General features: G+C 39.7%; 1 protein-coding gene across 7 annotated transcripts; it reads left to right on the top strand.

Annotated features, from left to right (window-relative positions):
- The first annotated feature begins 15,826 nt into the window (after positions 1 to 15,826).
- Positions 15,827 to 60,306, top strand: Fbxo38 (F-box protein 38). 7 transcript variants are annotated; one of them, XM_027402769.2, is made up of 22 exons: positions 15,827 to 15,977; positions 23,932 to 24,114; positions 26,251 to 26,384; positions 28,936 to 29,099; positions 29,312 to 29,477; positions 31,818 to 31,955; positions 33,032 to 33,169; positions 33,608 to 33,701; positions 34,889 to 35,019; positions 38,810 to 38,980; positions 40,578 to 40,720; positions 41,574 to 41,787; positions 44,019 to 44,138; positions 45,838 to 46,017; positions 47,541 to 48,281; positions 52,423 to 52,523; positions 52,724 to 52,826; positions 55,827 to 55,993; positions 57,108 to 57,253; positions 57,866 to 57,969; positions 58,318 to 58,431; positions 59,485 to 60,306. In XM_027402769.2, exons 2-22 carry the CDS (start codon positions 23,987 to 23,989, stop codon positions 59,661 to 59,663), a joined length of 3,576 nt encoding a protein of 1,191 aa, XP_027258570.1. In that variant the 5' UTR covers positions 15,827 to 15,977; positions 23,932 to 23,986; the 3' UTR covers positions 59,664 to 60,306. The 7 variants fall into 7 exon arrangements, with proteins under 7 accessions (XP_027258570.1, XP_027258575.1, XP_027258574.1 ...); XM_027402774.2 differs by having other exon boundaries at positions 47,541 to 48,056; positions 59,485 to 59,663; XM_027402773.2 differs by having other exon boundaries at positions 47,544 to 48,281; positions 59,485 to 59,663.
- Positions 60,307 to 69,992: the final 9,686 nt, after the last annotated feature.

A 69,992-nucleotide genomic window follows, 5' to 3' on the forward strand; every position in this document is an offset into this window, starting at 1 on the left:
GGATTTTGTCAAAGGCTTTTTCAGCATCTAGTGAGATGATCATGTGGTTTTTCTTTTTCAGTTTGTTTATATGGTGGATTACATTGATGGATTTTTGTATGTTAAATCATCCTTGCATCACTGGGATGAAGCCTACTTGATCATGGTGGATGATTTTTCTGATGTGTTCTTGGATTGATTCGCCTATACTTTATTGAGTATTTTAGCATCAATGTTCATGAGGGATATTGGTCGTAGTTCTCTTTCTTAGTTGTATCTTTGTGTGGTTTTGGTATCAAAGTGATCGTAGCCTCATAAAAAGAGTTTGGCAATGTCCCTTCTGCTTCTATTGTGCAGAACAGTTTGAGGAGTACTGGTATTAGCTCTTGTTTGAATTTCTGGTAGAATTCTGCAGTGAAGCCATCTGGCCCTGGGCTTTTTTTTTTGTTGGGAGGCTTTTGATGACTGCTTCTATTTCATTAGGGGTTATAGGTCGATGTAAACTGCTTATCTGTTCTTGTTTTAAATTTGGTAAGTGATATCTATCCAGAAAACTGTCCATTTCCTTTAGGTTTTCGAATTTTGTGGAGTACAGGTTTTCAAAGTATGACCTGAAGATTCTCTGGATTTCTTCAGTGTCCATTGTTATATCCCCCTTTTCATTTCTGATTTTGTTAATTAGCATGTTCTCTCTCTGCCTTTTGGTTAGTTTGGATAGAGGTTTGTCTATCTTGTTGATCTTCTCAAAGAACCAACTCTTTGTTTCATTGATTCTTTGTAATGTTTTCCTAGTTTCTACTTTATTGATTTCAGCTCTCAGGTTGATTATTTCCTGACATCTACTCCTCCTTGGTGTGCTTCTTTTTGCTCTAAAGCTTTCAGTTCTGTCAATTCTCTAGTGCGACTTTTCTCCAGTTTCTTCATGAGGGCACTTTGTGCTGTGAACTTTCCTCTTAGCACTACTTTCAGAATGTCCCATAAGTTTGGGTATGTTGTGTCTACATTCTCATTAAATTCTAGGAAGTCATTAATTTCTTTTTTTATTTCTTCCTCAACCAGGAATGGTGAAATTGGGTGTTAATCAATTTCCAAGAATATGTAGTTTTTCTGCAATTTGTATTCCTGTTGAATTCTAGCTTTAAAGCATGGTGATATGATAAGATACAGGGGGTTATTTCAATTCTTTTATATCTGTGGAGGTTTGCTTTGCTGCCAACTATGTGATCAATTTTAAAGAAGGTTCCACGTGTCGCTGAGAAGAAGGTATATTCTTTTGTGTTTGTATGGAATGTTCTATAGATACCTGTTAAACCCAGTTGGGTCATAACTTCTGTCAGATCCTTTTGTTTCTTTGTTAAGTTTCTGTCTGGTGGTCCTGTCTAGTAGTGAAAGGGGGAATGTTGAAGTCTCTTACAATAAGTGTGTGTGGTTTTATGTGTGGTTTGTGTTTTAGCAATGTTTCTTTTACAAACGTGGCTGCCTTCGTATTTGGGGCATAGATGTTCAGCATTGAGACTTCATCTTGATGGACTTTTCCTGTGATGAGTATGAAATGCCCTTCTTCATCTCTTTTGATTGATTTTAGTTTGAAGTCTAATTTGTTAGATATTAGGATTGCTACCCCAGTTTGTTTCTTGGGCCCATTTCATTGGAAAATCTTTTCCCAACCTTTTACTTTGAGGTAACACTTGTCTTTGTAGTTGAGGTGTGTTTCTTGTAAACAGCAGGAGGATGGATTCTATCTTCGTATCCATTATGTTAGCCTATATCTTTTTATGGGTAAGTTAAGACCATTGACATTTAGGTATATTAATGACCATTGATTGTTGGTTCTTGTTTATTTTGGATTTATTGTTGATGGTGTCATTGTGTGTGGATTTTGCCCTCCTGCTTCTTTTCGTGTTTGGTAAAATTGGATTATCTATTGCCTGTGTTTTTGTGAATGTAGTTATGTTTGTTGGGTTGGAGTTTTCCTTCCAGAACCTTCTGTAGTGCTAGATTTGTGGATATGTATTGTTTAAATCTGTTTTTTTTGTCATGGAATATCTTGTTTTCTCCATCTATAGTGATTGAAAGTTTTGCTGGGTACAGTAGTCTGGGTTGACATCCATGCTCCCTTAGTGTTTGGAGGATATCTATCCAAGAACTTCTGGCTTTCAGAGTTTCCAATGAGAAGTCGGGTGTGATTCTGATTGGTTTGCCTTTATATGTTACTTGGCCTTTTTCCTTTGCTGCTCTTAATATTTTCTCTTTATCCTGTAGATTTGGTGTTTTGATTATTATGTGTCGGGGAGGGGGGGCAGACTTCTTTTTGTCGTCCAGTCTGTTTGGTGTTCTGTAAGCTTCCTGTACTTTCATAGGCATATCCTTCTGTGGGCTGGGGAAGTTTTCTTCTATGATTTTGTTGAATATGTTTTCTGTAGCTTTGAGCAGTGTTTCTTCACCTTCTTCTATACCTATTATTCTTAGGTTTGGTCTTTTCACGGTGTCCCATATTTCCTGGATATTTTGTGTTAGGGTTTTGTTGGACTTCAGATTTTCTTTTGTCGATGAATGTATATCCTCTAGTGAGTCTTCAATAACTGAGATTCTCCCTTCTATCTCTTGAATTCTATTAGTTATAGTCACATCTTTAGTTCCTGATCATTTATCCAGCCTTTCCATTTACAGCATTGCCTTATTCTGTATTTTCTTTATTGTGTCTGTTTCAGCTTTCATGCCTTGAACTGTTTCGAGTGCTTCCTTCACTTGTTTAGTTGTTTTTTTCTTGGGTTTCTTTAGATTCTTTATGAGATTTGTTTATTTCTTGAATTTTTTTGTTTGTCTTTCCTCCATTTCATGTAATTTTTTGCTTGCTTTCTCTTCTATTTCTTTAAGGGACTTTCTCGTTTCCTCTTTAAAGGTCTCTATCATCTACCTGAGATAATTTTTGAGGTCCATCTCTTCTTCATCTTTTGTGTCAAGCTTTTCAGATCTTGCTGGTGTGGAGTCCCTAGATTCTGTTGGTGTCATATTGGTCTTTCTGTTGTTGAGTTAGTTCTTATACTGTCATCCTCCCATATCTTCTTCCAGTGGGTGCAGGTGGGGGTCTCTGTATCTTCTCTTGTGACCTGGTGGTGTGTGGGGGCCAGAATTCCAATGTCTGCAGCTCTGGATGGTCTTGCCTCTCCTGGTAGTCTCCTCACTCTAAAGGGGTTAGGCCTCGGTAGGGGTCAGGTCGGTGGAGCCGGATGGAAATGTGAGGTGTTTCCAGACTCAGGGAGCTCCTCCCTTGCTGGGCGGGTCTACTCCAAGCGGGAACAGGCCCAGAGAGATCAGGGTGAATGGGGCTTTGGACAGGAGTTGGGCAAGAGCATAGGGTCACTCACCATGTTATGGGACAGGTCATTGGAGTGGGAAGGAAGAGTGAGGTGTTTTCAGACTCAGGGAGCTCCTCCCTGGCCAGCGGTTCTACTCCAAGCAAACGCAGGCCCAGAGAGATCAGGGTAAATGGGGCCCGGTAGGAGGGGTCAGGTTTTATCCTGAGCACCACAAAATTTCCTTTGAACTGTCATCTGCCATATGAATGTTTAATAAGCACTTGGTGAATTCCAGACACTGCTGCCAGGTGTATTGAAAGCAAAACAAACATCAAACAAGACACTATCACCCTCAGACTATTGTTTCAGATAGTATGCATACAAGCCTACTTCTATGAGAAAATAATATTCATGGCAGTACTATGTAGTAGGATAGGCATGGGGGGTCATTCCCTTTCATATATAAAAGCAGACTTCAAAATTAATATTCTTGCCCAAGTTTATACTGGTTGTATTTATAGAAAATGGATCTTTTCATCATTTCAAGTGGGTTTTATGTGGATATTTTTAGCTTTTAAAGGGCGGGGCCACTTTTATATTTAATATGCATGTAAAACCCACTGACAGCAACTTAGTGTAACATGTAGTAATTGGGTTTCCCTTGTAATTATGATTCTGTTAATAAACATTTTCACTGATATTTCCATGCTCCCCTATTTTAGGTCTTGACAATTATATTGTTTTTCTCATGATAGGTGATACTCCTGTTTATAGTTTATTCAGCAGTTTCACAATGAGACCCCATCTATGTCAGTAGGTTACTAAAATTATCATAATTTTTTATAGTTCTAATCATTATAATTCAGAGAAGTGAAAAAATTTCCCAGGATACATCAACTTCTTGATTTCCCCCTCCTTCTACCTCTTAGGACACAGGTTTTACCTTTGCCAAAAACTCTTATAATTATTCAGTATGATTACAAAACAAAGGAATCTCCATGGCAGAAGGGTGTGGTAGAAATATTTAGTGAGATGAGAAGCAAATCTCTGTAGCTTAGGTTCATGTATAACTCAGAAGCTTACAAATAAAGGCTCCTATCTCTTATAGTAATTATACAATTGGATCAAGAAGAAGCAAGGTATATTTCATATAAATTGTGTATAAATATTCATATCACTTTTCCTTAGAGCTTTGGATTTCACTCTTCGAATCCAATACAGTGGAAAATGTATGAAGCACACTTCTTGATTATTCTTCATTCAGCATGAGACATTTGAATCAAGCATCACCCTTTCTTCATAAGGCAAAATTCATTATTATTACCTTTTCAAACCAATAAATTTTATCCTATGGAAAGTTCCTCTTTGGCTTGAAATATAATTAATGTGACACGTGGGAACTGTGTTTGATTATAAAAATAAAACATTAAATTGAAACTTATCCCTGAATGAAAAACTCATAATTTAGAGAAATAATTGAACTACTCGTTATTTGCCAGGAAATATTATTTTTCACGAGAGTCAGAAATTTGGCTAGATTCTTGGTTGTCAATTGTAACAAAAACTCATGCAGTTCTGCAGTTTACACTCCAGGGGAGAAACAAGAAAACACATAATTATTTAACAATATTATACAATGTGAGAAAGAGGAAAGCAACACAGGTTAGCCTCCTATCATGTACGAGCCTTGCTATAAGATGAATAGTTTCACAGAACATTCACATCTGACAAAGTCATAATTGTGCCTATAACATAGCAAAGGATGAATAACTGGTTAATCATGTCTGAATACTGGCAAAATGTGCACATTATCTAAGCCACAGAATATCAGATACACCCCTATAATAAGACCAATAAAATGACCGATGTTTCATCAATTACTACTTTTTCTTAGTCTCAATCATCTTTCCTTCTAATTAAGATTTCCCAAGACACCCAATTGAAAGATTGTGCCTGCTTTATGAGAGTACCCAGTCCAAAGCAAAGTCTCCCTTCTTTAAAACTTCCTCAGAATGAGTTAAACAACACAAACTCCTACAGTAGGTCCTTTCTAATATCATCTGTGGCTCTCCAAGGTGTGTTTTCTCCAAGGCTGCAATAATAGCAACCCAAACTTGTTCAACTGTTGGTATGTTCCTGGTGTTTGCATGAGATCATAACAAGTGTAGCACTTGATCTCTGATGTTCAAGAAAGTTTCTTCTTCTTCTTCTTCTTCTTCTTCTTCTTCTTCTTCTTCTTCTTCTTCCTCTTCCTCTTCCTCTTCCTCTTCCTCTTCCTCTTCCTCTTCCTCTTCTTCTTCTTCTTCTTCTTCTTCTTCTTCTTCGTCTTCTTCGTCGTCTTCTTCGTCGTCTTCTTCGTCGTCTTCTTCTTTTTTCTCCTCCTCCTCCTTCTCCCTCTCCTTTTCTTCTTTCTTTTTTCTTCTCTTTTCCTCTTCTGCCTTCCCTTCTTTTATCTTCTATTCTTCAAAGACATCTACAGATTCACAAAGACTATGAAAATAGATTATCTGCATCTTTTGATGAACAATGAGTATTTGTTGGATTATTGGTCATTTTATTAACTCATACCTTGTCCTCCAAATAATCTAAGTAGTCAGTATTGTTAATGCAATATTGTTAATGCAGGTGCAGCAATGAATGATGCTTAGTGCTACTTATAAAGACAGCATCCTGACCAAAGAATATGCGTGACAGTGGAGCACTAAGGTGGGGTGAGGGAGCCCACGTAACATTGATGTTTAAGCAATACTGCTTTCCACACAGAAGAGGGCTCCACTTACTTTTTGTTAACTATGACTGACATATCAACCACCTGTTGTCAGATTCTCCCTAACTCGCTGTCACCATGATCATCATCTTCTCTTCTGGTCTCTCATTCTCATCTCCATTCTCAACCATCTTCTGACTACAAAGCTCTGCCTAGTCCTAAAATCTAGGGATCATTCATTTTCTTCCTTAGTCTTGAATACTTTGAGACTCTAGTTAAATCCTCACATAAATCCATATTGTCATTTTTGTCTAACACAATAATGTTTGAGTAAAATACTACCTCATACCAGGCTTTTAAAGTCTACAGGTGTCTTGATTTTATTGAAAAAAAAACCATGCAATATATTCTAATGTTTTCGCCCTCCTTTAACCCTTGTCCCATTCACCCAACTCCATGCCCCTTTCACTTTCCCACTCTCCCCTTGATGTTTATTTATCTCTATGTCAAGAGATATTATTAGCACTAGTAGCATTTAGTGGCTAAAGTCTTTCAATGTCCTGGCTTGACTGGGAAAAAAAGGACCCTCCAAATGTCAACCATGTCCCTATGAGAAACAAATAACCCTCCAGATGACAGATTTCTATTATATCCATCCCTTCTGCTTCTATTGCCCACATAAGTTGCTGGTAATTAATGACAGCACACTCCACTGAGTTGAGTGTGATCTCAAAAATCTCTCTCAACAGAGCAGGTAGGCATGCTTTGTCATTAGACTCCAAGGAAGAGAAACATTTACCATCTCTGTTCATACCCTTTTCTCTTTAAAACTAAGTGACTATCACGGTTCTTTAAACCCTACTGTACTATTTTGTTTCTATACCTTTAGTCATGTGAGTCCTTCCAAGGCATGTGCTCTTCAGGAAGAGCTCTGATGCTGAGAAGTTATACTTTACTGGTTATACCTTCACAATTGTTATCCTTTTTATTGACGTTCAAAGTTAACATAGAAAATAATGCGTTTTATTATGCAGCCAGCAGGTGCCTTTGTCAGTAACTGTTTGAGAGCATTTACTGCCATTGCTTGCCTCAAATTGAATAAATGAACTACACCATCTAGTGGGGAACCCAAAGGTAGTATCTTGAACTTATTTGACAGGACAACAATTTCTATCATCTTCTGTATTGGGTGAACTCCCTAGTTTAAAAAAGTGAGTGAAAGAAAAACAATATGGCGAGGTGCATGCAGTTGGGAGGTACAAAAATCATATGGAGTCAGGATTCTATGATAACCCATAAAGCTAAAAAAATTTTAAAATTCAGACATGGTTGTATGAAAAAAACACCATATATTTTTGCCAGAAATCTCTCTGCACTTATTGGTTAGACCCAGGATTTCATCTATCTAATAAACTACTTTTTGAGAATTTTATATATGAGTGTTGAGTTTATATGACTCCTCTATCTTTCTAACTCCTCCCCTGCACTCTTAAATTCATGATGTCTCTTTCTTAATTATTATTGTTATATACATGTATGTATAAATATACACATACTACCTGCTGAGTCCCTTTAGTTTTACTCATATATGTATTTAGGGAAGAATACTTGGTATTAGATAATCATTTAGGGGGTCCACCCCTAGGGAAGACTGATTATCCTCCTCTCAGTAGTCATTAACTGTAGCTCTTCCTCGAGGGGGAGGGGCTTTGTGAGATTTCCCCTATCATGTTGGCATGCCAAATGGTATTGTCATTGTTCTGATATTAAGCATCCAAATTGTTGAGATTTCATAACTGTAGCTTCCCTGTCTTATGTAGAAGACACAATCTTGCAGCAGACAATGGTTCTCTGGTTCTCACAATTGTTCTGTGCCATTTTCCAAGATTTTCTCTGAGCCCTAGGGGTGAGGGTTGTGTTTTTAATGAATCACCCATGGATGGATGGTTATTCTCTACAGATTGACTAGCTGTGGATTCTGTCTTCTGGAAAAAGAAGTTTCTTTGATGTTGGGTGAGAGCTATACTAAACTATGGGCAGGAGGTTTACATATTTGGAATAAAGTCAGAGCTTGGAGGTGGTGGCACATGCCTTTAATCCCAACACTCAGGAAGAACAGGCAGGCAGGGCAGATCTCTGTGAGTTCAAAGACAACCTGGCCTACAGAGCGAGTTCCAGGACAACCAGAGTTACACAGAGAAAATCTGTCTCGGAAAACTAAAATAAATAAATAAATAGAATGAAGTCAGAAATTATACTTGTTACAATAAATCTTTCCGCCAAAAGCTGCCTGAGCCCCACCGCCATGTGTGTGCTTTACTCCAGCCGCCTGTCAGAGTCAGGGCCCAAATGAATACACAGAAACTTGTATTAGGTACAATGCTGCTTTGCTAACGACTAGGATTCTCATCTGCTAGCTCAGTCTTAATTATCATAAATCTATATATTTTATAAGACTTATCTTATCGGACGCCTTGTTGGCGTCCCTCCTGGCTGGTGGATCACATCATGCCGCTGGAGCAGGAGCGGAGGGGAAAAGAGGGCCCTTCCTGTTTCTCCTTCACTTGAATATGAGTCTCCTTGCTATGTCACATCCTGCCTGGATCATCACTTCTCTACTACATTTCCCAGAATCCTCTTTGACTCCTAGTCCCATCTACTTGCTGTCTCATTGGCCAAACAGTATTTTATTTAACAATCAATAAGATAAACATACACAGTACATTCCCCATCATCTCCTCTTTTCTGTCTAAATAAAAGGATAACTTATCTTTTATAATAACTGAAGAAAACTATAACCATAACTATCTGTCTTCAACTCTATCAAAGACCACAGAAGGATAATATATAAACTCTAGAATTGACAGGACGCTGTAGGCATGGCTACAGCTTCCCCTACATATACTGGCTTGGGAAAGCGACAGTACTAGGTTTTCTTCTAGGTTCTATGACCTCACCAGCAAAGAGTAGTTAGCTATATTTATAGTAACAGACATGAATTCCCTCCTATTGATCAAGCCTTAAGTCCAATTAGGCAGCTACTGGTTACCACCAAACTGTAAGTGCCACTATTGCTACTTTGGGGACATTTTGCTATTCTGGTTATTGCTACAGTTTCCAGGTGTGGCATCTAGGTAAAGCTATTGATTGCTTTTCTCCCTTGGCAGTTTACAAAGCACTTTCTTGTGCTGTGAAATCTAGTCCTCAGAGAGGAGGCTTTCATGTCAGAACCAGCTTGATTGCTCCAAGTCCTGTGTCTTCAGCAACAGGGACAAACTTTCAACTTCTCAGAAGAAACTGAGAGCAATGGCAACAAACTACTGTTTTGTGGAGTGTGGTGGAGCTTATTTTGGGCTCCCCTGACAAAGAACTTAAAAAGAGTTTTCTCATGCCTCATACTGGAGATTTTGGTAGTCTATGGCTCTTGGGGGAAGCATTAACACTAAGTGGTTTAACTTCATTACACACACACACACACACACACACACACACACCACACACGTGAAGAACCTTTGCCAATTGCCATCACTGGGTTCATAGCAGCATAGGATGACAAACAAGTAATTAAGGTCATACCCTTTCTAGAAGCCCTGGGCTGGTGTCATCATTAGAGCAGCAGGACTAACTAGTTCACAGCTATTTATCATCAGCTTTCCTCACAATTCATCCAGGATTTCCAATGTGGGGCTCAAACCGTCTTTACCCTCCAGGGTCAAATAGACTTGCTGGCCACCACAGTACTAAAAAATCAGAGATGACCAGATTTACTAATGGCAGAGATAGGTGGTCTTTGTCTCTTTCTAGGGGAGGAATGCTATTTCTATGTTAATCAGTCAGGTATATTGAAAGACAAGACCCAGCAACTCCAGACAGGTGTTCAAAAACATCAGAAACAGCTTGATACCTCTGGCCAGTGGATCACTGACAGTCAGATATGGAACTGGATGCTACCCTTCTTATCCTCCTCTTCTTCATCCTAATTGTGTTCTGTCTCACAAACCTCTTGTCTGTTTCTTCAACAACAGATCCAAAAGATTTCTAACCAGACTTTTAATCAGTTACTACTATAAGATTACCAGCCCCTAGCTATGGAGCCAGACCTGCAGCATCTGGTTACATCCTGATGACGAGAGATCCTTTTTTAAGATCACAGAGAGATCCTTTATTAAGTGGAGAAGACAAGTTAAAGTCGATGCTTCCTAATTCAGGCAGAAAAACCAAATGAACTTGCAGTTGTAATTTTTAAAAAAAGAAAAATGGGGAAGTCTGTTTTAGAGTATGCTAAGGTGTGGTAGTATATTTTGATGGGGGCATATTAATTAGGTGAGCCAAAGGGGGCTTTTGATTGTTATTGGGTAGTCAGCCTCAGGAATGAGTATGGCATAAGAAATTGCCCAAATAAGGGGACAGACCCTGATGGCTAGCTTTAGGGATGCAATCTATGGTTTTTAAGCAAGGAATGGGGAAGAAGGGCAAGGCCTGCCAGTGCCATGCTTGCCATGATCAAACTGGAGCTGGCCAGAATCCCTTCAGTAGGGACACGCATGCATGTGGACATCATGGGGCACTGTTGGGGAATATTCAATCACAATGTGAACCCCGAGTTTGCATTTATGTTAATTAAATAAAAACCTCAGGTCAGGAGGCTGAGTTAACAATTAGTTGACAAAAAACAATCACAGAGCATCAGAGAGCATCCAAGAGACAGAGAGACACAGGAAGTAGTAGGGAGGGATTTGGAGTGGTACAGCTTTTTCTGGTTTGGCAGAGCAGAAGTACCATTCTTTTTCTTTATAAACTCCAGCTTGATATGAATTTGCCAGTTTGCTTTCAAGTAATCTACACAGACCTGATGCCCCTCCCACCTATTTCCCCCTCATCTTTTTGTGATTGCTTTAGCACTTTATGAACATGGTTTGCATGTCAGTCTAAATCATTCGGATCTTCAAGAACTTCTACCTTGTAAACATGTTTCAACCACAGGATTCAGCAAACCACTAACACACCATAACAGCCCTAAGATTCCCAGTGAATCAGTCCTTAACTCTTCTGTGACAATGACCTTATCTGGCCTGGTGAACTGGCCCTCATGGCTGACATCCAGACAAATACCAGGTACTTGTGGAAGATAGTAGAGGAAAGGCAGGTGTTGCTGGGACCTCAGCCAGTGATAACCACGTGTAGCTAATTGTGGAAGATAGTAGAGGAAGGGCAGATGTTGCTGGGACCTCAGCCCATGATAACCAAGTGTAGCTAATGGTTCACTTAAGTCAGTCCTTCAGGGAGTAATTTCTCTCATGATTACTCATGGTATGCAACTTTTCTCTCAAGGGCTTCCGGGTACTGAGTTTCTCTGCTTCCAAAGTACTCATATAGAACTCAACTGTCTCTATGTGCCACAACCTCATAAGTCAAGCTGTGAGAAGCCATTGCATTTCATGTTTAAAAGTGTTTCCATACTCAAAAGCACAATTCAAACACTACTCTCTGACCATCACAGTTGCCTGTATTGGGCCATTATTAATGTCCCCATCTGAATTCTGTACCATGGGCTCCCCCCACCCTTTTCTTAACTAAACTTCAGGCCTGTTGGTTTACTTTCACTTGTACCTCTCGATCTTTCCTTCTCTACAGCCTTAGTCTTCCCATGTGTTCCATGTTTGGGACCCCAGGAAGGCTATTTAGTTAGCCATACTGTCTTCCTCTTATCCTGCCTCCCCATGCTCATAAGAAATGGCAAACCGAAGTTTGAGGGTACTGACTGCAGTTCACCCTGGGACCCAATATGTTTATAAGGCTTACATACACACCATGGTCGAGGGGGTATGGATAGAGGCATGAGTGACCCTAAAGCAATGAAAATCAGCACCCAGATGATCACTTCTCTGTGGGCACATAAAGCCCTCTTCCCCCAGCCTATATACTCTAGCATGTCTCCAAGACCCTTACGACCAGTTGCAAGAATGTTTGAAAAAAGTCTGGATACCCAGCTTGGGGTTCAACGTCCTTTCCCACATCCTTCACCATAAAGGATATCAACAGTAAAGAAGCCTGCATGGGATGACTGTTTGCAAGCAGAAACAGCTGGTCTAATGAGGGTGGCGTCTGCTCTGCTAGAAGGGTGGTACAGTACAGAAGCTAGTGCAGAGGATAGTATTTACATGCTTTTCTTGTAATTCCTTTTGCCTCTTCATTGACTGTTAACTAGAGTTCCTGGGAGTAAGCTATATCTGCAAAGGCTGATTGAGTCAAACTTCAGTGATGTGGAGAAGCTGGAATGTTGCAGATCTAGACCATAGTTACAGTTTATCTTGGGCTATCTTCATGCTACAAAATAGTTACTTATTGCTCCTTTCTGTGTCAGGCCTAACATTTCAACAGACAAAAGACCTTTTGGAATATATTAACTTCATAAAACCTTAGTTTTCCACCAATCAAAGGGCTAAAAGTGTTGTCAGATAGCATTGAAGACCAATAGCAGGCTCTCCCATCTTGCTTTATCCAACCAAACTGATGTACCCACCAATATAGTTGAAAGGTACCTTGTTTTATGACTTTTCTTTTTCTTGCTACTGCAAAAAGTTCACGAAATGTCTGCCTATTGGGACAGAGAATTTTGGGTGACCAAAATCTATGTTCTCTGGGCCAACCATTGCCACTCATATTTGGCTCCAGAATAAATTTTTGTTTCTCTTTATCCTCTTTGAGGTGAGGATTGTTTTGCATTGATAGTCATGACTCCAAGGATACACTGTTCACAGCAGGAGTCACCTGTTGGAAACAAGGTATCTGCAGAGACTTAGGGCCTGCTAGCCATTTGGTGTTCCCTCCTCAAGTGGACTGTGGTGAGTGCTCTCTGGAAGCTTTCTCCACTCTCTCCTATTTGGACTAACAGTCCATTTGATTATTCTGAGCTAATTATTTAAAGAATGTGTTTGGTAGATGTTTTTTTTTTTATTTGCTTCTAATGCATTTGACTTAAGGTATCTATTTTGCTTTGAAAGAATTTTGACTCAACATTCAGTTTTTTGTTTTCTTTCAGATCTCTGAAGGTATTTTGAATGTTTATTCGTGAAACTGGATAAATGTCTCCTCCCTCTCATCCCCCTCCTTTTTTCATTTCCTCTGGACTCTTCTCCCATGTCTAAGGAATGGGACATGTTTGGGTTGGTTTTGTGTTGAATTGGTGTGTTAATTCAACTTACAACTTAAAAAAATTGAAAAATATAGTTAAAGGTAAGATTTCTCTCAATGGGAAACGTTTACTACCTCCAAATTGGTTTATTTTGTACACTTAATTAAAAGTCCTAGGCAGTATTTTTTTTTCCATCCTCAAACATACAGGCTCCTTTAACTGGAATGTAAAATGACCTCTAAAAGAAATAATTAGTAACACATCATAATAATAGCTCTAAAAACTACAAGTATAAAGGTGAGACTAAAATAAATTAAATTTTTTTAGAGATTAAATCTATAGACATATATATATATATATATATATATATAGAGAGAGAGAGAGAGAGAGAGAGAGAGACACACACACACACACACACACACACACACACACACACACACAAGTTCTGAAAATAATGCCTTACTCTCAGAGGTAGGAGATGTCTGACTTCTTCATTCTTCATTTCCTAACAGCAAAACTCTATACCAAAGGAAAGGACTGTGACCCATTTTAAGATACTAAAAATCCCCATTTGTAAAGGCCACACTACTTTGGGAAGCTATACTCACACTTCAATCTTTTTCTTTTAATCCTCATGCTTAAGCCCGCATTTAAAAATGGCTTTACTATACAAACTAGTCCCAAAATTCCTTTCATTGTTAAAGTCACAAATCCTGCTTTGAGTTCTCTAGTGCTTAGGGGAACTCCTCAGGCTGCTCCAGATAACTACATGGGCTATGTCTCTGTCCCTCACTGCAAACATACCTGAGGGTGTATACTGAGCTCCATCCTCAAGCACTATTGGGAGTTTCCATGTCTGATATTCAGCTGATCTACCCTGCTAAGCATGGCTTGCATGTTACCTTGTGTTTCTTTGCTTCTGTTTTCTTGGCTAACCATTAAATAAAAACTAATATTTAGTTAAAAAATAAAATTCTGATTTCTAACAGGTCTGATATTTCTTTTGGTCTTATTAATAGTTCATACATAAAAGACACTCTTTAAATTTCTAAAACAATAGTACATTTTGTCAACTATTTTCTTCTATAATGTGGCTTTCCATTTGTTTTTTCAAACTAAATCAGCTATAATACCAATATAATAAAACAGATGAAGATAGTGTCCACAAATGGGAACTATTAAAAGTTCATCTTTCCTAGAGTTAGAAGTAGCCACTCTACATGAAATAATAGCTATAACATCAAATCACTTTGGAATGCTCATAAGGACCACTGTTGTCCACCAACCAACCAGTACAATGTCATGAGCTAACTTCAAAGGTTTATAACAGCTTTATCATAACTCACCTACCTGATGTTTCTGCCAGTGTATTTTAGAAGCTTTGTTTTATGATAAACTATTGCACATAGGCATTTTAATTGGGGGCTGATCTGAACAAGTGTTCTCAGGCCATGGTCACTCATACTTGGCTCCACAATAAACTGTCATTTATTTCCTATGTAGTGATAGCTGTGGTTTTAAAAGCACAGAAAGGCCATCAAATGAAAGAATATATCCAATTAAAGATACAACTCAATTGTGCTGAAATAAACTTTACTGTCTTCAATATTATGCGAGGCCCTATATACTTTATTATCTCCTTCCTATTTATTATTCAGAACAACCTGGGAATTGGGGGCTGGGGAAGCTTACTCTTGTTTACTTAAGTCCAAATACATTGGCAAGAAATAAGTAACATAAGTCTATACAGATTTCAACTACAGAAAGCATGAAGTAAGAAAGTTACCATGAACATACATGGAGTTTTGTTTTGTTTTTCCACCAGAGCTCCAAATTGGGACACATGGAACCCTAAGTGTGAAAGAAAAGCTGCAGCTCAGGGTGCTGATTCTTAGTAAGGGAAAGGGAAGCTCTACAAAGTCTTGTATAAATTAAAAATTAGAATATGGTGCATGGCGTTCCCATAAGACATATTTAGCACCCCCCCCCCCGGGATCTTACCAAATTGAGTCTTAAAATGTTCCTGTGCACATGAACTCCGCCCCATTGGGTGTCTAGAGAGAGCTAGGTACCATTCATGTTAGTTACAGGCCCGTAAGTGCATTGACAAGTACATTAAAATGTACATTAAAAATGAATTTCAGTCCATTTTTGTGACATTGTGACAGCTATCCTCTCTGAAGACAATTTAGCTATAAAACAAAAGTGATAAAACTGACTTCGGCTCGTAAACCAAAGGCTCCGTGTCTCATTTATTAATGAAACACTGATATGAATACCTTGACGTTCAAGAGATTATAAACCGCATACATGCAAAGACAATGCTCGAAATCACACAAGGATTAATTAATTGTATAGTATGTTTGCCTCCCTTCACTTACCCACACCCCTCGAAAACAAGAATGCTATTTTTAGTTAAATAAATTCTGCCGGAAAACATCTTTATTGCACCTATCCATTTTGCAGATAATGACGAGAGGAGCCAGAGCATAAACAGGATCACAGCCTATCAGCACCAGAGAAGCGAAGTCAAGACATTCTCAGCATTTCCGGCGGGGACCTCCAATGTCACCGGAAGAAGGACCTGTTGCTAAGCTTCAGAAATATATGCCACTTTGAACATGGCTGCCTCGCCGTGACGTAGCCACACCCAATATGGATACAGTGGGGGCCCGCCCAGGCCCATCCCCCGATGACACTATTTCCGAAGGCTCCAGAGGCGGCGGAAGCGGAAGCGCTGCAGAGGTGGGGGCGGCAGCAAGAGTCTGTCGCGGTTCTCGGTCCCTCTCAGCAACAAAAACAGACGGAGGGCCGGCGTAAGTGAGCCGCGGCCTGCGAGGCCTTCGCGAAGGTGGAGGTGCGCGGTTGTGGGCAGGTGGAGGGGTCCGGGGCTCCCACCGCCCAGACCCTCACTCCCGGGCTCTGGAACTCTTGGGGCCTAGAGCGACCGAGGAAGGAGTGTCTGAATATGTAGTCTGGCCTTGCAGGCCCTACTTGCAAGGCATCCAGCTCTCTATTCCGCCATGCAGAGCCTTCTCTGGGTCTCGGTTTCATCCACGAAGTGAGAGGTTTGCCCGGACTTTGGGCCCCCTCCCCCAACACACACTCTGGGCGTCACAAATTCAACGATTTTAATGTTGAGTCGTTTAGGCCAGTACATTGAGGAACGCCTGCCCTCAGTAGCTCTCGTATGATGCGGCTAATTCATCGTGTGAAAAATGGGAGACCCTGTTTTTTTGCCCCATTGTTGATGTTTACTTGGTGGTTGTATTTTGAGTAGATCCCTTCATTGTTTTGAACCTGGAATTTCTCATCAGTCAGATCAAAGTGTTGGATTAGACACTGGCTTAATCTCCTTTCCTACCCCGGATCCCGTCACAGATGGGAGATAAGATAGCGTTTCTGTAAAGCTAAGGTTTTTCTGGAGGTGGGAGAAATTGGAACGTGGAAAGCACATCATCCTATGTGATATAGAATGCGAAATAGCTATTCATGTGATTTTAACGTTGTTTGAGAATTCCATTTTTAGATGACTGAAAGTGATGTTGCAGTTGTACTGTGTTTGGTTGAAGGGTGCTGTAGTGCATATTGTAGAGTGCTATCTTCCAGGCTTAACAGCCATCAGTCCTTGTCATAGCCTCTGTGACTTTCTGCAAAAGGCCCTGCATTGGGCTTGCTATTGGTTGACGTTCCTTCATCTAAGGAGGTGATGGGGGATGGGTCATAGGGCCCTCATTTGAGATTCAGGACTGGCCCTCTTGTACCCGCCTGGCCATTTGTATGTAATTCTGCCCTAATTGCACATGGCCTCTTTAAAAACAAAACAAAACAGGGGAGGTTTCCAGAATAAAGTATATAGTCTGGGAAGGTTAACTGAAGGGGGAAGGACTCCATGGGTAGCTATGAGGAAGCTGTCAACCATACCAGGTGAAGATTTGACAGTCTGCTGCTTTTGAGTCCACCAGTCCCCTGTAAGTAGCCCCTCAGTCATGCTCTGTTATTAAGCTCTGTTAATAAACACATTAGTTCCCCTGGGTAACGTTTGGTGGAATTGCACCTTAGTTTGTCACTGGGGCCTCATAAGGGAGATTAATGTCTCCCCAGAGATGGAATTCAGACAACACTGTGTGTTTAAATGGTCAGGTGCCTGAGGTGTACATTTTATCTTTAGATAAAAGGACATAACAGAAGAGAAAAGGAAGACTAGTTTTCACTGAAGTTAGGTGATATAAAAATTGGTCTTGGATTGGAATTGAAGGCCTAGATCCTTATTTCAGAAATGATTCCTTCTGCCTCATGACAGACAGTATATCATCCTGATACTCATTTTCATTAAATTTGTAAAGTAAAAGTTGAACTAGATTCCTTGCCCTTTTTATCAATATAGCTTTGCCCCCCTCCCCACTCTCTCTTTAAATCAGAAGTGTGGTGGGTGGATGACACTTTTAAGGCAAGAGAGTATATCCTAGATAGTAGATACATAAAATGATCTGTGAATATTAACTAGATGACTTGCAAAGTTACTGTGACATAAACTGAAGCCAACAAAAAATAAAGAGGCATAAGAAACCACAGACAGGAAAGACTTTGGCAGTGTAAGACCATTGGTATGTTTTCAGAAGATCTTTGTTCTGTGTTTATGTTTGTTTTTTAGGGAAATGAGCTGTCATTTGATCTTAGTAAATGGAGATGATTGAGTAAGAATTATCTCAATGAGGATAAGCCACATGGAAAGGCTTTGCTGCCACCTTGTACTTACCAAACTGTAAATATATGAGGGAGGGGATGGAGGAATGAGTAGATGCCAGCAATCAAGAGAAAGCAGTCTTTTAAAGAGACTTGCCATTGATTAGATACAGGTTGAGATGTTGATTCACAGTTGTGAAAAAAAATCTTAATAGATCTGCATTTTGGGCTAGTTTCATAATGTTAGTTTAGGTCTTCTCAGTGAAGTATTAGTATAAAACAAATGTGTGTTCCAGAGTGTCTCTGTGAGATGAGGGAAGGATTCTAATTAGTAGGCCCTGATAAAGATGCTGACAAGGTAGATCAGGTAGAGGAAGACTGTCAGGGTTTAAGTCCAGGAGGTAAGCTATTTGTAGGCACAGGTGATTTCAGAATTTTGCACCATAGTTTGCAGTAATATATATGATGGAACTACACAATTAGAAGAATTTAATTACAGGCAATGGAATGTTGGAGCATTAAAGCTGCAGACAGACACAATTTGGGGAGCAACCCAAATGAGTTTGTCAGGTTATTATGGTATCCTTTTAGCTGAGGACATAGCTGAAGAAGAAGAGGAGCCTTAGACAAAGTATGTTTTAGAAAGACCTAGTTTCAAGAGCACTGGCAAAGAACTCAGGCTTACGACTCTGCTTGGGATGCCTGGACAAAAATGGAAGAGTCCATGCTTAAGCTCTGGTAAACAGGCATTCTTTGGCATGGTGATGGACTACCTTGGTAGCTATGGGCTACTGTGTGGAAGCCTAGCTTTGTGAAGAAGGGTATGGTCAGAATTCTCATAGCATCTTGAAACCCATCTCTAGGCATTGGGGTGTAGCTCTGGAATGTGGAGAGACAGCTGTGGTGGCCGAGGATTGATAGTCATAAGGTCTGGTATGTAGGCCAGGAAGTCTGAGTCTTCTGAGGTCTGACACTTAATATTTGGCTCCAGACAAGTGACATCCCAATTTACACTCTGGTTCTTTGCTCATCTGAAAGAGCCTCTGAAATTTTTTTGTAATTCTGTTGGCATGGGAGTAGTAGAGAGAAGTGCCACTGTCATATTCTCAGATGAGTTTGTAACCCACAAACTGTCAGCAGTGTGCCTAGGTAACCTCTGAGGGCCCTTCAGCATGTAATATTCAAGCATTGATTATCATTTCTGTCAGAGTAACATTTCTTACAGGTTCAGAACCAGCCAGAGCCTCCAAAAGTTGTTAGCCTTAGAAACAATGCTTGGTATTTTAAAACAGCATCATCACATATTTCTGCTTATGTGTTGTTGATAGTCGCATGTCCCTCACCCTCATGACTCAGCTAGGTCTCTGCTGCTGGTAACTAGACCCTCTTTTAACCTGCTACTCCTAACTTCTTGGCATTTCTCCAGGGAAGCAGTGTGTTTAGTGGTATGGGGATGTAAATGGTGGGAAGAAAGGAAAATAAAGGCTTGTCATGGCAGTTTCCTTCCATTGTTACTGCCGCCTTTTATTTTTTGATACAGGGTTTCTCTGTGTAACTTTGTAGACCAGGCTGGCCTCAAACTCACTGCCTCTGCCTCCCAAGTGCTGGGGTTAAAGGTGTGAGCCACCACTGCCTGGCCTCTTTACTGCTTTTTAATAACTCTTAACACGAAGGGAAAACATGATAGTCTTCTTCCTAGAGAGCTGTTTTCCTACTTGGGAATTTGTATCATGAATTGTTCGTTTTCTTCACCTGAGGGAGACGCTCAGCAAAGCTTAGCTTGATATTTGAGGTAAAGGAGATGATGTCCAGTTGAGTTGAACAATTCTGTTATCTTTTGTCAGTATGCACTGGGCTGAGGAAAAATAGCCAAGCCCTTTAGTAAAGAAGATTTTTTTTTTTTTCTCATGAATGTTTCCAGAAGTACTTGGTTGTATTAGAGAGGACTTCCGTTTGGCTATAGGCCCTCCCCTGTCAACCTCTTGATGTAAAGATCTGGTGTCCTCCTTACAGCCTCTCTCACCTGACAAGTATGCAGTTACAAGAACACATGTTTAGTTATAGGCCTAATAATGTAAGAGCTATGAATATCCTGTGAGTCCTGATAGTTTAGATTCTTTTTTTCTTTTGTTGCTGGTTTTTGGTTTTAAAAACAGATTATAGGCTAAGTAGACTTTTATAGACATGTCAGACACACCTGTCTTCTATATATCTTCGTAGTTTAGAGTTCTAAACAACTGAATTTTGTAAACTTAGTTATTAATGCTAATTATTTGAGAACTTTAGGCATACATGGGACAAATATATGGGACACTGGGGATTACTAATGGCTCAGAACCCTGAAAAATAATAATGCATAATCAGAGATAGAGTCACAGGAGGAAGGTGCTTTAAGTGCAGTAGATGCAGTGGGGAAAAGGAAAATGGGTATAGTAACTTGCCTTCATTGAGCTTCATTCAGATCCAGCCAACTTGCCCAGTCCATACTTGAGAGGGGGAGTGTGGAGTGAGGAATGGCAAGTAAAGATGCTAAGGAAAAGACAGGACACAGAATAGAGTCAGGAGGGCCATCCAGTGAATACTGAATGTGGCAAGTTTATTCTTCAGCATTCTTAAATACCCCAACCAAAAGGGGGAAAATGGCAAAAGACTTCTGTATACAAGGAAGAAATAAACTTTCTTCCTTAATTCTCCAAACTTGGTAACCACGCCTTAGACTAAATCTCTTCCTATCTGGCCTTGAAGGTTAAAAGTAACCACACCTCAGACCAAATCTCTTGTTATTAAGACATCTATGACTAAGACCAAACATCCTGCATTAGCCATGCCTTAGATCTTTAGGTCTTATGACTTTAATCTCGAAAGAATAAGGATAGTTTTGAACTCTCTGACCTTAAGTCAGATGAAGAGAGGCCATTTTTATGGGACCTGACAAACGGGCTTAGGAAATGTCAGGAGCGTGTCATCTGGAGGGCTGTCAAAACTCTTAAACCTGAAGCAGGTGTTCAGTACCTGGAGGATTGCTCTGAACATCTGGGCAGCCCCTTGCTAGATTAGGCTCCAAGAGTTAACTGTTTTAGAGGGTTTTTTTTTTTTTTTTTTTTCTTTTCTTTTCATGCTGGAGATAGGTGTTGTGTATGTTTTTATTGGGCTAACCTCTGATGGTATTTACTGAGAGGTTATTGAATATTGTAGCAGCAAATTGCTCATAGGAATTTGAAATGATTAGTGGATGCATTTATTATGAGTGAAGACTTGTTGCCTGGAGGTGAGATTGAGACCCTTTGTTGGCAAGAATTGTGACCAATAGACCATTATACAATTGCTGTAGAATTTTATGTTATGTTCCATAGAGTACAGATGAAAGAAGTTTCCACAAAACACCTAAAATTTAAATTGGATTTTGAAGGCTAATGGTTTCTAGACTAGGGAGAAGGGGTGGGGGAGACTAAAGGGATATGACTATTCCAGTCACAATTGATGACATTTGAGGAAAGATCCATGCTTAGAAAGCTGAATGGATGCTGGTCTACTGGAGTGTACCAGGGAATCACAGGTAAGGGATGGAAGATGAGATCAGAAAAGTAGCTAAGACTGGATTCGAAAGATCCTTACCCTTTAGGAGTCAGGGTTCCGTGGACACTGATTTTCTTTCCTTTCCTTTTTTAATTTTTAAAGAAATCCTATAAGCATGCTCAGTCTGAAAATTTCAAATGATTGAGGTGAATATGAAATAAAAATAAGTTCCTTTTTCATGTTCAAATCCACTCTTATTTCCTTGAAGTAACCACTGTTATTATTTTGTCAAAAACATTTGGCATTTACTCTTATCTAGATAAAATCATAGTTGAGGCTTAGTCTATACCTTGCTTTTGATTTTATTTCTTAACTTAGTAAGAAATCAGAGGATGTGTTGAAAAGCTAGTTGTAGGTTCAGTGTAAAATGTGGTCTGATAAGCATTTAGTAAATGAATGACCTACTGAAAGCCTGAGCAGTGGCAGCATGCTGATACCAACAAGAACTCGTTTCAGTGGGGAAGAAGAGACCAGGACACAGACAAACACAAGAATATAGGATTCATTTAGACTAGAGTTTGCTTTCATTTATTGCTGAAGCAGAGAATCCCTTGGAGCTATATGCATTTCGGGAAGCTGTGTCCTTCTGCTCTGAGGTGCCCAAGCTACCCGAGTGTAGTGCATGCTCACTTTGACTGCTCTTTTCATCATGATAAAAACTGGCTTTTCATCATGTTGAGGATTAAGAACTCTGCTAATAGTTCAGCCTCCTCTTACTTCCATCTTACTCACCTTCTTCATCCTAACACCATTGGTTTTTCAGTTCTTTAAAACAGATTTCTTCCCTGAGTTCAGCACATCTGGGGAGTGGAGGAAACCCCGAGTGTTTGAGGCCCTGAGTGAATGTATGTTGTAGACATGGTCGCGGCTTCATAAAGACCCTAGCATCAGACCCAGAGGGAAATGATAAAACCTTCCCTTTTGGCTCATGCATGGATGTTAATAATGTATGCAGAAAACATCCACATAGCCCTCTTCCCCTCAGGATGTATAAAGCTTGAAAACCTTTCCTCTACAGAGACTTTGTGCCTATTGAGATTAACTAGATCTGTTTCCTTAGTCTAGCAGTACACCATAAGCCCCGCCTCCTATTCACTCTGTAAGCACACTGATCATTTGGGGTGCTGCGGTTTCTCCATCTGAGATCCCAGCCCACCTGACTCTAGTATTTCTGTCTGCCCCAGTGAGACCCAACTCCCTGGGAGCCGTTCGAGGATATGCAGGCACATGCTACTGAGACTTCCTAGAATGCCCCCCCCCCCACTCCTCTACTCCCTTTTTGCCCTATTTTCTGATCATCCCTTAGATATCATTTCAGTTGTCCTTCCCTTCAAAGATCTAGAAGTGAATGAAGTTGGTGTGTTACCAGTGCTACTTTGAAACTATTTGCTTTTTTTTTTTTTATACCACTTGTCTCAGCTTGGAGTTCTAAGGTCATTTGCACAGTTCCTTATCTCCTCTCTGGCTTCCAAGGTCTTTTGTTGATGATGGTGAACTTACTGCAGGCACTTGGAAGTATGTGAAGGCATGTCTGAATTAAAGAATACCAGAATAAATTTCATTTCACTTGTCAGCTCTGTCCACAGAACCCCATTAATACCGAAGAGATTTATATTTCATAACTGTTCCATATCTGGACCATCATCGATAACACACTTATTTCCAGACAGTCTGACAGTCTGAGTGTTACTCCCACGTACATACCAATAAACAGAACAAAACAAAATATGCTGTTGCTCACCTCATGTTCCTTCCCTCTTACATTTCTCTTACTAAGGATTTATTTAAAAGCCAAATGTATATGCTTTATACAAATGAATTTTCCCCCCAGAATTGCAAATTCTGTATGATTTTTTAAGGAGAGAGAGTCTATAGTTTTATTTTATTCTGTTCACAGTAGGTATGGTTTGTCCTCACTTTGTAGGTAGGAGAATGGAGAATTTAAAAGGTTCCTGTCCCGAAAACAGCAATTTGTGGCAGATTAAAACTGAGAGCCTTAGAATCTCTACTGTGCTGGGGTAGCTTTTATGAAATGTTGGATTCCTTGGTACTAATGGCACACAGATGAGGGGGCAACTTCAACTGAAAGCTGAAAGGTTCACGTCTGTGAGTTCCCTTTACACATTAATTTTGGATGCATGTTTAGAAACATAAGCTGTCAGCCTGAATCAGTTTTGTTACCTAGTTTAATGATCTTACTTTACGTACTAAGGAAATTGATGCCTGGAGAAACTGAGTGAACCAGCTGGGTAGGAAACTCCAGAATACAAATTAGAAAATAGGACTTTATTCTTGGGGCTTTATTCATGCTAAATAATTCATATTTATAATCTCAACTGTCCTTGAGGAAAAGATATTCTGTGTCTTTAGAATAGAACAAATGAATACTTTTCTAAATTTGAATATGTACTGTTGTAATAACATCAGTATTTTAGGCCTTTGACATCAATAATTCCAAATAAACATTATTTTAACTCATTTGTAATAGGGGCAATTTGGGGTTTGAGTGTGGTGTGCTGCTTTACACTCCTACTCTGTTTGCTTTTCAGGTGTTTTGAACTAAAATCAGAGGAGATTGTTCTTTGACACTAAGGGCAGCATAGCATGGGGCCACGGAAGAAAAGCGTTAAAGTCTGTCTGGTGGACAGTGAGGACCCAGAGGAAATGATAGCAGATGATACAAAGGACTATATGAATCAGCTGTCACATGAAGTGCTTTGTCATATTTTCAGGTGAGATTTTCTTTGGTCCACTTTTATGTACCTGAAACACAAAACTAAATAATAGGTTAAGTTTTATTTGTAGGCTTCTAAAAGTTTTATCTGAAGATTCCTGTTGTGATGATACAGTGATTACTTAACATATTCCTTAACATAACAAAAAAAAGAAGTTGGTATCCCTTAAGAAACCTTACTTTTGTTGACTCAAAATGTACTTAATACTTTTATAGTATTTTTTTTATTAACTTATGAAAAATTAGGTTTCATTATGCTATTTTTCAAATAAATGTTTTTGGTGTTCACCCATCCCCTGCCTTCCCCACCCCACTTCCTATGTGCTGTTTCAACTCTAGATTTTAACCACATCTATCATAGAAAAACATACATTTCTTTTTCCTAGGGAAAGTTTGATAAAACATAATCTTGATTTACTTTTTAAAGTTGCTCAGAACTTATAAAACTAACTCAGGCAAATATTTTGGATAACAGTAAAAATACTGAAATGGTATAAAACTTGATTTAAAAAGCAAATAGTATTTTTTATTGTATATTTAATATGTAATCATATTCTAGAGAGTTGATTAGGTTATGGCTAGCAATAATGTTTTTTGGTGGAAATTTGACTTTATTCTCTTTATTTAAATAGCTTTGAAGAAGGGCCAGTGGTAGGAAAACAGTACAACAGAAAAGTATTCAACATACTGCATAGACGTTTCTCTTAGAATTAGCATGGTTCTTAGGAATTACAATCAACTGCAGCATGTTGTCATTGTTCCTCTTCCCACTTAACCAGCTGTAGGCAATTTTGTATGCTTAGCTTTTCTGAGGCAGTTCTCACTACTTTTAAAATGGCATAATAATAGCACCTACCTGATGAGTGAGGATTCCAGCAGATAATGGAAGACACGCTCTGCTGAACTTTGATGATAATGTAGTTTTGGAACTTGTTACATAGTTGTTACAAAGGTAGAGTTGAAGGAATCAGTGAACTATGTTGCAGATTCATCTGGGAGACTGGTGGCAACAGAATGCAGTCTTGCAGCTGGTGCCTCCTTGTCACAATAGCTGTTAGCTAGAGGACTAGGGGCAGGGTGGCACAGAGGAGAAAAAAGAAACTGGACCACTTGGGTTGTGTGGCAAACAGAGTAGCTGTTTGTATACCTTGTAATGCAGTTGTGACACAACACCCACTGTGTAAAAGGTAGCTTCCACTTGACAGTCTAGGTGTGTGTGGAGGAGGGCTTTTAAGAGACCAAGGTGAGGTTTTCTGCTATTTAAAGGTACATGTTAGTGTTACTAGAAACAGATTGGTTGGGACTTTAAGGAAGAAGGTGAGAAGAGAGAGGACGTCACAGTATTGCCATAACTTAGTGCATATGTGTTTGTTGGCGGAGAAATAAAGGCTTTTCAAGGAGCAGTGATAGTTGAGAGGAAAGTACAGGGACAGTAACATATGATGTTGGCTGTGTTCAAGTCTCCATTCTTTATGCTCTCTTCTTTCTTGCCTTGTCAGTGTGCCTTCAAATGTGCTAAATGTGCTGAGTTTTTTTTTGTTTGTTTTCTTCTTTGAATCATTTTTGCCTTATGGTATGCTTATTTTTAATTCTTTTTTTTTTCCATGAAAAATTTTAGGAAGTATTGCAGGTTTTATCAGCTGTCACATGGAAAGAGTTCAGCACTTTATTTAGGTGCTTGAGTATTTTTCGACCAACCTATATTTACTTAAAAGCCAAATGGAGGTAGAGCATGGTTCAGTGGTTAAGAGCCGTTGTTGCTCTTGCCAAGGGTGCAGATTTACTACTTAGCATCCAGTGGTATGGCACAACCATCTGTAACTCCAGTTCCAATGGATCCAACACCCTCTTCTGACCTCCAAGGTCACCAGTGTGCATGCTGTACACACACACACACACACATATATATATATATATGTATATATATATATATATATATATGCAGGCAAAACATTTATACACATAAAATAATAAAATAAATAACTAAAAAAATTATAAGCTGAATGACATTACACATGTTCACCTTAAAGTGCTGTACATGTTCCTAAGACTGCACATCATTTGAAGGGTAGTGGCATGGTAGAGGGAGAGAAACTGCATGCATCCTTGATTAATACTTCTTTCCATTACAAAGGTACCTCCCCCTGCAGGATATCATGTGCATGGAATGTCTTTCTCGGAAGCTAAAAGAAGCAGTTACTCTGTATCTGAGAGTTGTCAGAGTTGTGGATCTCTGTGCAGGGCGGTGGTGGGAATATATGCCCAGTGGTAAGTAGAGAGTGTTTTAAGGTACATTTGCACCCTGTCAAAATGTAACAAAAATGGTTTCATAGATGGGACTTCACTTATTTATTTATTTGTTGGTTTGATAACCAGTTTATGACATGAAAATGGGAGGACTGTGGAGGGAGAGAGAAAGTGAATCTAGCAGGAGAAAGGGGGAGCAAAAGATGATGGGGAACCCATGGTATACATGTGTGAATGAATATTCCCCAAAGAAGCCCTTTGTTTGTATCCTTATTAAAATAGCAATAAAAATGGCTGCCTTTCATTTAACAGTAATCTGTTAATTACTATGTTTTGCTGTTCCTTTAAAATCATGCTTTTAAAAAATAAGATTCAGCCTGTAAGACTTTGAACTTGGATTGAGGTTGAGTCAGACAAACTCATTAACATGAGTGAAGTCCTTACCTAAGCACAGAGATGGAAAGCTGAAGAGATAGATACCTTGTTGTGTTCTCCTGGACACACAGAACAGACTACATACATCTAGAGTACTGTACTGTGCAGCTTGCAGATCTGTGTCCTTTCAAGAGACCCTCAGAACTCTTGCCATTCATACACAGTAGTCACCAGCATATACAGTCTCGAAAAGACTGTTGCAATGCCAGGCTAGAACTTAGCTTAGAGGAAACAAAACACAGTTGTCTGTAGTTGCTTTGGACGCAGTACGAAGGAAAAGTGTTCAGCTACTTCTAGACAGTGACAGTTTGTAGTAGGCAAGAAGTCAGCCAAGGCAGCATGAGAATAGTTCCATCGTTCTCTGTTAAGTTTGCTTTACCAGAGGCTGAAAGCAGGATTCTGGAGTACAGCAGAGGTCCTGTGTGCGCCAAACTTAGCACTGACATCATGCCACTTAACCACATCAGGGAAGAATCTGTGTGCACATGGCCAGTTTTCAGACTGTAATAAATACTCCAGAGCCCAAAGCTTTTCATTTCTGTAGTGAATATAATAGAAAATGGAAGCATGTAGTCTGTAGCCTAGGAGAAGGTCACATTAAATATGTGTAATACTATACTGGCCTAGTCTGGAGTTTAAATCCTGAATCATTTTTTAAGATTGGGTTTCATTGTATAGCCTTGACTGGCAGAACTCAGAATATAGTGCTTTAATCAAAGGCATGTGCCACCATGCCCAACCAAAGCCTCGAATCTTGACAGAAGTATCTGATGGTTCACATATGTGATCTCTTTGGAAGCACATCCTGTTTTACCTAACTTTCCTCATTTATGATGGTTATAGTATGTGTAAAAAGAGGCTAACATTAGGTAGTGCTCACATTAGGTTTTGAATTCTAACATTTCTAGTTAATTCTGTTTTTCCATTTGTAAATGAGATGATAATCTACTTTATCTGATGTGTTGTTAGCAAATGAGAAAACATTTAAATAGTTAACTTTAAATGGTTTAGCCAGTAAACACTACAAAAGAGTAATAGGGCCCATTGTAAGTATAGAGAGCAAGTAATGTCTATCGTTACTTCTTACTATTCACTTAGTTGTTGAAACAGACTTGCTTATAGGCCAGGCTGGCTTTAAACTTACTATTTGGTGGGCTCAGGATAGCCTTGAATTCCTGACCCGCCTGGCTCTTCCTGGTTACCTTTGTGATTTCCGTAGTCAGCAACTCTGGGTTAGCCCTCTACAAATAGAACAATTTTTAAAGAAACTTAAGTGCTTTGATTTAGCACTTAATTTAGTTAATATTTTATTATCAGCAAGCAAACTGTTGGCTTTCACATGCCTTTTGAAGCCCCAGTAATAGAAAACATGTCATGCCTGTGACTTGTCTCCATATGTGTTTAACCAATAGCTCCTGCTGTGGAAGCTTGCCCATCTTTGTTTGCATCTTGTTTATTCCTGCCACAAAGCACAACTGGCCTACCAGATACAGTTTCTCACCATCTCAGCATCTGCTCCTATTCAGTTGTTCTTGTTTTCTCAACCAGCTTCCTTTATTTTTTTTAATGAACTGTCTGAAATAGTGGGGAGTAACAGTTACACATATAAAAGAACAATTGCAAGGAAATGGCTAGAATAGGGTGAAGTTAGTGAAACATTGAATTTCTTAGAGGTGAGGATTATATCCTATTTTTACTTTGAGTGTTCTGCAGAACTCGAGGTTTTCTAGAATAGTAGCTATGGAGGAGAAAAGGCTGGGTGGTAATGTGATGAGTAGTCCCTATCACCCTCCAGTCCGTAAGTCTACATTATTTAAGTTAAATATGTGTTGTTAGGTGAAGATTTAAATACCTTGACAATAGCCAGAACATAAAAGGACACAGTAGATGAAAAATCTTAGTTGTAAAGTATGCTAAACATGCAATGGAATCTTAACCAAGTAGTATGTGTGACACATTTTCCATGTAATAAGATGAGCATATTTTCTGTTGTTTATTCAGTTTATTCAGCTGTGGCATTTGCTTTTATAGACCTTTCAAAGCCCTTCTGTTTGAATTTTTGTTGAATCTTACAAGTGCTTAGTACATATTGATGAATGAATGATGTCTCAGTTCTAAAGGCTTCTGACCTTCTCAGGCTTCACAGATTCCAGTTTCCTCACACTTTTGAAGAAGATGCCAGATGTTGAGCAGCTGTATGGCCTTCACCCTAGATATCTCGAGAGGCGAAGAGTGAGGGGCCATGAGGCTTTCAGCATTCCAGGAGTCCTAGAAGCTTTGCAAGCATGCCCAAACTTGGTGGTAAGTGTACTGGTGGAACACTTGAATATCAGCTGGTTGATGAACTAGTAGATCAGAAGGACTGTGGAGGAGCTTGTTCACTCACATGCAAACTGCACACTTAACAAACTTTATCTTAAGTTCCATTGCATATTTAGTGTCTTGTATAGGAAGAGACCCTTTGGATATGAAATGAAAGCCTTCCTTAAGCTTGTCATGGTGCTATTTTCTAGGGTGTAGAAACATCTCATTTGGAGTTGGTAGAATCCATTTGGACATATATGCCGCATGTTCATATTTTGGGGAAATTTCGTAATCGTAATGGAGCATTTCCAATTCCTCCTGAAAATAAACTGAAAATCCCCATAGGAGCCAAAATCCAAACTTTGCATTTAGTTGGTGAGTACCTGCTTTCTGGTTCACTTGTCATGCCTTGAAACAATGTATAACTGAATACTCACTGAAACAGCTAGGAAATTTTGAAGATCATGTTATTGATTGGTTATAGAAAAAAAAAGTGCTTGTGAGATGTGTATGAAAGCTCAGATTTTCCACCATTTAAAGATCTCTCAAGGGGAAATGTTGTTCTTCAAGCAGCCTGTTGCCATGTTGAAGACTTCTGAATCTTTTATTTTTTTGTGTGTTCCATCAAGCTAGAATCCTGCCCTTGCTCTGATTTTGCCCTTTTGAGGAGGGACCTCTAATACAACTTTTTGAGAGGAAGCATTTTTTTTATTTAGTTTGTTGTCTTTGTTTATATGATGTGTGTATGTGGGACAAGTGAATATAGTTAGTTCTCCTTTCCATCATTCAATGGGCTCTGTGGATGGAACTTAAGTCATCAAGCTTGCATGGCAAATGCCTTTATTGCATGGCAGGTCTAAGCCACAGACTGTGTGCTGTCTGGCACTCATTATAACTACTGAAACTTAACAACTATACTTTTAAAATTTATTTAAATTCTTCTCATTAAACAAACAAAAAAATGAGTCATGGTCTATGAAGTTCATGTTGGCCATGAGCTCTCTCTATCCATCTTTGTCTTTCTAGTTCCTGAGTGCTGCCATTTTGGGCTGAGGATATGGCCAAAATATTTTCAGTTTCATACTTTATTAGTATTTTAAGTTTATATTTTACTTTTAAGTTTATATTTTATTATTCTGTTAATGTTAGTATTGAATATCTGCTGTATTCCAAAAATTACTCCAGATATTGGGAATGTTCTGAGGATCTAGGAATTTTTAAAATAGGATTAGATAGTCATAGGAGGACATATGTGGGATAGGGTCAGAAGGACAGTAAAGACAGACCCCTCTTATTTGTAAGATTGTTGAGTAAATCTGAATAAGGATTCCAATATTTGGATTTTTAAGTGATAAAGAGGTTATACTTATGTAATATCTGAAGTTTATAGTGTAACTTCACATTCTCCATAGTGCTTGTACCAGTTACTTAAAAATATAAGTATTTATAGGTTTCACTGGACTGAATTAGTTATGTGATTGACTCATAGCTTTGAGTCATTACCACTGTATGGTGGTAATGTGAAGAAATGCATATTGTCCTTTGTTTATAGGCTAAATTTGGCAGAAAGTAGGATTGATGGCTGTCTTTGGATCTTTCTGGCCTTGCCCTTTGACTCTCTTAATAGCCAGCAGGGCCACCTGTGGTAGACACTAAGTTTAATTTGTGAATTCTTTGCTTCTTGGTCTGATTTTCCCCCTTTGGTCTTATCCCCATTTTTATTTCCCGTGTGTTGCCATATGGTGTGTTTACATAGTAAAAACCAAAGTACACTGCAGACAGGTTCAGGAGTAATCTATGTAAGTGATTGGAGGGGCATTCACCAGAGTTTATCTTTTAAAGAACCAACCAGTTTTAAGTTCTGTGATTTTGCTTTCTTTAGCTATTCTTGTTAGCAGTCTGACAATAAAAGTGGCATTGTGTTAATTTTTTCAGCTACTATTTGTTAAGTACCATCACCTTGGACCCTTAGATTTTTCTCATAGCCTTTTGTCTAACATACAGTGTTTTAATTGCTGGAGCACATTTCTGAAGCTACCTCCTTCCATTTAGGTTTAACAATTACCAGTCTTTTTCTTCCATGTCTCCTGACACCTCCCCATTGCATACCCTTTCTCTTTTCCAAGTTGAATTCTCTGTGGATATGTTTCATCGAAGGCATAAAATATCCTTAATATTTTGAGGTATTAAAATTAACAGCTGTCATATTTTTGTTCTTAAGGTTGGGGTGGCTTATTCCACATATTTATAAATGCCTGCAATGGATATACTTGTTGAAATGACTTCAATGTGTATCTTGAAATTGCTGCCTACTACGAACCATAATATAAAAACTTAGCTAGCTTTAGCTGAGAAATGTATCTTTCTTACTGATGGCACAGTAGTGGTCATTGGCAGCCACATAGTATTTATGTAACTCATCCTCCATCTTCATAATTGTGCTTTTAAAAATGCACTTTTACTTTGCATCCTGTAAGATATGGTTATGGGTTATATGTTTTAAATACAGAATAGATTTTAAGTCCCATTCTTTATAATGTGGTTTCTGTAAAAAGTTCTTAACCAGCCTGTTTTACATAAGCCAGATTTGGTAGGCTCTAGTTAGGTCATAGATCTCCTTGAAGGATAGATTGTCAATTGAAAACTGGACTCATGAACATACTGTATAGAATGCTGTTTTTGTCATGGTCTTGTTCTTTTGTGTATATGCTCCAGGGGTCAATGTTCCTGAAATCCCCTGCATCCCGATGCTAAGGCACCTATACATGAAGTGGGTGAGACTCACTAAGCCACAGCCGTTCAAAGATTTCCTTTGCATCAGCTTGAGAACCTTTGTCATGAGGAACTGCGCAGGTAATGCTATATGTTAGGCTTGAGTTAAGCATCCACTCTTCTAAAAGTGTCCTGGCAAATCTGCATTCATACTGAAAATATGGTATTACTATCTGTTTCATGACTTACACATCTTGTGAATGCAGCATATCTTTTGTTGTGTGGGCAGTAGGAACATAATCAACCTTACCATAAAACATAAACTGCAGATTGTCTTGTGTTTTATATATAAGCTTGGCTTTCAGTTCATTGGATTGTTTTAATAAAGCTCAGTCTTTGTAGTCTCTGATTTTCTAAACATTTGGAACAGTTATTCCACCTTAAGCTTTGTTTTTATGATGTTACAAGGCTGAACAGAGCCTTTAGTACCCAGTCTGTTGTTGGCACTGTTAAGGGTGTTCACCCTTCCTCTGACTCCTTTCTGACCCCCTTCCTGGTCACATCTGCCGTTTACTGCCACTCAGATGTACAAGCTACCCTGAGGTTACCCTGCATTATTGTTGTCTTACCCTGAAATGTGTGCTGCTTTTCAGCTTATGTGTGTTCCTTGGGGACTGCTTTTCCTGACATCTTTCTCTCTTCTCTTTTTTTTCCTTTTTACTGAGTGTAGTATGTCTTACTTTGGTACTTCATATATTTGGCCTTTTTATGTGTTCAGAATTCTTTATATGCTGTCTCTCCTTTGGAAGACTTTTAATGGACAGAGCTGTTACTTTTGGGGGCCTTTCCAATATCTAATACACTACTGGACATAAAGAGATGCTGAAATGATAGAGAAGCTCACTTGAGTGAAAGATCAAAATTTTCCTCTTGAGATTTTTTTTTCTCATTTATTATTTTGAAATGAAAATTATTGAGTTAAGTGTATTTACAAAACATAGCTCAGCACTGTTTTTGAAAGATTCCTGTGCTGAGTAAGTATATGGTTAGCAGACTAGCCCTTTGATTTAGTAAAGTAAGAAGCGCTGACAGCCACCAATAATACATCATTTTAATACAGAGGGTTTATAGGCTATTCAGTTTACTTGCTGTCTTGAAAAAAATCATCTTGGAAACAGCTTATTACATTAAGATTTGTTGTTGTTTACTTTTTCCAGGGCCTACAAATTCCTTGAAATATGTGCCCTTGGTAACTGGTCTGGCATCTGCCCGGAACTTGGAACACTTAGAAATGGTTCGAGTCCCTTTCCTGGGAGGTCTCATCCAACATGTGGTTGAAGACAGCTGGAGATCAGGTATTCCTTTCCCTTACTTACAAAGCAGTTTTAAAGATTAGCTTTTATTTCCTTCAGACTTTGTTTACTTTTTTAAAAATAATGCTTATATAGTTTTCTTAGCTTTCTCTATGGTATATTTGATGACAGTACACATCTGTGAGCAAGGCTTGTCTTGTTCCATAATACACTGGAGGGTCAGGATTTGGCCAGGAAGCATCAGTCCTGCACTTCCCTCATGGGTTTCCAGCATTCTCTTTGTCTTCAGGCTTGAAGTGTTTAACAGCACGAGTGTCTGTTTGGGGGAAATAGCTACTAGGGAAAATTCACCTTGAGGTAATGTGGTTGCAGATACAAAGCATTTACTTTTATACAAGTAATTATTTCCTAAAGCATGTATAACTCCTTTACCAAAAGTTCTGAGGTAAAGCTTATTTTTGTTCTGTTTTTCTTTACCAGGTGGTTTTAGAAATCTGCACACTATTGTTTTAGGAGCTTGCAAGAATGCCCTTGAAGTAGATCTCGGCTACCTCATCATTACTGCTGCCCGTAGGTATGTTTTGTTTTTACCTTATAGTTTTTGTTCTAGAATTAGAAGTTTTAGAAAACATGGGGCTAATGTAGCTATAAATATTTGTGTATAAAATTTCATCATGTCTTATTTGGATTTAAAATACAAAGGGGCTACTTAAGTAGCAGGTGGTTTTGTCTTCATGTTTGTCTAACTTAGAACTAACTAGAGCCATTTGGACTGCATTCTAGGTAGGTCAGCCCTAGAAGGTCATATGGTATCATTGCACAGGAAAGCAGTGCCTGAGTGTAACATGAATAGAAGTTGGTGGCCCTCTCTGGAACCATTCCCCATCTGTACTTGGTTTCCTGAATTGTTTTAGTTGATGATAAACTTTCTCTTCAGAAACCTGTCTTAAACTATCTTTTGCAGTGTTGGACCTCCGCATCTTTTAATGTGTCTTCATATCGCTTTATAGTATATTTGGTATTTTCCACCTCTCAGAAGTCTACCTCTACTGACATTTTTATATTTTCCTTAAGTTTGAATTTTTCTATCAGCTTATTAAAAGTTGTTTTTACCAGTAGAATGCTAATTATGAATAAAATGAAACATAGCTGCTTAAGTTACTTTTACATACCACAGGAGTGTATCTTTGTTAAAATGAAGCATTAACACTAGCATAAAAAAGTGTCCCAATATTCTTCTCTGATACCAGATATACTCTATCACACTTTTATTTTTATTACTGTGTGTGACACACACCACAACATGAATGTGAAAGTCAGAGGACAGAATGTTGGGTAGTCAATTCCCACCTTCCATTGTGGAGTCTTCAGATTGAACTCAGGTAACTCAGGTTATTGTCTAAATGCTCCCCACTGAGCCATTCACCAGCTCTACACCAGCTCTACACTGTCAACCTGATCATGCTTAGGGAAGGAAAAAAGGTTCTCGGACAGGTTCTAGGGTTCTTACTCCATGGTTTATTGTTACTGATTGCATAGCTCTAGTGTATTGCCTGATGTCAGGCTGCACTGGAAAATAGAAACCTCAGGTTTTGTTTGTTTGGTTTTTTTGTTTGTTTGTTTTTGTGGTTGTTTGTTTTTTAATGGAAAGAGGGGAAAGTTATCCCTTGTGATAACTTTAGTAAAATTAAAAACTTGTTTCCAAGCTCTATTATCAGGAAGAATCTAATTTAGTGTTTTAACATGTTTTTATGTTTGTAGGTTACATGAAGTTCGCATCCAGCCTTCTTTAACCAAAGATGGTGTCTTTTCTGCCCTGAAGATGGCAGAATTGGAGTTTCCACAGTTTGAAACCCTTCATCTGGGATACGTAGATGAGTTCTTGCTACAGAGTAAGATATCATGTTTTATTTCCTGGATTTGCTGTGGGAAACATGCTTGATAGACTAAAATCTGGATATTGTGTGCCCTTATTTTTCTGAGCATAGCCGGATCTAATGTCTTACATGCTTGCATGTCTGTCTTGGAGAAGAATCATTTTGTTTAAACTTAGATATCTTGACATCGTCTTACCTGTGGCTCTGGTGTTAGCATGCTATTGGGAAAGTAGTGATTAACACTATGTCAAGAAAATCATTATTTAGGTTTGCAGTTGTTTCCACTTCACTGTTCACATTTCTTTGCAATTCTGCTTCATTTTTTCATAGAATGTCACTCATAGTTCCATTATTGAATTTGACCTGTCACATTTCTTGAAGCTTTTTATGATCTCCTCAGATGAGGTCAAATTCTTTGCTCATATTTTGTATTTCCATAATAAGCCTGCTAGGATTCTAAACTTTGCAGATACTGTGAGCACACGGTGGTTAGTATCATTTTATAGTAATTACTGCTGACTTGGTAACATTTGGAGTATGCATTTACAATTAGGAACTCATTCCTTGGGGTTGAATTTAAGTCAATAAAATTCATTATTCAAACTGTTTTCCTTTTCCATTTGTAAGATAGTTAAAAAAAATTTCCACCAACTTGTTTTCATTTTATAAAGAATTAATTTGTTTCTCAGATAATTTACAAAAATTCTTGAACATCCAATTGTTGTACAGATGGTTTTTGTGTTTTCTTTGGATCTAATTTGCATCACAGAACATAGAAAGTTATAAATAATATTGACCAAGATAGCCTAGGTCAAAACATAGGACAGTCTTGGGGGGCAGAAAAAAAAACCCATAACTAAATTCCTCGTTCATTTCAGTATATGTAATGGCAGTAGCAGTTGTGTTTTTATTAATTTCTTTATCATTGAGGTTCTCATTAGTATAAGTGTAGAATTCTTAAAAAAAAAATCAAAACACCCATTTCTAGAAAATTTAATGCTGGAACCACTTTTAATCTGTGTAGCTTGGAAACTCTCAGGTTTTACTAGCATAGCATTAGGAGGCTAAGAATGATTTCATAGAAAATGAACCCTTCCTTGTTGAGCTTTTCTGGTTGTGAAAGAGGCTGTTATCCTCTTTTTGGAGCATCTGTATCCAGATGCCCTCACATCAGAATCTAGTCTTAAAGCCCATAGCTTAGCAACTTCCCTACCTTCTGGTGACCACCTTTAGGTCTACAGAAGGGTTGGGTTAAAATCCCCCTTTCCAGGGATAGGCAGTGCTTTCTGTGTCTATACCATTACTCTCCTATGTGTTTCTTCCCCCTCACCACACAGTCTCAGTAGTAAATACTACTTGACTACCATTAGTTCACACTTTCAAAGCAATTAGTGTCAGTATCTTTCATATTTAGCAGTCTGTTGGTGTTGGCCTTTTTACAAGGCATTGCCTTCTAGACTGTTCAGCCTGTCCGTTATATGGACTCTGCTTCTCCAAAGATTGCCAGGAATTCTGTTTCAGGATAAGTGTTAGATGCCCTTTGAGAGATCATCTTAAGTGAGATAAAAACTAGGAAGCTAGTTCAATAAGTACACTGCTTGCCAGGCAAGCATGGGGACCTGAGTTCAGATCCCCAGAACACACATCAAGCTGGATGTGGTTACACCCATCTGAGAATTCCCAGTTCTGATGCCACCTTTCCTTTGGCAAGGTGAGACGGGGAGTAAAGAGATTCTCTGGGTGTTCTTGGGACAGCGAGCTTGGTATCAGTGAACAATACAGCCATCTTAGATAATGTGTAAGACAAAGACCTATGGCAGGATTGTCTTCTGACCTCCACATGAGCACAGTGGCACATAAGAGTCACTCTTGTTCTTTCTGTCTGTCTTCTTAGTAATTCACATCTTGAAACAGAAAGATGAAGGAATGGTACCCTCTTATAAAACTGGAGTTGCTTTTTTTGTCTGGCAAAATAGATAAATAGAAACATGTCCTCTAGCACTTAAGAATGACAGTACCAGATTGGGGTGATGAATGTCCTAAAAAGTGGGTGCTGTATTAGGAATAAAGATGGTTGGAATTCAGTGACCTAAGGATACTTGGAGAAGGATTCTTTCTTTACATGGATTTGTTATTTCAGAACTTTATGTGAAGGTAATCAAGATGTAAAACTCAGTAATGTAGACTTATGTCTTAGAACTCTAGAGAGAGATGGAATTGAGAATTGCCTGATGTTAGTCTTGAGATTACATAAGATACTTAAGTATTTCCTACTTTCCTCTTGACTGGCTCTGAGGAGACATTGGAAAAATGATAAATACAGCCAAATTTGGTGGCACACACCTATATTCCTTGCACTTGGGAGGTAGAGAAAGGAGAATCAGGAATTCAAGATCATCTTTTGCCACATAACAAGTTAGACACCATACTAGGCAACATGAGACTGTCTAAAAAAAAGAAAAAGCAAAAAGATAAATACATTTGTAACAATGTCTAACACTTGAGGTATTTATTTAAGTAAGTAGTAGTTTTTACCTTTTGCTGCCCTGTAAGTTATAGAAGAAGAGGAAGAGGAGGAGGAGGAGGAAGAAGAGGAGAAGGAAGAAGAAGAAGAGGAGGAGGAGGAGGAGGAGGAGGAGGAGGAGGAGGAGAAATTAATTAATTCCTGGTGACATCATCTGGATTTTAAGAATTTAGGCCAGTAGAAGAACTTAAGAACAGGAATGGGTTGCACTAAGGTCAGGCAATAGGACATGCATTGGTCAATTTACAGTGGAACATTTATGTGGACAGCATCTAGTGAATAGAGCAAGTTCAAGATTTTGTTCATCATAAACGAATAAGCATTCTTGAAGTTCAATGAGCAGCAAGGAGGTTGAAGTTTAAGATGGTGTAAGATGACTTCTGTAAGAAATACCAGCAGATACCAAAGTTGCATAGTAATAGAAAGTATGAACTCTATGGAAAATAAAGTTGGTAGAACTTGAGGTAGATTGATTGGTTAACACATAACCCAAGCAAAAAAAAAAATATGCATTGCTCTATTGTTCAAAAGTTTCACAAAGAGCAACTGAGTTTTTTGGTGTTTTGTTTGTTTGTTTGTTTTGGTTAGTGTTGTTAGTTAATTTCAAAGACTACAGGGTATGTGTCTGTGTCTATGTGTGTGTATCTTAGATCCCTAGATACCTTACGACTGAAAATACAATCTAAATAACCAGAACATCCTTCAAGGAGGTCTTATGCTTAAGTTAACTGTCCTAGAGCCATTCAGAGGAGATGATGATATGCCAGAACTGAAATATGGTTGCGAGTGGCATGGTACATCCCTCAACCCCCACTCCAGATTGTGACCTGGCCAGAGACATGTGTCTGAGTTAGAATCTAATTCAGGGTAGACACCTATTCACCTATGTTACAAGCTCCAAAGTGAAATCTGATCTGTTTTCCATGGCCACACCAGACTTAAAGCATGTTCCTTATGCCATGAGAGAGTTCCTATTTTGTGGTTTTGTTTTTTCTTTTTAAAAAATAAAATTAAAATGTTATAGTTGTATGAACCAATACATCTATTAAGTTAGCCTTTTTCCTCTTTCTAAACAGTTGAATATTATTTATTTCCTATTAGCTATCCCTTGATTTTAACATAAATTCTTGTTTGTACGAGAATACTACCATGCACTCAGAATACTGACTTGAAACTTGAAGCCAGCCTGATGACCATAGATGGAACAGAACAGTTTAATCACATAGAATGATACAACAGTCCATGACTCTGAGACTTTCTTTGAAATTGATTTCTTTCTAGGCAGAATGGCTAATGCAGATTTGGTGAAGTATGGTTTGGCTGATGTGGTAGAAAATCCTGGCATCATCACTGATATAGGAATGAAGGCAGTCAATGAAGTTTTTTCCTGTATCAAATATCTGGCAATTTATAACTGTCCTCATCTACACAACCCATACAATTGGATCTCAGGTACTATAAACTTGTAAATAACACTGTTTTCTGGTAGTAAAATACGTCTTTTTTATGTGATATGATTATATTCCTAATATAGATTGTTTTATATACATATATTTTATGTGGATTGTTCATACAAGTTTTAAGAACCATTTAATGAGGTGGAAATAAATGCAGTGTCTCCTTCAATTTTTAAATTTGCACTGTCCCAGTTACAGATTTAAGTACCCTCATCTTTGAATGCACTTCCTTGCACATACTACCATGCACTCAGATTAAGACTAAGAGTCACTGCGCAGAATCTAGTATATTATTGTTATTTCCTTTGAGAATTACCTTCAAGGTGGCACATCATCTGAAAGGAAAAAGTAGGGGCCTATTTCTAAAGACCTTACTTATGTGACTTATTAAACACTAACTCGAAGCAGAAGCTTTTTTTAACCAGAAGTCCTATTCCATTTCAACCTCTCCTGCCTACTACTCCATCTCAAATATAGGAGTGACTTTTGTACTTGATATTTTTCCTTATGGCACAAGTTCATTTTCTCCTCTGAAAAAGTAATACTATTTACTTTAAAACCCTCTAACTGTCTGTATTCACAAGGCTTTAAATAGATCACCAGTTAGAGGATGAGTTTTTTGTGACACCTCCTTTAAACAAGCACCCTTGCAAATACCTACTGAACCCTTGGCCTCTACTGTCAGAGCACTTGCCAAGGATCTACACCTCCTTGCAGAGCTGCCTTTAGGGCTGTTCAGAGCTCCTGATCCTCTTCTGAGATTGCTTGCCAGAATGGCCGTACCTCACCTGTCAGTGGCCCAGATCAACCAACATGTTACTGGAAATTGGGAATTTTAGGATATAGCAGGTATAGATCACTTTAAAAAAAATAACATTTATTGGGTTTTTGGTTTGTTTTTCTTAAATACAGAAGAGTGTAAAGAAGAAAACAAAAAATGGCTTATAATCCCATCACTCAGAACTCCTGTTAACACTTATATTAAAGTAATACATGCACTTGATAAATTTCAGACAGTACAGAAAGGTACAAAATGAAAAGTCTCCTCTTCTCAAGGTAACCATCATCAACAGTTTCTTATATATTCTTCTGGACAAATTATTTTGTGCATATTACATCCTATACCTATATAGCATTTACAGTGATTTCTATTCAGAAGGATCTTCCTGTGTGTACACTGTCCTGTGCCTTAGTTTTCATACTAAGTATGTTCAGGAGAGCGCCTCATCTCTGCAAGTCTGTAGCTCTCCTCAGTCTGTCAAAGTAGGTGCATCTGTTAGGCTAAGTGAATGTGCCATGCTTGCTTCCCCCAGTATCCTGTTGCTGAAAGGCATGTAGGCTGACAGAGAGATGACATTTCAATCAGGGCCACCTTAGTTTCATATCATGTTTCCTGGGCCATGTATTTCTCACAGTGAAATTAGCTCTGGAAGCATCATAATAGGGAATCATCAAGTCTTAAAGACCATGAAATAAGGGAAAGGTTACTTAAAGAAAAAAGGATTGGAAAGACTTTTGTGATCTGTAGCAAAAATTCATGTGTTGCATGGGGGACAGTGCCGAGTAAACACCTGCTGTGTTGTTTTCAACAGACCACTCTAGATGGACCCGACTGGTTGATATCAACCTCGTGCGGTGCCATGCTTTGAAGCTGGATTCTTTCGGCCAGTTTGTTGAATTATTGCCCAGCCTGGAGTTTATTTCCCTGGACCAGATGTTCCGTGAACCACCCAAGGTAAGTCACAGTTGAGAAAAGTTTTTTTTTTTTTTTTTGCTTCTTTGTTGGATTTGTTTTTTTCAATCTGTTTTGATAAGGGAAGAATGCAAAACAAACAGCCTGTGATGTTTATTTCTTCTTAATAAATATGCCTTTATGCTGTTATAGTTGTATTTTCAAAATTCCATCTTCAGTGAAGGCATAATGTTTATAACAACGATGCCCTCTTGTTGTTACCAGTAAGTATTAAGGGATCTTCGGAGAAGGGAAAGGGAAAGTAAGGATGCTGCCTGTTTTGTAAATTAAAGGTAAGGTAGAGAAGTTAGGACAGAGGCCTTTCCTGGAGTACTTAGAAATTAGTCCTCAGGAGCTCAAGTCTAAGGAGTAGGAATTTATTTTGGAAATGTTTTACTTTGCTGCCATCTCCTAGTAAGGTGTATCTTAAAAAATCCGAGGTTGCCCAGTTGTACAAAATGTTATTTTAAATTGCCTTACCAATGGAACTCACTCATGGTAATCTGTACTGTTGTGATTTTATTCTCACCATTGAAACAGTTAATTATAATGGGGAAAGTGTAGGACTTGAGATCACAGAATCTGTTTTCAGTTCCCAGGTAAACCACTTATCAGTCGTGTGCTGTCTGTCACACATATCCCGGGTGTGCACCTGATATTTGTCAGTTGGGCGAGTAATGCTATATCATGCTTGAACTGTTTTGAGCCTTGAATAGGATCTTTTATACATATTTGAAAGCATTTTTTAAGTTGTATTTTTAAATACTAGTTCTTATGTAAAGATGAAATGAAGGGTTGTTAAAGAAGTATTCTATACCAACCCAAATTAATAAGCTCATGGTTTGTTTTTACCTAGGGCTGTGCTCGAGTTGGTCTGAGTGCAGGAACTGGAATTGGGGTTTCTTCGGCACTTGTTAGCAACCAGAATTCCAACAATGACAATGATAATAATGCTCAGAATAATAATGCCAACATCCATGACAACAATCACCATCACCCAGATGATTCAGATGAGGAAAATGACTTTCGTCAAGACCTACAAGCAGGAGAGCAACAGTTTGCAGCTGATGGTAACTCAGATCTTTCATGAGCTCCAGATACAAATGAGTTGCTTTGGTTTCTCTGACCTGTCCTATTCTTTTTTTTTCTTGTTTGAGCTTGTCATTACTTGTCCACACACAGAATCTATAAGAATTTAGAGTGTGAAGGACTTGTCCATTCTGGGACTTAGGGTACATTGATAGCATTAGAGACTTGTTTAACTGAGATTTAACTCAGAGAGCTGTAGCAAAGTAGCCTCTCAAACTGCTTAGGTTAAAAAGGAAGTGAGTACCAACCTCGTGTATGGGCAAGTTTCACATACTTTCAATCTGTAAATGTTCACAACTGCCCAGCAGATGAAGTACATGAGCTAATTTCAGCTCTGTAATTACCTAACTAGTTCTTCACTAGTTACTGAACAGCTGCTGTATGCTAGCCCAGGTACAAAAAGGTTCCATACCCTCTGCTAATGAGTAAAGATGAGCTGAGGTGGTTTTCTTAACAGGTTTCCTAATTTCTCAGTTGATTCCCCAAAATTAGAAAAATAATTCCTCTAGCCATCTTCATGTCATTCTTTACTCTCTTAGACATAGTAACTGGTAAAAAAATAGGGTGTTCTGCTCCTGTTGGAATGACTTGTAATAAAAGGTATGCTGTGAACATAGATGTCCTGAACAGAGAGTCTCCTATAAACTTCTTCCCTCAGCAAAGTCACAGAGTGACTCTCAATCCTGGTGGTCATCTTACTTGACAGCTCAGCTGTATTGGACAGCTCTGTCTGCTTTTACCTTCTTGAGATACTTTTCTCTTGGTGACTCTGTAGCCATTTTCCTGGTTTTTCCCTGACTTCATTTAGCATTCCTCTTAGTTTCTTCCCCTCCCCTTTCACCCCCTTCTCTTCCCTCTCTTTCCTTCCCCTTTGCTCCTCTACTCTCCTCTCTTTGCCTTACCCTCTTCCCCTCCCCTCTCCCTCTATCCTTTTCCCTTCCCTTCCCTCCTGTCTCTCCTCATTCATTGGCACTTAGAATAATGGCATTAGTGCCACCTGTATTTTGAGCTCTAGGTATTTTTCTAGCCTTGAACTTTCCAATTTTTAAAGTAAATGAGACTATATATGACTCTAAATTTTGTTATTGTCACATACAAACTCCTAGATATTGCAAGCTTAAAGTCAAACAGTCTCCTGACCTTAACCCCAAGAGATACAAAGAAGTATAAGAGCCAGCAGGTAGTAAAAATGAAAGAAGGGAGTGTGGAGTTGAATACTGTCCCTTTGATGTGGCTAAAGAGGAGTCATGTTTCAAGAGTCATTCTATTTATATGTCATAGGCATCATAAAAATACAGACTGGAAAAACATAAATCATTCCTGGGAAGTTGTTACAACTGCTGTAACACAAAACACTGCAAATTCTATAAACCCAATTGTAGTGAAGGATTGCAATGGAAAATTATGTGCCTACAACTCAGTACAGAGGAGAGAATGCCTTTTGTTGCAAAATCTCATTAGAATGTATTCAATACGGGTATTGTTCTGATGCAAACTGAGATCAGTCAACAATTTTGGGGAAGTTGGATGTTGCTAGATCAAATGTCTTGAGTATTGCCTTGAGGGATTTTGTACTAATTTGTAACCATCTGATGAATTTAACTATTAATACTAAGTTGACACTTACTGGTCTTAAAGTTTTCCTGGGCCTTACCCTTTGGAGTAACTTGAGAATAAAACCACATGCCCTCATTTATAGGCACTAGATACAGTAAACACTGAAAGACATTAAGCATTTAAATGCCATTAAAAATTATAAACTGTATGTAGTTTATTAATGGCCCTTGCCATATATTAGTAAATGACACCTAACCTCTAGAAGATACATGGGAAAGGTAGAATTTGAGTTTGCATGCTCAGTATAGCCTGGTTCAGACAGCAGGTACCACAAGGCTCATTGTTTGTAAGATGACCATCATCTTCAAGCAAATAGCATAAAGGGAACATCACCCAGCCTTCCTGGGACCACTTTTGGGGATGAATAAGGTCTTTTTCTCCATCATGACCCCCTGCTTCTGTCTTACATTGATTGATGAAATAACCCTTTCTGACCTGTGATTTCCTTTTCTGTGGATTAGCTGGACCCTTTGTTTCTCTACTCTTCTGAGTAGGTCTCACAATGACTGGGTGTTCTGTCCTCAGAACTGCCATGGTTTTACATGCATTGTGGGTTTTTGTGTTTCCTTTAGTTTTCACTTTATTTTTGTTTAAGCATTGAATGACATGGAAGACATGGTGCAGGAAGATGGAGAGGTAGGAGCTGAGAGTGGAAGTGATATGCCAGCTCCCAATCAGGGACTCCTTCCTATGGATGCTGATGAGGAACAAGCAGGTAATCATGCCACTCTTTCTACATCCATCATTCTGGAAATTAGAGTCTGAGTATAATGGAGAATTGGAAGCACTGGGAACAAGTACGGATGTGTTACCTCTATTCCCTATTGAGTCTTGTTATAAATCATTGGTATTCTCCTAGCCTCATGCATCTGTATCTTAAGAGTTTTTTGTTTTATTTGTAGCTGCAGCCAACAACTGCTTTGTCTATTTCACTGTGTGTCTTGTATGTGGATGTTGTTGTAATTTAAGAAACGTCGCATGCAAGAGAAAGACACCATGCACCAGGGTTCAAGCAGGAGTGTTTTTTATTAGGGAAAGGGATCATAAAAAAGGGGAGGGGGGAGACCAGCCTTCAGAGACAGGAGCAGCAGGAGAGAGAGGTTGCGTGGCAGGGTGGGGACACTGATGACAGATAGACAGGGAGAGAAAGAAGAGAGGATGGGAAGAGGGCAGAGCCCATTTTAAAAGGGAACATAGTGAATGTGCACAGGTGGTGCTCTTAGTGGCTGCAGCTGAGGGCATATCCTGTCACGATCCCAAGGACAAGCCAGTGCAGATGCCTGAATACTAACAGATGTAGAAAAAGAAAGCACTCAGACTTTGATAGAAAATAACCTAATTGAATACTCTGTGTTTGTATGAGCAATGTTCAGTGGACACAGCTAGCTCTGTGTGTGTGTGTGTGTGTGTGTGTGTGTGTGTGTGTGTGTGTGTGTGTGTAAATGTAACAAGAGATCATAAATGTGGGAGGTCAGAAGAGAGGAGTGTAAATGATATAAATATAGTGCTCATTTATGTAAGTCTCAAAACCTTTTTAATTTAAATTTTAAAAGTATTTGTCTTCTGACCTTACTTCAGAGGGGAGGAGAAGCAAAGCAAAGGCTGTTCTGGGCTAGTGAGTGGACTAAAACTTAGTCTCTACCCCAGTGCCAGGCTAGTGTCACAGGCCTGTAGAGTACCTTGCTTGGCTCTTTGCAGGAAGCAAGTTTTTCAGAGGTGAACCGTGTGCTCAGCACCACTTGAGAGTGACAGGGAACAGTCTAAGATTAGGACACAGCACTGTCCTTCTCTTAGTGTCTGACGAATGCAGTCACTTTATCCAGCAGACCTGAGTGTCAGTTTTGCCAGGCTTTGAACATTGTGACAGACAAGGGCAGGCAAGATCCTTGTAGCTTGTGTTTTGTCAGGATCAAATCAGAAGAGCTGAAGGTCTGAAGTTGTCTTCTAAGCAGATGACTGGTGCTTTACACAGTGCCCATTCTCTACCAAAGTATATTGTGTGGTCCTCCAGAGAGACTGCATGCACCGCTCTGTGCATCCTGAGGTTTATTGTCTTTGTTTTGGCTTATATAAATGCAAAACTGGGAAACTGTGTAGCTTAATTTTTAAAATGTTAGAACTGCACTTTGATTATTTTAATGTGATTTATTACAATTTTTGAAATAGTGAAATTGGGACAGGTGTTTTAATTTGCTTCTAGAAATGTATATCAGTTGTCATTCTAGTCATACTTTATGTTGTCATAATGGCTTTAGCTTGTGTAAATGCTTCCACAGAATCTCACTTTTTGTTTCACTAAAGTAAGTGACAGAAGGCTACTTTGCCAAAAGCATCTTTTTTCCTAGGTGTCAGAAATAGTACTTTCTGTGTTAAGTTTTCTTGAGCAACAAGTAGTCTTGTTTTTTTTGCTTTAGGACCTAGTGGTCTACAGCGTGTGGTAAAACCAACCCCAATTACAGTTCACGATTCAGAGAGTGATGATGAAGAGGACAGTCTAGAACTCCAAGAAGTCTGGATTCCTAAGAATGGTGCCCGGCGTTATTCAGAACGGGAAGAAAAAAACGGAGAGTCAGTACAATCCAGGGAGCCGGCAGGTGAGTGGTTGTCCGGCTCTGGCCTGGCAGTGGGAGGTGTCAGAACTGCTTCCCTCGGTCTTCACTGCAGTGTACAGTGCAGCTTATACATTAGGACGTCTGCTAGGAAGCAGGGAGGGCAAAAGTCTAAGCAGGACGGTGGGCAGTACTGCTGTGAGTGAGTAGCACAGCAGAGATGTGGGAGGCATCGAACATGAGGAATCCTTCAGTGGGGCTGTAGGTAGCTGCGGTGGTGTCCAGTTGTCAGTGGTCAGCAGGACGCCTTGGTTTAAGGAAGGGATGGGCAGTGAGTATCCAGTGGAGAGATAAAGAAACTGTTACTCTCCAGCTCATACTCTGTCCAGTTGTAGTCTGAATATTGGTAGCTGCTGTAGCAGTTAGTGAGTCCTAAAATGCAGGAATTTGTTAATTTATGTGGGGTTTTTGTTTGTTTGTTTGTTTTGGGTAGTGCTGGGGTTTTGGATCTAGGCCTTTGGCATGCTAGGCATACATTCTACCACTGAACTATATATATCGCTAGCTCTTGGAAACTGTATATATCGCTAGCTCTTCTGTTTCCTTTTAGAACCAGGAAGCAGCTTATTCTGTTATCCTTGCTAAGAACCTATGGTTCTCCTCTCTCTTAGGTCCACAGTCCTTATTTCCCTTGCTCTTTCCTCTCAGTTCTCAAAACCTTGTACTCACTACTTGTAGCAAAGGATACTTCTTTTAAACTGTCTGTGTCATTACTTTTTCTAAACTGTCTGCTTATTTTCCCTCTTTGCTCTTTAATTTGTTTGGATGTTTGGTATACAGTTAACATTATACCTACATTATATTTAATGTTTCATTTTAGAAAATGATTATGCAGGTTTTTAGTTCACTCCTTTTTAAATTCAGATATATACTGTGGTTAAAAAGAAGCTTCATGGAAACTAAAATTTAGGAAAAATGTGACCAGCTGACTAATGTGTAATTTTTCCTAGAAAATCCAGTTTCTTAATCAGGCAGCTAAAGTGTGTGCTTGCCAGAGACCAGCCTTATTTGTTCATTCTGTTCCATTCATTGAGCCTTGCTGCGGCATGGGGGCTTTGTTAGATGCTGTGAAGGCTCACGGCATACATTACGTCATGGTCTGTCTATCCTTCCAGAACCTTTAGTCCAGCTGAAGTCAGGTAGACAGCATGGATCACAGTGTTACAGGCATTGCTATGGTGGCTTTAGGGTGAGCACATCAAGGATTGTACAGAGCTCCAGGCCCTTGCTGTCGAGGTGGGTATATTGAGGAAAACGTTGGGGCTGGGTGCAGAGTGTAGGTAGAGGCAGCTATATGAAAAGTTAGTTTAGAATCTCATCATGGTGGGCCTTACTGGGCAAGCTGGAAAGTAACCAGGGAAGCACTAGAGCTGGTTGCTGAGTTTTGTAGTAGTTAGGAAAACTAGTGCACATGGTTTCTTGTTCTAGATTTATTTACTCTTGCCTTTCTTCCAGAATCTGTACTGAAATCTTTTCTTTCCCTCGGGCCATTCTTCTTTTTCTGTAAGCAGTAAGTGGAAAAGGCAAGACTCCACTCCGAAAGAGGCACAACTCCCATCAGCTGGGCCAGTCAAAGCAGTTTCCCCTGGAGGAGAGCAGCTGTGAGAAAGGCTGTCAGGTCACCAGCGAGCAGATCAAAGCCGATATGAAAGCAGCTAGGGATATCCCTGAAAAGAAAAAAAACAAGGATGTTTATCCCAGCTGCAGCAGCACCTCCGCTGCCAGCACAGCAGGAAATTCCAGCTCACCCAGCACTGCTTCTCAGAGCCCCGACTTTGTAAGGACGGTGACCGGCGCTGGCTCAGCTGAGCCTAGCCCTACAGAAGTGGATGTATCCAGGCAATGTGTCTGCTCCCCTGGTGGATCAGAGGACTCTGAGGCCATGGAGGAAGGAAATGCAGAGAATTCTGTCTGCCCCAGATGCTGCTGTCACAAGCCCCAGGAGTCCCAAAGGAGAACTAGCAGGTGTTCTGATGAGGAACGTCCTTCAACCAGCCGAGCCTGTGTTGTGAATGGTCCGGATGGTACGAGATCCGCCTTTTCCTTTAGGACTCTGCCACAAGGGGGGTCTTCAGGCCCAGCACATGATGAGAGAACTAATGGGAGTGGCTGTGGGGCTACAGGTGAGGACAGGAGGGGGAGCTCCCAGCCTGAGAGTTGTGACGTGCAGTCTAATGAAGACTACCCTCGGAGGCCCCTTACCAGGGCCAGGAGCAGACTGTCCCATGTACCGCTGATATCTGAGTCAGGTATGACAATGCTCCCAGGATTAGCTACTGCAGGGCAGGCCTGGAGAAAGGCCCGAGCATGTTTCATGAGTTTTCTTATAAAAAGCCAATTTATGGTGAATTACACTCTATTTGGGAGTTCTATGGATCATAGAAACTTTTAAATGATTTTTGAGAATGTTTTGTTGGAAGGGGGTATAAAACAGTTTCCATCCAGAAAACTCAGAATCATTTCACTTTTAAGAAAAGTTAAATTGTGTGTATTTGCCCTGAACATAGTCCTGATTCTGATGCCTAAGTACCCATAGATGAATGCTACTCCTGCCCCACACTTAGGGTGCCTTGGAAAGACCTAGTGCTCAGGGGAAGGCAGGAGCCTGAAGTGGCTGGGCTGGTGCAGTTCCCTGTTCGTTCCCGGTTCTGCTTCCTGGGTTTTAGTGATTGCTTTTTGTTATTTTGTTGTTGTTGTTTTGTTTTGTTTTGCTTTTTGTGTTTTTTTGTGGGGGAGGTTGTTTGTTTGTTTTTTCTGAAATTTATTTTGCTCCAAGCTAGGTCAAAGACAAACAGGTAAGTAATTAGTTTTCCTTGGATTATTTGGGTGAAGGTACACACACACACACACACACACACGCACGCACGCACGCACGCACGCACGCACGCACGCACGCACGCATACTTGAGCTCTTAATTTTATTGATATTAATAGTGTATTAGTGTATATCCTTGGCATTGCATTTAATCTTAGTTATATTTCTGTTCTAAGGTGAGCCCTCTTCCTTTATTAAATTATTGATATTTATCAGTAGCTAGTAATGAATTTTAATTCTTTCTAAGCATCTTACTTTTAGAATCTTAAAACAAGTCCCAACACAGAGACAGACTCCTCTTTTTCATGTACTAAATAAGCTGAAGTCATGAGGCGTTAAGTTCACAAAAGTGAGCTTTAAGTACAAGACTTAGCTGTGCAGATAGTCAGAAACATAAGTCATATAAGTTGTATTTTAAGGTGCACAGTATTTTGTAAACTCTAGTTCTGTTACATGACGAATATTCTTCCTAGCTTGAATTCTAGCGGTTTTTGATAGTTTTTAAAAACTTGTGGAAAAGAACATACAACTTGAGATGATATCGTTTTTGAAGTATGCAGCTCAGTAACAGAACACTCCGCTTCTTTGTCATCCTGCCCTGGGCTTGCTGGGAGACCTTTAGTTGTCTGGTTCTCATCTCAATGAAGTCAGTGTACATGACTTCCATACTTTGTAAAAGGCCTGCTTTCAGCACCTGTTCATTTCTTCTGTCAGAGTTTGGAATAACTTGGAGTTGACTGATGAAACATTATCTTTCTTATCTGAGTCCTATTTGAGAACTATTAATGTATGTGTAGGTATTTGGTGTCTGTCTTGGTGAAATTTTACAAATTGGTTTTAGATGTTTTTTTGTTTTGTTTTGTTTTTTAAACATGAGCCCTTCATCTTAACTGCTGTCCTTTGAGGGTGTTAGTTTTTGCCTTGCGTTCTTATTCCTTTTACTGTTTCATTCATGTCTGTCTCAGGCCTGATTTTTTTCATAAGTTAAATAATTCCCTGGAATAAAAACAAGAAAAATCTCACTTTTGACTGTCCACTGTCATACCCATTGCCTCCTTTTCTCTTATTTTTATTATTTTTTTTAGTTTGAGATAACTCTACTTTAGTGCATGAATTAATTCTCAATATTTTAAAACATCATGCAAATGTCCATTTACTTTTAATAAGTTTTTCTGGGGGAAATGCCAAAGTATTGGTTTCAGTATTTTCTAGGTCGCATAGGAAGAACACATTATTTGAGTGGTTTACAGATTATTTTAAAACTAACATGACATGTTTTTTATGTCTGTTAAACCCATTCTCTTTGAACAGTATTAAAGAAATATGCCTCATACAGGAATAAATATGGTTGTTAGGGAATTTTTTAATCAGTTGAGAAATAACATTTTAATTGTTTAGTTTTTACCTTAGGGTCTTGTGGCATATGGTAAGGCATGTTAGAAGTTCATAGAGTTACTTTTTTGTGATATCCTACTTTTGAAATTAATACTTGTAAGTTTTTTTAATCACTTATGAAACAAAAATATTATAGAACATCTTACATGATTATGAAAGAATAGCATTGGTTAAAGTAGTTGCTGGGCTCTTTCCTGAACACTCTGAAGCTTGTCTGGTCTGCTTTTGTTTCTGTGGCCCCTTTAATGCCCACACTTGTAATGCTGTGTTCCATCACCTGTCTGCCTGGTAGATCAGAAGCCCCACATGGCAGGTTTGCCATTCTATTCCCTGCCTCTTGCACCATGTCTTATGCACAGTGTGAGACTGAATGGATGATGTAAACTTAGTAAGTGTAGCAACAATGTAGTATACAAAGTCACTAGCAGTTGTCCCTGGACAGGGAGGAAGATGTGAAAGAATAATTCCCTTTTCCTTGTACATTTAGAAACATCTGTTTGAAATCATCTACAAATAAATTATTGCCTCATTTTATAGTTTTTAAAGAAAACACAAACCAATTTAGACCCCATGGAGAGCAGGGAACCCATGTTATATGCAGTAAAAGGGAGGGAAAGAGCAGCTTAAGGTAAGAAGTCTGAAATCAGACTGTAAAAGAAGGATGCTGAAGACCCTGCACATCACTGCTGGAGGAGTGAAACAGGCCTATTTGTTGTGTTCATGTTGAAGGTGTGGTGAGGAAGGAAATTCTAAGAGCTGTGTGAATCTTGGTAGTTGAGTAAAATGTGCTACCTTTAGCTGGCTTTTGGTCACGGAGACAGATTTTGCAGGATGTTCCTTCAAGATTCTGGTTTGACTAGAATTTCTTCTCATTTTGCCTTCAACCAAAGCAGCTACTTTCAGTTATTTGGCATAGTAGAATTTCACGGGTTCCAATGGAGGAAAACATTCTGGTGGTTAAAAACAACATGTTGACTAGTTCTAAGATGCTAAATCCTGAGCCTTTTGGTATTGGCAGGATCTGTACCTCCTTTCCTTTTGTAATCTTGTTGGAGGTTACAAAATCCTGCAGTAGTGTTGGGGGTGCTAGTTAACACCTGGGTTATAGTCACTGGTGTGCTGCGGTCATACTATTATATGTCAGAAATGAGGGCAAGACTTTCAATATATTAATAGATTGTGTGCATTTAAGTTTAGATACAGATTTAGAACTTGTTTTTTTTTTTAATAAAATCATACTTGTTCTTACAATTAAATTGTAACATTTTGGTAAAATATTAGTAAATTCAGTTAAAAACTTACTGAAACATATTATAGGTCTGGTAATCTAGTGACTTGAGCCAGATCGAGTGTGTTTGACTCTTAACATCTTGGCTAACTATTTTGCTTCCTATGACTCAGTTTCCTAGTATATTTAGTGAGGAGAATTTTAACAGTAACCTGTATTAGAGTATATTGGAAGGATTAAATGAGTTCAGACTAATGAAACCCTTAGAGCAGTGAGTGACACCCAGTGAGCACCCAGTAAATGCTTGTTTTGTAATGGACCTGCAGTATTAACTGCCAGGTGTTTCTGTCAGTTTTCATTTTAATTCATACTGACTGACTCTGGGAGAAAAGTTGTTGCCTTTAAGGAACGTTTAGTTTAAATATGGAGACAGGTATATGGCGAATTGCAGAACAATAAATGTTGGAGGTCCAAATAAATTTGTTAGAACCAAATGATAATTGAGTAAGACCAAGATGGCTTGTCTTTCAAACCCTGAAGACACAAATGGTCTGAGCAGAAAGAGCTAGAGTGATTAATGGCTTTAGACATAGGTAATGGGTTATAGTTGATGTCTACAGATTGGTAGAATATTGAGAACAGAGACAGTTAAGGCATTTACCCCAGTGTCAGGAATTGAAACATACACACTAAGCAGCAGTCATTGAAAGATTTTTTAGTAGGGAAGTTAAAGCCAGGTAGTACATGGATGAGATTTTGGAGTTGCTTGCAGGATGGGCTGCTTCAGGTAGGAGGCATGATTGTGACTTGGAGCAGTCTTTTAGAAACACCACCTACCTATTTCAACAACTGAGTTTAGATTTTGGAGTTATGATGGTGTTTTCATATGTGACCAAATATTCTCTGGGAGGAAACAAGGATAAAATTTGAGATTTTATTTTTCCTTTCATAGAAGTTGCCAAAACAAAGCCATGTCATGCAATTAAGCGAAAGCGAACTGCAGATAAGTCTACCAGTACCAGTGATCCTGTGATTGAGGATGACCATGTACAGGTAAAGAAGAAAGCTCTCTTTACTGCCTAGCCCAGTATATGCAAAGAAACTGAAGTTTCTATCTATGTACTTTCTATATTCTAAAGAGAAAATTTGGTTAACAGCTTCTAGGTTGTAACAATGAAGAATTTGCCCTTAAAAGAAACAAGGCACTGGGGAAGATACACTCACTTGTAACTTTTAAACTTTTATCATTGTAGGTTCTTGTATTAAAATCCAAAAATCTTGTTGGAGTCACCATGACCAACTGTGGGATCACAGATCTAGTGCTGAAAGACTGCCCCAAGATGATGTTTATCCATGGTATGTATTTGGGGTTGCATCATATATGAGCATCATACATCCTTTATACAATTAAAGCCAGACCAGTGCAGGCTGCAACCCCAGCTACTCGGGAGACTGACCTGGATTATAAATTTAAGGTCAACTTGTACTACACAGTGAGACCTAATCACAGAATAAAAAATTTGATAGTTTAAGAAGAATTAAAACATCAGAGATAGAGAGTGTAGCAACTGAGGAATATAGCTCAGTGTAGAATGCTTGCTGCTTAGTATGTATTATAGCCTAGATTCAAACCTCAGTAAAGCCAAAATTAATTCCCATATGATTATTATTTTTCACAGGAATGTTTTGGGCTGACTCTCTGTTGTATGGTTCTTACATAATTTAGGGCTGTCTCTAATTTTGTCTTCGTTGTATAGTTCTTATATAATTAATTACTCCATAGAGAGGGTCTACCTGCTGAATCTTGGTTCCTTTTGTAAGTGGCCTCTCCTTGAAGGTCAACTGCTCACTGATTTGAGTGGCTTCATGGCGTGGTCAGTCTGTAATCAGTTAATACCTCAGCTTAACTTTGGGCATGAGTGCTGCATAAAGGTGTGGGGAAAAAAATAACCGGGCCTTCAATGCTTTGGTGCTCTGGTTTTGGTTAGATGCTGAACTTATCCTTAGTTCCTAGCACAGTGTCACTAGTCCAAGCCCATTCTCCAGTCCCACTGCACACCCTTTCTCTTCTTTCTATCATCTCCACTCATTTATCTCATATCCTCCTGCATCCATTTGTGTTTTATATGACTGTCTCTGAAAGGCTTTCAAGGGTTAAGTGTATATTATATCCGCTTCCAATGGGTTTTGTTTCCTTTTTCCACTTAAAATTACGAGTTTTTATAATCCTTTTTAAAAAGAAAAATGTAGGCTGGGTGTGGTGGCATACACCTTTTATCCAAAACACTCAGGAGGCAAAGACTTGAAGCCAGCCTGGTCTACATAGCAAGTTCCAGGCCAGCCAAGACAGCATAGTGAAACCCTGTATGGGGGAAAAAATAGTCAGGATCAAGATCTGCCTTGTTCCTGCCTTGAGCGACTTACATGTTATGTGTTCATTTTCTTCAGTGTGTAATGTGTATGAATTTTGGTTAAGTGATAACACATTTGGCCTTTGTTGTAGTTAAATGCAGTGGGGGTGTGTGTGTGTACATTCATATATACATGTAGGTACAGAGTACAGGGTATGACTGCTGAAGATGACTCACATCTGGAATCTTAGTACTTAAGTGGCTCTGAAGCAAGAGGATTACTGTGAACCCAGTACCAGCCTGAGCCACAGAGCAAGGATCTGTCTTAAAGGAAACATCTAGCAGCAGATATGACTTTCTGTTATATTAGTGTTGCAGAAAAAATGTTAAAGCAGTTCAAGTACTTTTTCTCTTTCCTGTGGTACTGATAATAGGCAAAGAAATCCCATTAATTCCAAACATGTCATCAAACTAGTAGAATAGTAAAAGGACAGAGAGGACCCTCTCCCCAGATTTCTGTAAGATGTCAGACTCTGTTCATGCTGCAAAAAATTGAAAATATTCCTATTTAACCAACTAGGTTTTTGCTATAGACTATCTAATCAAGTTACTACCTCCTTTTGGAGTTTTTCTTGAAACAGAAAGTTTGGAAGGCACAGCAGGGTTGGCCTTCCTAACTGTTGCTCAGGAGTCCACCCTCTGCCTCTGGGCATCTAAAACAACCTCCAGATGGTCCTCTTTGCTATCTCGGTCCTCTCAAAGCAGTGAGCGCATCTTAGAGAGTGCCACTGGCTTTACTGCTGTGCTTTACCCTGATTGTTCTTCTGTATGGTCCTCAGCCTGCTATACTGATAGAGTATACAGCCCTGGGTCCACCTTCTGCCTTTTAAACCAAGGTGTTCAGTTCAGCGTGTCCCGAGACACAGAATCTTAGATTAAGTAGTTCAACCTCTACACAATATCTAAGTTAATGGCAGATGGAATGCCTAAATGAGATTAGATCTAGCCTTAACTATGTCTGGTTTTACAGCAGAGAGGCATCAGGTCTATGGCACCATCTGGTTTTCTCTCTTTTCTTTGTTTCTGATTCCTCCTTTTCCTATGTGACAGAGGAGACTGAGCCTGAAGGCAGGATGCTGGCACTGTTTAAGCATGGAAGTTAGTTACAGGGTAATGTTCTGGAAGGTGATGGTGTTTGTATCAGAGACCTTACAATAGAAGATGCCTATATGAAAAGTTTATAGGGTAGAGTGTTCTGGAAGGTGATGGTGCTTATATCAGAGACCTTATAATAGAAGATGCCTTTATGAAAAGTTTTTAAAAGTCAGGCAAACCAGCTTTGTGGTTTTATAGTTGCATCCATTTAATCCTCTGCAGTTGAACTAGGTGATTAAAACAAGGGAGGAGGCTGGGGTTGTAGTTGGTATAGCAGTATAGTGAAGTTTGTGTGGTGGTTAGCAGATACTTCTCTCTCTAGCTTCATGTTTGCTGTGTTGAACAAGAAAAATCGTGTTTTAGGGTAATGTATTCAATAGATCTTTCCACAGTACTGAAATACCTAGCCAAAGACTTGAGAATCCACACATTACTGTGCCTTTTCTCAAGACCTGTTTCTGTATTTGTGACAGGAATTAAAGTTAACTCTCATCAATTTCTATCATTCATTAAATACAAGGTAATATTGGTGAATTCTTTTAACTATATAGTTATGTCATTCAGTAATTTTTCAGTATTAAAGAAATGTTTCCTGGGCGGGTCAACTTCTAGGACTTAATGTCTTCAACAGGTAGCATTAGAAGGAAGAGGGGCCTTGATGTCTCACTAGCATGAGGTCAGCCAGCTTCTGAACTGAGTCATATGTCAAATCTTACTGTTACTTGTAATTGACCATCGTAGTACCTGTGTTCACTAGCAAGTGCCTGTGCCAGGGTTTTCCAGAGAAGCTTCCAGGACTTCATACTTTGTAGTCTTGTATATTTATGGAGCATATTGTTTTATTTTATAGCTACCAGGTGCAGGGTACTGAAACATTTAAAGGTAGAAAATGCACCAATTGTAAACCGATTTGACTATGCACAGTGCAAGAAACTAAATATGGATCAGGTACTAGACCAAATACTGAAGATGCCGCCAGAGAGGAACCGTATCATCTACCTGCGCCCAATGCAGCAGGTAACGAGCTCTGCTTTTTTATTATAAAATACACATTGTACTATTTGTTTACTTAATTCATTTTGTCCAACCCTCAATAATGATCCTTTAAAAATCTGTGGGGTTGTTTATAACCAAGCCGATATTGCTTGTTAATGTTTGTTAATGCTCTTAGCTCTTTATGGATTCTTAGCAGCCAAATATACTCCTGTGGCAGGCTAGAAGTTGCCTGTTGACTAACAGCATGCACTGAAGTCACAAACTTCCTGGCTCAGATTCTTTAGAGCAAGTTCTTTCACCTCTGTCTCTTAATCCTTACATGTATAATTAGAATCATATTATACTTACAATCTTGTGTTGTTTTAACTAGTATATATGATAGACTAGGAAGTTGCTGCTGTGCCTCAAGCAATAGTAGTATGATATCTATAATTGTTATTGAAAGTTAAGTGCATGTGTAGGATGATGCTTCTTGCCAGAAGGAAATATTAACTTCTGGACTCTGACATTGAGGCCTCCAAAGTCAGTCCATCAATTTTTTTTTGTTTGTTTGTTTGTTTTGTTTTATTGTTTTTTAGTCCATCAAATTCTTATGTGTATTAAAAGTCAAAACTGGCTGCATGCTTAAAACTAGACACTTTTCCTTCATTAAGGGAGTTTTTGTGAAGGAGTTGAACTCATGACTCTCTGAAAGCAGGATGACACTGCAAAGCTGGAGGTGGGGAAGGGCATCCATGGGAATGCAGTTAGCACAGAGTCTACAAGGAGGAAAGAAACATGTTGCCCCTAAAACTTAGCGATTGTTCTGCATAGGACAGTTCTGTACACTCTCAGTTCTGTAATGCAGCCTGCAGTGAAACCTCTTAAGAACCTCCTCAGGTGATGGAGATCAGGTAGCTGAATCAGCTCTCTCTGACTTAACCGATACTGACAGAGCAGAGAGAGAGAAATTGCTGAGTCTGCTGTGCAGAGAATTTGCTAAGCCTTAATCCAAACATGGCAAGCTGTGCTCTGGGACAGAGCTATTATTTGATTTCCAAGTCAGCCAGGCATTTCCAAAGGGGAGCTTTTCAAAGTCTTCAGATGTCTCAGACTTAGTGTTAGTCCAAAGGCCTTCTTCTGATGTCTTCCACAGGTAGATACACTAACTTTGGAGCAGAAGCTGTTTAGTGGCCCCTACCCCTATCATATTTGCATTATCCACGAGTTCAGTAATCCTCCCAATGTTCGGAACAAGGTGCGCATTCGCAACTGGATGGATACAATAGCCAACATCAACCAGTAAGTAACTCTGTGGTCCCAAAAGTCCTTTTTCATATTTCTCCTATTGGGTGCTCCTAGGAGCAAATCCTAGTTTATTTTAAATGATTCCAGTTGAGCTTTTTAGGTAGACTGACTTGTCATGACATGAACATGTTAAAAAACAACAACAACAACAACAAAAAAAACTAATGAAAGAAAATTTCAAACTTAAAGTCATGATATGTAGCATTTTATTCAAACGTAGAGAAAAAAATCGTAAGAAACTGCATACATGTGTTACATGGAGGATGGAAAAATCAAGTTAATGACAGCCTTGAGACTGATGCTTCACTTTGCATAAAATTGATTTTAATCTTAGAAACATTGTACTAATTACCCTCAATATACAAGGCATTTGCTCAGAACCTTCTGTTTCACTTTCCTTAACATGGTTTGAAAGATAAGAAAGAATGTAGCATAGACCAGGTTAGACTTGTTCTCTAGTTGGAGTGACTGGCAATGTCAGAGAGTTGTCGTTCTGCGAGATGGTTTGGTAGAATCTAAGCTTGAATATTGAGACAGTTGCTTTCTGCCCAGCAGTCTTTTTCTCTTATATATTTACTTGATATTTTTTTCCCCTGTTGCCTTTAGAGAACTCATTAAATATGAATTCTTCCTTGAAGCCACTCGAACTGAAGAAGATTTAAAGAAGTACCCTAAGTACCCATGGGGGAGAGAAATCTACACTTTAGAGGGTAAGAATTTACCTAGATTAGGGAGCTAAATTTTAAGCTGTGAACTAGATGGGAGGGGCATACCTTAGGTGAGACATGGAGGGTCTTAGAACTCATCAGATTAGTGAGAGGTTTAAGTCTCTGCAAGAGGCAGAGGCTGGATAAATATTGGTCTGTCTGTGTTTCTACCATCCTTGGAATAATCAGAGCCTGTTGACACACAAAAGGTAGGTAAGATAAAAATTAAGAAATGTGGTGGTTAGGCAGCTGACTCAGTCTCTGTGCCCAGCTGTAACTGCTTAGGTATAGTATGCTTCTGTCAGCATTTCTATAACCAACAGGACTCTCATGTCTGTCTGCTTATTTCAGGTGTTGTGGATGGAGCACCGTATTCCATGATATCTGACTTCCCTTGGCTGAGATCACTGCGGGCAGCAGAGCCCAACAGCTTCGCCAGATACGATTTTGAAGACGACGAAGAGAGTAATTATGACCTGATTTAACTTGTACTCTCTAGATTGAGTCTGCCTTCCTATCTTAGCATTTTGTTGCAATTTAGTGACAATGCAGAGTGTGGTTTGGTTTCCTTAAATATTTTTAGTATCTCTTCTGAAAAGGTCCCAGCTCTTAGTTGGTGCAGCAGATGCACAGGGGTCTGATGTGTCCACATGGTGGGAATTCCTTCAGCTTTCCTACTTGTTTGATTGTCTTGTTTGGTCCTGCATATGTGCATATGCTGGAGATTTAACTCAGGACCTGATGAAAAACATGACAGCCAGTTATAACACCATTAAGAATTTTGCTTTTTGAGAAAGATTCTCATGCAGCTCCAGCTTGCCTTCAATTGTCTGTGTAGTGAGTCTGGCCTTGAATGCCTAATCCAAGTTGCTAGGATTACCTTTGGCATGTGCCACCATGCGTGACAAATTCATTGATTTTTGTTGTTGTTGTTGTTTTGTTTCTCGAGACAAGGTTTCTCTATGGCTTTGGAGGCTGTCCTGGAACTAGGTCTTATAGACCAGGCTGGTCTCAAAGTCACAGAGATCTGCCTGCCTCTGACTCCCAAGTGCTGGGATTAAAGGCGTTCGCCACCACCGCCCGGTTCAAACTCATTGATCTTTATTGAAGAATTTACAAATATGGTTTCAGAATTGTTCAGTTGTACTAAATAGCGGCCTGCTTCTTAGAAATACTGTTGTGTCACTGCAGCTTTTTGCAATTTAAGTATAGGAATTTGGGGGGAAACTCTTAATAATTTTTTTTAAGTTTTAGCATACTTGAATATTCACTTATAGGTAAAGCTTTAAAATAAGTATTTATAAAGAAGTAATTTTTAATGACTTATTTTTAGCATAATTTAGTCCTTGGTGCATTATTTTTACCTGGAGATCTTGATCATGTCTGCTGTCTTGTCTGATATAAAACTGAAGTAAGGAAGACAAATTCCATGAGCCGTCCTTGCATCAGCTGCATTGATACAGGAAATGGACCAAGTGGTTGATTTCTTGAAATTTCTTGTCTGTTTCCCTTTCCCAGGTACCATCTATGCCCCTCGGAGGAAGGGACAGCTGTCTGCAGATATTTGTATGGAGACAATAGGAGAGGAGATCTCAGAAATGCGCCAGATGAAGAGAGGTGTATTTCAGCGCGTGGTGGCAATTTTTATCCACTACTGTGATGTCAATGGAGAGCCAGTTGAAGATGACTACATTTAAAGAGACCTTCCCTGGCTCTTCTGGTCCAAAGCGGCCAAGAGGCTACACAGAAACTTTGGGCTTGGAATTGGGAGGCCCTGGCTCAGTTTGTTATATAGGAAATATATAAGGAACATGGAAATTGTATACAAAGATTTATATATAGAAGAAATATACAAAGACACTTCCAAAAGTAATGTCTTTATAACCTATGTTTATACATCTTAATTTAAAGAAGTCATCTGAATGAAGGCAAATAATTTGAACATTGATTTTGTTCACTTTTCTAGACTTCGTTCTCAATGTCATGTGACTGAGCCCATGTACTCTGCTTCTTACCATTGTCCCTTCAGTCTGTGCCTTTTTCTTCTCCAGCAGAGCTGTCTGAGTCAGTGCTAATGAGTGCTGTGTCTTGTGTGTGTGTGTGTTACTATAATGCCAACTAACCCTCGGTCAGAGAAGACTGCTTCTGTACTAAGTGGGCTTCTTTTTTCCCTAGTGTTTATATTTGGCATATTTCTTTACATGAAACATTCAGAAATGTAAAAAACATGAATTTGAAGGGCAAATAGAAGGTTTTCAGAGCATTCTAGTTATTTATTTCCACATTCAATTGTGTATTTGCTTTATCTTGGACATAAAAATAAACCTTAGTAAAACCTTGCCATGGACTTGAAACCATATTTTACAGTAGCACATACCACACAGAAAAGCGGTGTATCGTTGTGTCCACTTTCTGATCCTTTTTGAAAATGGGGCCATGAGATGTACAACACATGCAGAGAAGCAGGAGAATGCTGGGAAAATGAGTCATGGGCTGTTACAGAGGAGCTGCCTTTTTCTCTTGGACGGAAGCTGCCCCATTTGGCAGTGATGGTGCTGTTCACTCTCGGCATCACCCAGATGGCTTTGCCGTTTGGTAAATAAGTGACCTTAACAGACTTCAGAAGCCAAAGGCTAAAGACAAAAGAAAAGGTCTGTAGAAAGTGTCAGGTTTTTCAGGATTTGTACAGCCTCTTCCTTTTTCTGGGGATTAATGAGGACAGAAAAATCAGTCCTCCGTGGTCAGGACTTGGTGTTTGCTGGGTAGGACATGAAATTGTGTTTCTGATCCCAACTGTATTGGCTCACTAAAGACAGACAGGCAAGAGTGCCAGTGAGATTCCCTGACACTCGACTCTTGGACAATAGGTGCCTGTGTCTAAAGTCTTCAAAGCTTTTAAAATTCTTGACATAGATTATTTTTTTAAATCTTAAATATAATTAGATAGTTCATCTTTTTGTTGCATTTTTTTTTTGAACAAAGCACTTCCCATTTTTATTCTTAAAGCAAGCAAACCATGAGTTAACTTTTACAGGTAACTTAAGCAAATACAAGTGCAGTGAGGGAATACACAAATGATAAGACATATCACTCCTGGGTTTTTTCCTTTTCCACAGAAATAATGTACACATGCCATGACATTCCCTTCATGTCCTTGCTGATAAGTGCATTCACTTACAGTTTATACAGGTCTTTCTAGAAAACTACCTTGTAGAAAAAACTTGCTACACTCCATCAACAGTTCACTGTTGCATTGTTTTTTAACTCATTGTTTCACTGTTGAGCTTATAACTGCTTAGTAAGAGGCAGAAAACAAATGCAGATAATAACCTACACTCCACAGCAAGAATCAACCTGTCTGTAGTTTTCCCCTATAATTCTAGAAAGTACTTCATATAAGTAATGCTTTTAGTGGCCACAAGAGGCCACTGCTCTTTAGCTTAACTCAGTTCACCAGTCTTATCACAGACTCATTAAATACATCAGGGGCTCTAAGATCATGTGTAAAGATGCTGAAGGTAGACAGCCGAAAACACAAGAATGGAAGCCACCCACTCTCATAGACACTTAGAAATATATATGAACAAATAGCTAGTAGCGATTGCCTTGCATCAAGGCCAGCAACCTTCAAGGGCTAGATAGTAAATATTTTATGCTCAATAGGCTGTAGACATTCTCTGATGTGTGAAAGCCATGAACACACAAAGATGGCCATATTACGACAAAACTTTATTTATAGACAGAAATTTGAATTCCACGTAGTCACATCACAAAATATTAACTCTTGGATTTCAACCCAGACATTTTAAAAAGTTAAAACCATTCTGAAGGCTTGCAGACCACATCTTGGCCAATTTGCCAACACCTGATGGAGAACTGAATTTTCCGTCATTCAGTTATGACACCAGCTTTGTGGTACAATGGCCTGTTTTTAAAAGGCCTTAGAAAGTTCACAGATGACCTCTGACTGAGTGTTGGTATCACAAAGAGTCATGTATCTCAGGCTGCCAGGTGTATGGGTCTAATACTTTAAACAGTGGCTGACACTATGATTCTTGAAGTGACTCAGAAGTCCTGGGTTCAGATTCTGACTACTTCAGACAATAGCTCTGACCAGGAGACAGTGGTCTGTGGTGGAGAGCCAATGCTGGAGCCTCACTTTCCTCATTTGTAAAGTGGTAATAGTTACCCACACCATGAGGCAGTGTGAGGGACCAATGGGAGCATCCACCATAATCCCAGGTTTGTTATAGGTTTGTTTGGTTCTCTCTCTCTGCGTGTGTTTGTGTATGTGTGTGTGTGAGGGGGGGGGGTTGTCAGTTTATGTTCATAGTTTTTTTTCTTTAGTATTTCCACGCTATCCCTTAGACCATATAAGAGTGATCTTTGAGAACTAGTCAGGCCTTGGAGAGAAGGTCACACTTGACACTAGCATTTTGAGGTTGGTTATCATGCCTCCTAAGCTTGTTCACATCCAGGTTAGCTGTTTAGATAACTTGGTGAAACCCGAGTTTTATGCCTCAAAGGGGAAAGAAAGTCAGGTGAGACCCATTGTGCCGCTGGCTCTGGCCGACAGAACAACTGCTATGTCTGAGCTGCCACTTCATTCTGAAACCAGTCCAGCTGACCATGAGGAAGACATTATGTTGAGTCAGCTATTGAATCACCTACTCTGCAAGGCTGGCAGCATGAAACACATGTATTGATGTGAAATTATGTGTGGGGTTGACTATTGAAAGGCTAGTAGTGGATAACATACAGCATCACCTTAAGTCATAAATAACAACAAACAAAACCACAAATTACTGAATTACATATGCCAAGTGGTAACCACCCTCCCTTGCTTTGGGAATGGACTGGAGCAGAGCTGGGGTCAAGAGTATTTACTTTATCTGTTTATGGGAACTTTTATAGTAGGAATAGATTACATAAATGCATCATGTATATAAACCATAATTTATGTAGTAGGGAAAAAAAAATCATTGTTCCAGGATAGGAGAACCTAATGTGTTTTCCATCCAGCTTCTGCCACACATCCTTGGGCAAGTCACTTTCGTGACAAAATCTTGTCTATAAAATTGAACCAGTAATCTCTTATCACAAGCTGATGGGTTCTGAGGCCTTGTGAAAAGGCAGATAAATTGTAAAGTGCCTATAGTGGTGAATATATACTCACTAGGAAAATCGGGCTTGCATCCAAATAGATTAAATTCAACCAAGAAGTATGGAGAATTCAGATAGCCTGTGGGGCACCTTGATGATGGTTTGCAATCTTTAGGGTTGATCTATTTGCCTCTCAGTCTGGCTCCCAGTACTAGAGAGCCTTCTTGCTGCTCATCCAAGGACCAGAATATCCCCATCATTTAATTATGGAAACAACACCCAGAAGAGAAAACAATAGAGCAAGTGAATGGCAGATCTCAGAGCAGAACAGGCACAGCTCTGGATCCCAAGGTGATAGGGGAGGGAAAGTACATAGAACATGTGAACCAAGAGCTTGTCCCCTGCTCTCTGCTGGCACAGCCAAATACTTCAACATAAAGTAAGTGCATCCTACCATTGAAGGCCATTGGGAGTGTTTAAGATGGTGGGCTTTAGAATCAAGAGGCCTGAGCCTACATTCCACATCCATATTTGGCAGGTCAGTTGCCAGATGATGATGCCGAGGTTTGCTCATTTTTGGTGGGATTGATTTTGGTACTTGTAGTAAAGGCTTTTATGAGAAATCCATGGGAAGTACTTCACCAAATGTCCAGTAGAGAGGAGTTTGTTAATTAGCTTCTCTTGTTGCTCTGCTACTACTATTCATTAAGTTCAGAAGGAGCTAAAGTAAAAGGCAGAGAAGCAGACACAGTCTGGAGTAAGTATAATCCTAATAAAAATATTAAACAGTTTGTTCCCCTTCTATCTTTGTTTCCAAAAACATGGAATGTAACTTGTGTTAAATCAATGAATTCCTAGAGTTTGGAATCCATTCTCGAAATTCTTTCAATACTTCCAACTCCCAGAAAGGAGGTAGGGAAACTCTACTGACACATGTTTGTCTCCCTGGATGTGCAGAGGCAGGGCACGCTCTGAACATTAACATCTGGTTAGAATTTAATAGTTTGACTTAATTTTTATTAGCTTATCTCTGTGGCTGCTTTCTATTTGCAGCAAATAAAACTGATTTCCTGTTTTGGATCTGATAAAATGTTTCCTTCCAGATTTCTGTAACTGAAATGAAGATATTTTGTGTAATTAACAATACAGGCAAAGCATGTATTTAGCAAAACTTGTAACAGTGGCCCTTGGTGATCCATGTTGGAACATTCACACAGATCTAGCCAGCTCAGAGACCTTGTGCATTTTGTAGAAGAGTAAAACAAGGCAAGTTTTCTCAGGACCAGAGCCAACAGTGTGCCTGCACCCAGGTCTTCAAGTCTGTCCCTGGATTGTTTTCATCCAAATCAAATAATCAGTCTTGGTTTTCTAGAAACTGTGGAAAGAGTACACTTTAGGCCAAAAGGGACAAGACCTTGTGTTTTGGGGCAGATTTTGACCACAGCCAATCCAAGTAATAAAGGAAAAGAAAAGCACCTTCCATCTCTCACCTAAGAGAACCATATTGCCAAGGACAAAGAGCTGGACAGCACAGCACCAAGAAGCCGTTCTGTTCTCACTTGAAAACTGTATTAAGGGTAATTTGGTTGTCTGTACTCTGCAGCCTCTAGTTGAGTCCCCTCCCTCACCAATCCATAATGTCTTTTCCGTACTCCATTTCTGAGATAATTATTTTTTTTCAGGACAGAGCAAGTTGGTAGCAGGAAGTGGAAATGTTAATCAGTGGTGAAGCAAAAATCTCAGAGTTGGTTTTGTTTATTTATTCTCATTGATACATTGTAGGTTTTATTTCTTTTACTTTCTAGTGGCTAATGGAGAGGTTTAGTGACCTGGACCAGCAAGTTGTTCTTCAGTGACAATATTCTAAGTGGGAAGGCCAGATGAGAAGGTAGGAAAGCTGGGGTTGAGAGGCCTTGAACAAGATATGTCATATGCCAAGCAAGCTTATTAAGAAGTAAAGCATCTTATATATCCAATTTGCCGAGGGAGAATGACCAAGGTCAGTTGAAAGCTCAATCAGACAATGTGGGCAAGAGAACACGGGCTGTCTCGGACACAGCTGCCTTAGGACTGATAACCACAGCCCTACAGAGGGGAATACTGGGTTCACAGGAACCAAAACCTTAACTATTTCGAGGCCCAGACCTCAGACTGGACCTTGCCTAGTCTGCTCCTACAAGGACAAAGAACTAGCATTCCCTTTTTTCTTTCATCAGGACCTCTGAGCCTTGGATCATTCTGGCTCCCAGCAAAATGGGTTGGGATCTTCAGAACTGAGCATTCCTTTGGACTGCAAAGTCCAGTGGAGAGAAAGCACAGTGAGTCCCTTCCTTCATCCCTGGCATGGAGACAGACCTCATTAAACACCCAGGTGGTTGCTAGTGTTCATCTGGCCAGAGTAACTGGACCACAACCTCCTCTTCCCTAGTAACATCTCATCTTAACACAGCAGGCTTCCTGAAATAGGACCTCTCCTTGAAGCCTGGACCACTATGTCTTATGAATCGTCCAAACTCAAGCTGTATCATCTGGATTCCTGGATGGAACTAATGCTGTACTATCTTCTCTCCAAATAGAACGAATCTGGTCTTATTTCATGGATTTGCATTTGGTTTCTCACCATGTCATCTTGTCCTAGTCCCTTTCTTCAGTTTTTCATGAAAAGACAGGAAGGGACTCAGATCTAAGGGGTTTACTAGTTTTCAATATAGAAGGGTCCCATAAGTATGGTGACTATCCTTAATCTGCCAAGGGCTGTGGGATGTCTTGGGATAAGAGATTTTCAATGTTAATCGTAGATGATTGGTCACTTCATTCCTTTGTGGGGGATGACCATCTTTCTCACTGTATCTGAAGATGGAGAAAAGGAGGATGGCCAGTGAGTTCTTCCTGCACAGATTAATCAGGGACAAGGAGGCCATTGTGACCTGTCATCACAGGTAAAGAAGGAACAAACAATACAGGAAGTTGAAAAGCAAGTAAAACTTGGTAGGTATGTTGACTCAAACCTGTGGCTCCAACAATTGGAAGATGGAGGTAGGAAGAGCAGGAGTTCAGTTCAGCCTCAGCTACATGATGAGTTTGAGGCCAGCCTGGGCTATCAAAAAACTCTGTCTCAAAAATGTCTAAGAGGAGGAAAAAGGGAGAAGGATGGGTGAGGGGGAGAGAGACAGGGAGAAAGAATGAGGAGTTAAAACAGGGCAAGAACTTTTGGTTGAAGCTCTGGACACATCTTGATCTTGTAGTGTGCAGCCAATGATACCAGGCTGTGCCCACATTCCCTGCTCCCTCTGTTCACCAGAAGTAAATCAAACTGCTCTTTGTCAGCGGGGGGCGGGGGAAGAGAAAGAAAAACTCTTGTGAGTCTCAAGTCTTCTCTCTCTTTCTCTTGAAGAAATAACTTACCCAAGACAAAGAAGGTGATTACAATTTTAGCATGGGAAAGAAAACATTTCCTGGGGTTTGGAAAAATGGCATTCTGCAAAATGTGTGTAAAATGGAGCCATGGTAGCTTCAAAGGCAGGGTTCAATGGCAGTTCCCAATGCAGAAAGATTGGTTTGTTCTTTGCTGTAAATAAAAAAATGGCCTAGGGACTAGACCATTGGGTTGTTCAGCACAGGGCCCTGGTCATCATTAGCAGGCAGTCTTCAAGGGAGCAAGTCAGTTTCCCTCCTGAATGATTTAATTTGTTTAAGAGTGTGTGAGTGTGTGTGTGTGTGTGTGTGTGTGTGTGTGTGTGTGTGTGTGTGTGTGTGTGTGTGTGCACCATGTGCAGGAGCCTGTGACAGTCAGAAGAGGTGTGAGATCCCCTGGAACTGGAGTAACAGATGGTTATGAGCCACCATGTAGATGCTGGGAGCCAAACTTGGGTCTTCTGCCAGAGCAACAAGAGCTCTTAAACACTGAGCCATCTCTCCAGCTTCTCACTCCCGTCCCTTAATTCTTGAGTTGTAAGACCTCTTTTGTCAGTATCCATAGCAATCAGGGTCCTAGTCCACTGTTATGGAGGGGAAGCAAACAAAGTTCATTCCAGATGACCCAATCACTAGTATGCCAGTGGGAAAATGACAACTTTATACATGTATATGCATTTGTATGCACGAACACACACACACACACACACACACCAGCTGTATAGAGGTCTCTTGGTAATAGATCCAAAGGCAAAACCAAAGCAGAGTCTTTAAAATCTATCCTCAAGGGACAATGATTACCTCAAGCAGTATGCTATGATCAAGAAGGAAGGAAGGAAGAAAGGAAGAAAGGAAGGAAAGGAAGGAAGGAAGGAAGGAAGGAAGGAAGGAAGGAAGGAAAGGAAGGAAGGAAGGAAGGAAGGAGAAAAATGTTTGCAGCTGTAAACCAAAATTCCTGATGCCTTCCATGTCAGTGCTCGAGTGCTTCTAGACAGACATCTGGATCCCACCAAAGAATGTCCAGAAGATGGCCAGAGTGAAAAGGAAACTGGAGGTCTTCCATCAAGAGAGAAGATTGAGAGGGATGGGTGGGTCATTTTCTTCCAATATCTAAGGCTTTCTGAGAGGAAGAGGAGACCAACAGCACTGCTCCGACAGAAGCTAGAGTGGCAACAGACTTGTGTGCCAATGGGCGACAGAACTTCCACACAATTGGAGCATTCCCACCACAGAAGGGGCTGCATTAGGAGGTAGTGAGCTCCTGTCCCTGGAGAGGTGTGAGCAGAGACCTCATGTCAGTATGCAATGAGAGGTGCCACTTGGGCTCTGGGTAGGACGCTGGGTCTGATGATGTCTGAAGTACCCACAATTCTGAAATCCTGGATGTGCTGGATCAAAGTTCCACTCAACACCGTCTTCTGTGTACCTTCATTGGGCCCTGATGCCCATACTTCATGCATCACCGGTGATGACCAGGGTCACGAGTGTTTCCAGGGTATCCTGTTCATGCAGACATGAATGGGAATGAATGGCTAAATGGCAAGCCCTGTCTTCAATCAAAAGCATGATTCCAGTGACTCTGGGTCATTATGTATGGGCAATTTCTCCAGTTCCTGGTGATGCCCACTGTGCAAAACTGTATACCTAAGGAGGAAGGAAAGGAGACATGAGAATTCAGCAGGCATCCTTCAAAGACATCAGAAGCTTCCCTTCTACTCTCCACTCCCTTTTCTTGCATGTATTTGAGGGCACCGAGAGGTGGGAATGGAATGGGATGGAATTCACAGAGAGGGAAAACCAAAAAACCCACCTACACTGTCTAAATTAAACGTGGGAAAATGGCGTCCTAAGGGAAATAGGCCTAGACCACACAGAGAGTGAATGACAGAGTCGGGGGAAGAACCCAGGTTCCTTTTTCCAAAGTGGTTCCTGTGCCACTTGTCAGAATAAACCTGGAAAGAAATGCAAACTGGAACTGAATAAGCCCTTTGAGTAGCTTTCTGGTGCCCCATGCTAAAATGTTGTTCAACTACTGTGGTTTCTAATTCCAGACTAGATTATGACCTAGATTGAGGATGGGAAATGTATGCCACTGGTATAGTGAGTTTCTGTCCTCCAAATCAAGCAACTGCCATTGTGGGGCATTCAGCTGTACCCCTTTGAAAAAGCCATCCCATCTGGGATTGTTTACAGCTTACAATCCCCTCCTGAGCCTCTGTACCAACTGACAACTCTACACATGGTCTGGAGGAGGTGTGTGTGTGTGTGTGTGTGTGTGTGTGTGTGTGTGTGTGTGTGTGTGTGTGTAACCTGGGAAAAACTCGGGGTAGGGCTCCATCAATGTGCTATGGGAAAGTCCTCATCCTGTTGAGTCAAGTTCTCTGAGTGTGACAACTTGGGGAAGCAGTGCCACATTCCTGTATGTAACCCCATGCTCTGTAAGACATCCAATAGACTAATTGGTTCCTCCTTGGTTCCCTAGAATGAACACTGGTGGCCTTGTGCCTTGGTTTGTCATTGGGACCTTAGGAGAGGAATAGAGGTTGCTATTGTCTCCTCCAGGAATTAATTTTAGAGACATTTTCCATAGTTAGAAGGATAAGTTTGCTCAGAACAATGATGTCCTTAGTATAGAAAATGAAACAAATAGATGAAGTTAAGTGGTTTCGGGGAGGGAGTACAGGGGGGCAGTGGTGGTTACTGAGGAAATTTTGACACGGTCTGTCTCTATAGGGTTTTGGGGATGATGCCCATGGTACAGAAAGTAGCGAGAGTAGTGAGACATGTAACTAAGGTGTAGCCACCTTGGCAGGAGCTGTCAGTGGGGAAAATCCCAGGGTGGCAGTCTTCTTCTAGGAGTGGCAAGTCTGTTTGATGGGTGGGATCCTCCCAGGGAGATATTTTGAGTACTGTCAAGGGTCTACAACAGACATTACAAATTCTGGGAGTGGCATACCAGGGGCATGGCACCAGTGAGCAGCTGCAGAGGCAGCTTGGACATTGTAATGGATGCTACGAGATCTGTCAGAGACTGAGGGGCATCCCAAAAGGAGATTGTAGATACAAGGTGGGGTGCAGTGAGAAAGGGATATGAGGTTGGTGGTTTCAACACTGGCTTCTGACTTAACGGATAGATTGGATAAAGAGATGAAGAAACTGAAGTATTGGCCTGCTTAATTTTTATGGCCTGGGGCCCAAAAGGGGGCCCAAATATGACTAGTAGTACAGAGGTTTTTCCTGGGACCACTAAACCTGGAATCCCTGGGAAGAATTGGATAGAAATGAGTAAAAGAATGACCCAGAAGCACCAAAAGACCCTGTGAGTCTGACTTTTGATACAGAGAAAGGAAAAATCTACAATTCAGCATGTGTGTAGGGTCTTAGCAAAGGTCCAGCATCAGAGACCATGGTGATCAAAGACTATTCAGTGCTGAAATTGCACAATACATACATACAACTCTCTCTCTCTCTCTCTCTCTCTCTCTCTCTCTCTCTCTCTCTCTCTCTCT

This window comes from Cricetulus griseus, chromosome 2 (assembly GCF_003668045.3).
Source record: "Cricetulus griseus strain 17A/GY chromosome 2, alternate assembly CriGri-PICRH-1.0, whole genome shotgun sequence".
Lineage (NCBI taxonomy): Eukaryota > Metazoa > Chordata > Mammalia > Rodentia > Cricetidae > Cricetulus > Cricetulus griseus.

Coding starts and splice junctions, on each gene's coding strand:
- Fbxo38 (XM_027402769.2), top strand. CDS start 23,987: ATGGGGCCACGGAAGAAAAGCGTTAAAGTCTGTCTGGTGGACAGTGAG. Junction 33,170..33,607: donor TGAAGACAGCTGGAGATCAG/GTATTCCTTTCC, acceptor TTTCTTTACCAG/GTGGTTTTAGAAATCTGCAC. Junction 35,020..38,809: donor AGATGAGTTCTTGCTACAGA/GTAAGATATCAT, acceptor ATTTCTTTCTAG/GCAGAATGGCTAATGCAGAT.